Here is a 72,089-nt window from a genome sequence, read left to right on the forward strand (position 1 = left end):
GGGACAGACAGTGGCTGTGGGGCAGGTTTGCCGCACGCTCCTTCCTCTGCCTGCGCTTGTTTTCTGCATGCTCTCGGCGACGAGACTCGAGGTGCTCAGCGCCCTCCCGGATGCACTTCCTCCACTTAGGGCGGTCTTTGGCCAGGGACTCCCAGGTGTCAGTGGGGATGTTGCACTTTATCAGGGAGGCTTTGAGGGTGCCCTTGTAACGGTTCCTCTGCCCACCTTTGGCTCGTTTGCCATGGAGGAGTTCCGAGTAGAGCGCTTGCTTTGGGAGTCTCGTGTCTGGGGCATGCAGACGATGTGGCCTGCCCAGCGAAGCTGATCAAGTGTGGTCAGTGCTTCAACGCTGGGGATGTTTCCACTGATGGGGGAGACTAGAACTAGGGGGCATAATCTTAGAATAAGGGGCCGCCCATTTAAAACTGAGATGAGGAGGAATTTCTTCTCTCAGAGGGTTGTGGATCTGTGGAATTCGCTGCCTCAGAGAGCTGCGGAAGCTGGGTCATTGAATAAATTTAAGACAGAGATAGACAGTTTCTTAACCGATAAGGGAATAAGGGGTTATGGGGAGCGGGCGGGGAAGTGGAGCTGAGTCCATGATTGGATCAGCCATGATCGTATTGAATGGCGGAGCAGGCTCGAGGGGCCGTATGGCCTACTCCTGCTCCTATTTCTTGTGTGCTTATGTTGGCCTGAGCAGGAAGGTTGCAGCACTGATCAGACTGCTCTTTTGAAGAGGCGTCACAGGCGCGATGAGCCGAACATAAGAAATCGGAGCAGGAGTTGGCCATACGGCCCCTCGAGCCTGCTGCGGTGCTGTGTGCTGCGGTGATTGTGTGTGTCCTCATGCAGATTCCAGAGCCGGGACACTGCGCACACATCACTCGCAGCGCTGCTGGGCTGACCGCCCTGCAACAGCTGAGGTATGCTGAGCTCACGGTCCCAGTTGGTGGCGGCATCCGGCCTCCACGACACATGCAGCGCAGAGTCTCCGTGGGTGGCTCACTGTTCGCAGCTTCTGCTGTCTGGCCGCCAGCTTAAAAGCACCGCAGATGTTTGGCTCCCGAGCCTGCACGTCTGTTAACTGCAGCCTCCTCAGTCCCAGCCCTAGCTCACAGCCAGCCAGCACTCACTGCTGCAGGGCAATCACCGGCAACGGCAGCCACACAGTGCCAGGTCGTGCAACGGCATCTCCGGGGGCTCCCAGAGCCCGGCACTGCAGACTGTAGTCGCAATAGATATTAGACATAAACAGTTGCATTACTGGTGGATAATCTAATGTAAATGTTTATACGCTTAAAGGTCCAGGCTTGCATGTGTAATATTCTGCTCGGCCTCACCATTCCATTTCCAGTCCGAGGAATGAACCTTGTTTTGATGACATTGGTGACCCCTGCAAATATGGCTCCAGGCCTCTGGTGTCATTCCATTCGTGCACAACATCTTGTTGGAAACTGTTTCCCATTGCTCGTCCAAGGATTGAAGACTCTCTCTCTCCTTTTTCTCTCTCTCTCTTGTATCCTTATCTCTCTTGCCTCCTGTCTCTCCCTGTCGATATAACTCTGTCTCTGTTTTTCTTTCTCTCTTTGTCTTCCTATATCTCTCTGTCTCTGTCTCTCTCTTTGTCTCTTTCTCTCTCTCTCTCTCTCTGTCTCTCTCTCTCTCACTGTCTCTCTGTCCCTCTCTCTGTCTCTCTCTCAGTCTGTCTCTATGTCTCTGTGTGTCTCTCTCTGTCTCTCTGTCTCTATCTGTCTGTCTCTCTCTGTCTCTGTCTCTCTCTCTCTGTCTCTCTCTGCCTCTCTGTCTCTGTCTCTATCTGTCTGTCTCTCTCTGTCTCTGTCTCTCTCTCTCTGTCTCTCTCTCTCTGTCTCTATCTGTCTCTCTCTGCCTCTCTGTCTCTGTCTCTATCTGTCTGTCTCTCTGTCTCTATCTGTGTGTCTCTCTCTGTGTCACTCTCTCTGTTAAACTCTCTAACCCTCTCTCTCTTGCTGTATCCCTCTCTCTCTCTCTCTCTGTCCCTTTGTCTCTGTGTCCCTCTCTCTCTGTCTCTCTCTCTCTTTGTCTCTCTCTCTGTCTCTCTCCGTGGTCCCCTCTCTCTCTCTCTCTCTCTTTCTCTGTGTCCCTCTCTCTCTGTCCCTCTCTCTCTCGCTCTGTCTCTCTTTATCTCTCTCTCTCTGTCTCTCTCTGTGGTCCCCTCTCTCTCTCTCTCTCTCTCTCTTTCTCTGTGTCCCTCTCTCTCTCGCTCTGTCCCTCTCTCTCTTTGTCTTTCTCTCTCTGACTCTCTCTGTGTCCCTCTCTCTAACCCTCTCTCTCTCGCTGTGTCCCTCTCTCTAACCCTCTCTCTCTCGCTGTGTCCCTCTCTCTCTCTCTCTCTCTCTGTCCCTTTGTCTCTGTGTTCCTCGCTCTCTCTCTGTCCCTCTCTCTCTCGCTCTGTCCCTCTCTCTCTCTCTGTCTCTCTCTGTGGTCCCCCCCCCTCTCTCTCTCTCTCTTTCTCTGTGTCCCTCTCTCTCTCTGTCCCTCTCTCTCTCGCTCTGTCCCTCTCTCTCTTTGTCTCTCTCTCTCTGTCTCGCTCTGTGTCCCTCTCTCTCTCTAACCTTCTCTCTCTCGCTCTGTCCCTCTCTCTCTCTCTCTCTGTTTCTCTCTGTGGTCCCCTCTCTGTCCCTTTCTCTCTCTCTCTCTCTGTGGTCCCCTCTCTCTCTCTCTCTCTCTCTCTGTCCCTCCCTCTCTCTCTCTGTCTCCCTATCTCTGGCTGCCTCTAACTCTCTGCTGGATATTCTCGCACAAACTTAAGGAAAAACTAAACAATGGGAAATCTGCCAACCTGGAATCCAAGAGACATTTTTATGAGTACAAGGAATGAGATGGATTATAAATCCATTGGAAGCTAGAGCAATCTTTCATTTCATAAAACGAGACAGACATTGGTTACATTACTCTTTCCGTTTTAAATTTCTTTGGTGAATTTACGTGTTTCTTAAGGTGAGGGATACCAGCATCAAGTACTTCCAGGTCAGGTATTTTAGGGCAGAATAAGGCTCCCTGGCCAATATTTATCCCTCAATCAACATCACTAAAACAGATGATCTGGGTCGTTATCACATTGCTGTTTGTGGGAGCTTGCTGTGCACAAATTGGCTGCTGCGTTTCCCACATTACAACAGTGACTACACTCCAAAAGTACTTCATTGGCTGTAAAGCACTTTGGGATGTCCTGAGGTTGTGAAAGGTGCCATGGAAATGCAAGTCTTTCTATATGTCATGTATGTATGCTTGGGGTTACTAGCCACCAGGGGGGGTGCCATTGGTGGCTAGTAACCCCACTGGGCTGTACGCAAGTGTGTGCGGGCCAGATATATAAAGGAAGCCACCAAGTAATGCAGGCACTTTGGGCCCGAATAAAGTTGAGCCAGGTTTGCACCTGAGTGAGTTTACAGTATTCAGTCTATCGAGTTATTACATACATAACATTATAGATGGCAAATCATCGGTTGCGACTGCCCAATTTCACAACTTGCATTCCCAACAATATCCCGCAGTGTCAATTGGTGCCCAATTATAGACAGTTTGATTAAGAAAGTCGTTTCCAAACTCATTTCACTTATGCCCAGCAAAGAGTTTTCACCCCTTTGTTCTGGGCTGAATCCAGACCCTGGTACTGGAGGTATACAGGCGTTATTTCCAGTTCACCACACGGTCCGCTGCGTTACCACTCTATTATAGATTCCCTTCTTGTCTGGGGTGGTTTACTGTAAAACCCGGGGGCTTCCAGAGGTAATCTGCTGGTGACTATTACCACCCGTAGAGTGCAGGACCTTTCATGAGACTGAAGAGAGCCAGGTCAGTGTCGGAAATATCTTTGTATTAGTATTGTCGGTCTTTCATTGGGAAAACTCGATGAAGGGTCAAGGACAGCACCGAGACGGAAAGAACCTGAGAGGAAACATAGAAACATAGAAAATAGGTGCAGGAGTAGGCCATTCAGCCCTTCTAGCCTGCACTGTCATTCAATGAGTTCATGGCTGAACATGAAACTTCAGTACCCCCTTCCTGCTTTCTCGCCATACCCCTTGATCCCCCGAGTAGTAAGGACTTCATCTAACTCCCTTTTGAATATATTTAGTGAATTGGCCCCAACCACTTTCTGTGGCAGAGAATTCCACAGGTTCACCACTCTCTGGGTGAAGAAGTCTCTCCTCATCTCGGTCCTAAATGGCTTACCCCTTATCCTCAGACTGTGACCCTTGGTTCTGGACTTCCCCAACATTGGGAACATTCTTCCTGCATCTAACCTGTCTAAACCCGTCAGAATTATAAACGTTTCTTTGAGGTCCCCTCTCATTCTTCTGAACTCCAGTGAATACAAGCCCAGTTGATCCAGTCTTTCTTGATAGGTCAGTCCCACCATCCCGGGAATCAGTCTGGTGAATCTTCGCTGCACTCCCTCAATAGCAAGAATGTCCTTCCTCAAGTTAGGAGACCAAAATTGTACACAATACTCCAGGTGTGGCCTCACCAAGGCCCTGTACAACTGTAGCAACACCTCCCTGCCCCTGAAACGAGGTCAATCAAGGAGCAGCGTGATTAGAAACAGCTAATGCTGGAAATACTCAGTGGGTCCGGCAGCATCCATGGAGAGAGAAACAGAGTTCATCTTTAAGGTCGGTGACCCTTCGAGATGTAACGGGTTTTAAGCACGTGTAGGGGCAGGGAAAGCGGGGAGGAGGGAAGAACAAAAGGGAAGGTCTGTGATAGGGTGGAAGGCAGGAGAGATTAGAGAGACACAAAGGATGAGAAGGAGACACAGCCATCTCACTGATATCTGGAAGTAAATACCGGGTTTTCTTAAATGCATTAGTAAAACACTCTTTACACACAGCACTTTCAACAACAACTTGTATTTATATAGCCCCATTTAACATAGTGAAACATCCCAAGGTGCTCCACAGGAGTATTTTGCGATAAAAAATTTGACACCGAGCCGCGTAAGTAGAAATCAGCGCAGGTGACCAAAAGCTTGGTCAAAGAGGTAGGTTTTAAGGAGGGTCTTGAAGGAGGAAAGAGAGGCGGAGAGGTTTAGGGAGGGAGTTCCAGAGCTTGGGGCCCAGGCAGCTGAAGGCACGGCCACCGATGGTTGAGCGATTATAATCAGGGATGCTCAGGAGGGCAGAATTAGAGGAGCGCTGACATCTCGGGGGGGGTTGTGGGGCTGGAGGAGATTACAGAGATAGGGAGGGGCGAGGGCCAGAGAGGGATTTGTAAACAAGGATGAGAATTTTGAAACCGAGGTGTTGCTTAACCGGGAGCCAAAAGGTGATGGGTGAACGGGACTTGGTGCGAGTTAGGACACAGGAGTATTATATAATTTAGATGGAGGGTTCGTGATTACTAATCCATTGGAAAAGGGGTCCTTCAACCCAAATAGTTTGAGACCCACAGTGTTAGGGAACGGATGGACATCTGCTGGTTGGCATTTACTTCCTGAACCGTTTCCTGAGTTCAGCGCCAAAGCTGACATATTTGTGCTAAAACATCACTTTATTCAATAAAAAAAAACGTGTGAGTCTCTCTTTATTCGCGTTCGAAATGGACAAGTTTAACTGCGTGTAGCCAGCTAAACAAACACAGCGGGCCTCTGCAACACAGTCAAGGCCTCTGAGCGCTGTGTGATCGGCAGTGGGCACGGAGCTCCCCCTGCTGGCGGTGTCAGTGTAAAGCAGCTTTCCCAGGCCCTAAACCAGGGGTGGGCAATTATTTAGGCTGGAGGGCAACTAGCCATGTTTGGTGAGCTGTTGAGGGCCGCCCACCAATCGCGCGGTCCCGCGCAGGCCGCTCCCCAGCTCCTGCTGCTGGAAGAGCTACTGCGCATGCGCGGCTGCACAGAGGCTGGTCATGTAGCAAATTTAAAGAGACCGCGCGTGAAAACAAATTATAGGGCACATTGCATAAACAGAAACAGTTCATAAACATAAATTCAGATAGTGGTCAGCTGCCATCTTACATCCTGCTTAGAAATGAATCAAAGATTACATTTGAAAATATTGTGGTATCTTCTGGTAAATCATTACTGTGAAATAGAACTGTAACCTCTTCAGAGCCTGTGTCAGCATCAATTCCCCACCTTAGGCCCCTCTGCAAAGATTACTAATGCTGTGCCAATTGGTGCCTGATGAGAACTCCCCTGCCGTCCTACTCTGAATACCAGGAGAGGAAAGATGCAGCACCAGTCACTTTCTTCGGTAAAAGAGTTGTGGAGATGAACAGCCAAGACTCCACCCTAAAATGTATAGGGCATAAGCGAGTACGCAGTGCATTCTGGGTACGGATGTCCGCCATTGGGGCCCAATGGAACATGGAACGGATCCTTTAAGATCGGGCCAGGGAGAATCGCTTTTGTGAATGATTAATTTGAATGAAGTATTACTATGGTTTTTCCTTGGCTGCAGTTCAGGTTTGTCTCCGACCCGTGACAAGTGAAAGTGGATAGACTAATGTACAGCTCGAACTCCGGCTCGCGTTCTATCCAGCGGACGGGATAGAATGACCTGGCGGCCCGGATATGGGCGGATATGGCCACCACTGCCCTAAACCCTGCCGACAGAGACAGTGCAAAATACTGGTCAATGAGGGGGAAATAATCACATGCCACAGGACCGCCCCAACCCGCAGCATAAAAATAGCTTCAGATTAAGATCCCAGAAATAACTCTTTCCACATTTAACACGGTTGGATAACATTTCTTCATTATTTTAACGGAGGTGTTAGGCTATTTTAAACAGATTCGCCAGGAACTTGAGCACATAAATCTAGGCTGACACTCCAGTGCAGTGCTGAGGGAGTGCCGCACTGTCGGAGGTGCCGTCTTTTGGATGAGACGTTAAACCGAGGCCCCGTCTGCCCTCTCAGGTGGATGTAAAAGATCCCATGGCGCTGTTTTGGGAGTTCTCCCCGGTGTCCTGGCCAATATTTATCCCTCAATCAACATAACAAATAAACAGATGATCTGGTCATTATCACATTGCTGTTTGTGGGAGCTTGCTGTGCGCAAATTGGCTGCTGTGTTTCCTACAGTGACTCCACTCCAAAAATACTTCATTGGCTGCAAAGCGCTTTGGGATGTCCTGAGGGTCGTGAAAGGCGCTATATAAATGCAAGTCTTTCTTTCTATAGCAATCAAGAGTGCAAAACGCTGGAGGAATTCTGCCCCTGAAGCTCAGGGAGTGCTCAGACCAATTGTAGCCCCAACTGCTGCCCCAGTTATGATCAGCTCACGCGCAAACCAGGAATCGAAGCTTCAACTTGTCTGTACAACTCACTATCAATTCGTGCACTGAGCCATTGGGGGGGCCTGAGTTAGCATTTCAATTCATATTCTCCTTTTGTGTCCTATACAAGAAGTTCAGTATGGCCCAGTGTTACACTGGCACAGCACACTAAATAATTGGCCACTTAGCCTCCAACCCTACTGTTAAAAATGTCACGCTTACTGATGCAGAACCTCCCAAACCCGCCTAGAAGGACAAGGGCAGCAGGCGCATGGGAACACCATCACCTGCTAGTTCCCCTCCAAGTCACACACCATCCTGACTTGGAAATATATCACCGTTCCTTCATCGCCGCTGGGTCAGAATCCTGGAACTCCCTCCCTAACAGCACTGTGGGAGCACCTTCACCACACGGACTGCAGCGGTTCAAGAAGGCGGCTCACCACCATCTTCTCAAGGGGCAATTAGGGATGGGCAATAAATGCCGGCCTTGAAAAAGTCCATCACCATCATCATAGGCAGTCCCTCGGAATCGAGGAAGACTTGCTTCCACTCTTAGCATGAGTCCTTAGGTGGCTGAACAGTCCAATACGAGAACCACAGTCACTACAGAGCAAGTATGTCAACATGGGCGACAGAAGGTACGGAGGACGGGCTTCTCCAGCACAGGGCAGCGGGGTCTGAGGGGCTGGTGCAAGCACCACTCCAGCCTCTTCCTAATGTGCTTGTCTTCTCTCTCCCTCCTCCTCAGGTGCCCACCAGCATAACTCGGCTGTTCAAGCCTCGATGCCAGTCGATTTGCTGCACCAAGAACGCAGTTACCTCTACGACCCCAGCGTCCCACAAACAGTGCGGGGGTAAGTCACGGGGGAGGAGGGGATGCAAAGGGGGGCACTCCTCGGCGACTGATGACAGACGGAGTCACTTCAACGCGAAAGAGCTTTTCTTGTTCCCACTCCTCCTCTCCCAAAGGTGCTATCCTGTGCTGAGGGTCGGTCCACGGGCGACCATCATCTTTAGATGAATGGGAGGTGATCTTATCGAAACGTATAAGATTCTGAGGGGCCTTGACAAGGTGGATGCAGAGAGGATGTTTCTCCTCGTGGGGGAATCTAAAACTAGGGGACATAGTCTCAGAATAAGGGGTCACCCATTTAAAACTGAGACGAGGAGGAATTTCTTCTCTCAGAGGGTTGTAAATCTGTGGAATTCTCTGCCCCAGAGAGCTGCGGAGGCTGGGTCATTGAATATATTTAAGGCGGAGATAGACAGATTTTTGAGCGATAAGGGAGTGAGGGTTATGGGGAGCGGGCAGGGAAGTGGAGCTGAGTCCATGATCAGATCAACCATGATCTTATTAAATGGCGGAGCAGGCTCGAGGGGCCGTATGGCCTACTCCTGCTCCTATTTCTTATGTTCTTCTGGTACCTCACCAATCTTCACGTGTCACCCTAGACGCAGAGTATCGGCAGGAAACGTGATTTCTTTTTATATTTTTGACCGTGACTCACCAATCCCCCCTCCCCCGCCATCTCACACACACACACAAACACTGTACGTGCGCACATATACACACACAATATGCGTACACTCTCCAAGAGGGGTCACTCGACAGTTTGAGCCCTGCCTGACCCAGGGGTGTGAAGCCAACCACATCACCTCAACTGCTGGCTCTGGTTGAGACCAGCTAACTCAGAAAAGCCCAGCTTGCAAACCTCTTCTCCATCCCCCGCTGTTCTTCAACACTGGTGGCCTGGATTCAGCACTGAATGACATCGTGCTGAGTGCACCGGTCCCCCTCGCTCGTGACCTCGGGGTCTAATTCCCTCGGCGCAGAGATGCGGCGTTATTTCGGAGTCCAGTTCAGCTCACGGGGCTTTTTAAAGCGCAAATGCAGTACTGGCAGCATGCATGCAAACGTGGGTCTGTTTGGCGTTAATGTGCAAATGTGCGGAATCATCCATTTAAACCGGGGTACCCTGCCCCACAGACAAGGCCACGCAGGTTATTGTGGATCTTGCAATATCCTCTGTGAGGTCCGGATGGTGCGATGGTACTCCCACTGCATTGGATAGAAGTGTACATGAATTGTTCACCTCTGATGCTTGAGTCTTCCTCCTCCTTCACACCTCCTCCTCTCCCACCTCCGCCTTCTCTCGCTCCTCCTCCCCGTCCTCCTCCCCCTCCTCCTCCTCCTCTCCCACTTCCTCCTCCTCCCCCTCCTCCCACCTCCTCTCCCTTCTCCTCTCCCTCCTCCTCTCCTCCCCCTCCTTCCACCTCCTCCCCTTTCTCCTCTCCCTCCTCCTCTCCTCCCCCTCCCTCCCCCTCCTCCTCTTCCTCCCCCACCTCCTCCTCTTCCTCCCCCTCCTCCTCCTCCTCCCCCTCCTCCTCCTCCTCCACCTCCTCCTCCTCTCCCACCTCCTCCTCCTCCCCCTCCTCCCCCTCCTCCTCCCCTTCCTCCTCCTCTCCTCCCCCTCCTACCACCTCCTCTCCCTCCTCCTCTCCCCTCCTCCTCCTCTCCCACCTTATCCTCCTCCCCTTGTCCTCCCCCTCCTCCTCCTCCTCCCCCTCCTCCTGCCCTTTCCTCCCTATTCTCCTTCCTCCCCCTCCTCCTCTCCCACCTCCTCCTCGGTATCCAGTTCATTGTCGCTGGATCAAAATCCTGGCACTCCCTCCCTAACAGCACTGTGGGTGTACCTTCACCACACGGACTGCAACGGTTCAAGAAGGCGGCTCACTACCAACTTCTCGATTAGGGTTGGGCAATAAATGCCGGCCTTGCTAGAGACACCCACATCCCAGGAATGAATTTTTTTTAATGCACAGGAGCCGCTGGTCCTACGTGGCCGTACTGAGTCGGGTCTTGTGTCTGAGCCTTGCTGGAGCTCACTCTCACTCTGCCCGCTCTCCCTCAGCCTCTCCAGGCGGCTTCTGCCGATTTCATGCCGGCTTCAAGTGTGGGCGATTAGCGCAACGTGCGAATGCGCTGCAACAAAGCTAATGAGCTCGTTTGCCTTTAATTGGGGGCTCGCGAGCACGAAACCAGCAACCGAAAGCCTGAGACCACAGTGTGTGCGTTAAGGTGCATCACAGGCACGAGCGGCAGAGTGTGAGGGCAAAGTGCAGGCGGCCATTGATGCAAAACGCGCAAAAGCACTGTGCGATGATGCTCGATTAGCGTGCGCTATCTCCAACGCTCAGAGGAAATTAAACCCCATTATCTTCTGGAATTCTCTTTGTGAAAGATTTTGTTGCCGGTTTGACTCATTCTGTTTCCTTCTGATCAGATTTGGTCCCTCAGACAGTCCTGTCTTCTCTGATGTATCGCACATCGGCATGTCTCCTCATCGGAGCCAGGCCAGAGACAGCCAGGCAGTGTTCAGTGCTATACAGCACCCCCAGAACCAGCACATGGACCACTACCTCAAGCCAGGCCAAGGGCAATGCCCCTCCAACACAGTGCCCCATGGACTGGCACCAGCAGAGGGTCAGTATAGCTTTCACTCACTCATACTTTTCCTCTTAAACGCACTCACTTGTCTTCCCTCCTTTCGTGATATGGTTCCACAGCTATTTAACTGCAGAGGGTGAGGACCTCACTCTGAATACAACTGGCAGGAGGCCAGAGTCTGATTCAAACCCCAGAGGTTTCATTTAATGCAGCAGATGTATTTTTATGTTCTGCCTGACTCCTTGCTAGGGTACAGTTCCACAAGTACTCCGCATTCTCGAAAACCCTCGCCCCCCGCCCCCCCCCCCCCCCCCACCCCACCGCCCAACCCCAATCTCGACCATCCACAAAATTCAACGCAGCAAGTGATTGGCAGCGGGCTCAAACTGCCTGCCTGCGCCCAGGGACAAAGAGGGCAGCTACAGTCCCCATCAGCACAGACTCAGCATCGGGCCTGGGATTTCCTCGTGTGCCTGAAGCTGCTCGCTTCATAAACTCAGTGAGCCATCATGGAAGACCAATGTAAAAACAGACAATGCTGACAATCTCAGCAGGCCGAGCAGCATCTGTGGAGAGGAAGCAGAGTTAACGTCTCGGGTCGATGACCCTTCATCAAAAGTGGGAAAGTAACAGATTCTTGAGGAAATGCTGGGGCCCTGAGAGGGAAAGGGGGGAGGGGAGGGAAGAATAAAAGGGAAGGTCGGTGATAGGGTGGAAGGCAGGAGAGATTAGAGGGACAAAGGGATGATGGGCCGAATTGAGATGGTGATGGCGGGAGTTAGGAAACAAAAGGTGAGTCTAGATAGAGTGTGAATGGTGGAATAATTACTGACTGCCATGGGAAACAGAGAAAAAAGATCAAAATAAAAAGGGAGGTTTGTAAAACGAGGGAGGAAAGGGAACAAAATATGGAAGACCAATGTATGTGTTTCTAGGAGAGCAACACTTAAGCAGGACCCTGCACTCTCTCTTTATTCAGTGGAAAGCACAGCAAGTAGTTATCATATGCTTTCAACTAGCTCCCCTCTCCTCCTGAAGGCACTGACTCCGTACTGGGGTAGTTCCATCTGTGCTGACACCCCTCGCTACCTCACCAAAGTGTGAATCCAGACTGTGAATATTGGCATGCTATTCAACAGTGGAGGGCATCACCACCAAGCCTGATCCTGCACTCACCCAGTACCCACACTCGTATATCTCTGGCAGGGTTACTGCGTACCAGTTAGCAACAGGTGCCCTGGCTATTTTTTGTTTCCTTTTCATTTCTTTCCCCTTCCCCTCCCAGGGCCTCTGGCTGCTTTATACATCATTACTACTAACCCTGGACTGTGCTGCTCTTTAGCGCTAGTGACTGAGAGTGAAGGTTGGGGATGGCCGAATTATAGGCACACAGAACCAGTGGCTGCAGTCATTGCTATTAGACTGTGGTGAATGCAGGAAAATATATAGTATAATAATACACCACATCATATATTATATGCTACATTATATATTATACGCTACATTATCTAATTATGCACTGCATTATATGTTGTGTGCTATAGTATATATTATATGCTACTTTATACATGCTACAATGTATTATATACACCCTATCATTATCTGTAATAGTTAATATACTCTCCGCTACGTTATTTAGCTGTACTCTGTATCTAACCCGTGCTGTACCTGCCCTGGGAGTGTTTGATGGGACATTGTAGAGGGAGCTTTACTCTGCATCCAACCCGTGCTGTACCTGCCCTGGGAGTATTTGATGGGACAGTGTAGAGGGAGCTTTACTTTGTATTTAACCCATGCTGTACCTCCCCTGGGAGTATTTGATGGGACAGTGTAGAGGGAGCTTTACTCTGTATCTAACCCGTGCTGTACCTACCCTGGGAGTGTTTGATGGGACAGTGTAGAGGGAGCTTTAGTCTGTATCTAACCCGTGCTGTACCTGCCCTGGGAGTGTTTGCTGGGACAGTGTAGAGGGAGCTTTACTCTGTATCTAACCCGTGCTGTACCTACCCTGGGAGTGTTTGAAGGGACAGTGTAGAGGGAGCTTTACTCTGTATCTAACCCGTGCTGTACCTGTCCTGGGAGTGTTTGACAGGACAGTGTAGAGGGAGCTTTACTCTGCCTCTAACCCGTGCTGTACCTGCCCTGGGAGTGTTTGTTGGGACAGTGTAGAGGGAGCTTTACTCTGTATCTAACCCGTGCTGTACCTGCCCTGGGAGTGTTTGATGTTGACACCCGAAATTATATTCACAAAAGATGATTTAAAATATTGCTGTGTATCTAAAATATACCAATACATAAAATCACTGTATTGTGAGCATCACGGTTGTAAAACCTGATGGAATAATATGTATTGGGCATTGGACTACTTACAAAGTGTGAGTATCGGTCAGCTCACTCGAACATCATAGGAGTGTTCGGACCAGCATTGTGCAGACATATTTCACTGGATTTAGCGTTAGCTACCCTCTCCAGTGCTTGCACTGGGGCAGGTTTGGGTCGTACAGGGTGCTAGATCTGCCTACATTTACCTTTACCCAAAGTGGAATCACCGCTGTTATCTTCGATATTCTTTAGGGCCAAACACTGTTAGCTTCTACCATCAAGCTAACGTACTGGCTGGACATCACGGGGAAGTCGTGCTGCAGCCCACCGCTGAACACATGCACTCGATGGATGGTGAGTATTCCCCGGTCAGGGTCTTTTGGGATGACAATGGAATGGTGACAGCTAAAATGAGGCACGGGTCACTGGAGCACTGAGGCACTGTGCGGAGAGTAGTGGCACACTGCCAAGTTGCCCCGTGGACTGAGTTCCACCTTCGCAGGGAGGGACCGAGCGGGCGGCAAGAGAGGGAACGGTCGGAGGAAGCCTGGACTTCCCCATGCGCCTCTAAGCATCTGGTTTCTGAGCAACATTGGTGGAGGTGAGCAGGTGCTCTATCTGTGCTTCAGGTAGAGTGTCGTGTGGGAGAGGAAAGGGATTAAGAGGGAATAGAAAATGTCATGAAAGAGAGAGCTTTGCGTTAAAAAACCCATTCCTGTTGCCCTTCCAAAGCTTTACAAAGAGTATCCATCAGTCTCGGGGATAAATGGTTCAACCCAATGACAAGGATGATGTCAGTGTCACTTGAATGAGAAGGGGCAGTTTTGCTTGAAGGAAGTGTGTCTATTGCTGTCATTTACTGCCATCTGTTGGTGAGAGTAGTGAATGTCACTCTGGTGTTGCGATATTTCACAGTTGTGCAATGACTATGAGTGAAGTAGGAATAGCACTGACCAGACCTTGTCCTGTCAGCAGTCTATTGGTTAGTTCAATAAATTATGCAATAAGAGGCAGTTTAATCACACCAAGTCCCACTCACCCATCACCCCCTGTGCTCACTGCCCCGTGTCCTAACTCGCACCGAGTTCCGCTCACCCATCACCCCCTGTGCTCACTGCCCCGTGTCCTAATTCGCACCAAGTTCCGCTCACCCATCACCCCCTGTGCTCACTGCCCCGTGTCCTAATTCGCACCAAGTTCCGCTCACCCATCACCCCCTGTGCTCACTGCCCCGTGTCCTAATTCGCACCAAGTCCCGCTCACCCATCACCCCCTGTGCACACTGCCCTGTGTCCTAACTCGCACCAAGTCCCGCTCACCCATCACCCCCTGTGCCTCATGTCCTAACTCACACCAAGTCCCGCTCACCCATCACCCACTGTGCTCACTGTCCGTGTCCTAACTCGCACCAAGTCCCGCTCACCCATCACCCCTGTGCACACTGCCCTGTGTCCTAACTCGCACCGAGTCCCACTCACCCATCACCCCTGTGCTCACTGCCCCGTGTCCTAACTCACACCGAGTCCCGCTCACCCATCTTCCCCTGTGCTCACTGCCCCGTGTCCTAACTCGCACCAAGTCCCGCTCACCCATCACCCCTGTGCTCGCTGCCCATGTCCTAACTCGCACCAAGTCTCACTCACCCATCACCCCCTGTGCTCGCTGCCCATGTCCTAACTCGCACCAAGTCCCGCTCACCCATCACCCCCGTGCTCACTGACCTGTGTCCTAACTCACACCAAGTCCCATTCACCCATCACCCCTGTGCTCTCTGCCCGTGTCCTAACTCACACCGAGTCCCGCTCACCCATCACCCCTGTGCTCTCTGCCCGTGTCCTAACTCACACCAAGTCCCGCTCACCCATCACCCCCTGTGCTCGTTGACCTACATTGGCTTGAATCCACCAACGCCTCGATTTCAAAATTCATATCCTTGTGTTCAAATCCCTCCATGGTCTTGTCCCTCCCTATCTCTGTAACCTCTTCCAGCCCCTACACCCCTCCCTATCTCTGTAACCTCCTCAAGCCCTACACCCCTCCCTATTTCTGTAACCTCCTCAAGCCCTACACCCCTCCCTATGTCTGTAATCTCCTCCAGCCCCTATACCCCTCCCTATCTCTGTAACCTCCTCAAGCCCTACACCCCTCCCTATTTCTGTAACCTCCTCAAGCCCTACACCCCTCCCTATTTCTGTAACCTCCTCCACCCCCTACACCCCTCCCTATGTCTGTAATCTCCTCCAGCGCCTACACCCCTCCCTATCTCTGTAACCTCCTCCAACCCCCCGAGATCTCTGCGCTCCTCCAATTTTGGCCTCTTGCGTATCTCCGATTTCAATCTCTCCACAATGGGTGGCCGTACATTCTGTTGCCTAGACCTTAAAGCTCTGGAATTCCCTGCGTAAACCTCTCCGCCTCTCGACCTCCCTCTGCTCCTTTAAGACACTCCTTATGACCAAGCTTTTGGTCAACTGTCCTAATATCCCCTTATGTGGCTCGGTGTCAAATTTTGTTTTATAACGCTCCTCTGAAGCACCTTGGAATGTTTTACGACGTTTAGGACGCTATCTAGATGCAAGTTGTTGTTGCAGTTAGCAAGATGGGTAAATTCGCCATCTAGTCTTCTCCCCTGCTGTGAAGGTGCCGGCTCCAGCTGGGATACAGTTCCATGGACTGTGGGGAGCCACTGCTGTCTCACCCAGCCTTTCCTACCACGGAGAGTATCACAGCCGCGTGCAAGTCCAGCCTCACTCGCTGTCCACCATTTCTGTTTCTCTCTTCGCACCTGCTCAACGCGCAGCATTTTCTTTCTGGCCTGAGATGGTCTTCTTCAGCCAAGGCGCAGCATGGAAGTGGAAGTCGATACTCTCATTGCTGAGACGATCTTAATGTCACAATTTGGTTTTTTTTTGTGCCCCAGCATTCAGTTCCAGGTTCTCGACCCCTCGGAACACGATGAAGATGGGTAAGAGGCGGGCCTTGTCCATCTCGCCACTCTCTGACAGCAGTATCGACCTGCAGACCATGATCAGGACATCGCCCAACTCTCTGGTTGCCTTCATCAATAACTCGCACTGTGGCTCAGCAACGAGTGGGTCATACGGACATTTATCCGTCACGGGTATCAGGTGAGGCTGTCGTTTTAAAAATAAGGGGCAGAAATTGCGTTTGGGGCGCTAACGTTTGCGGTAGTGCGAAAGTATCGGCGGGCGCTACGCGAGGGACTCCGACGTGAACTTCCGGTTTAGCGCTCCAGGACGGAAGTGGAGCACTAAATCAAGCGTTACCCCTTCCCTTGGAGCGCTAAAGCCGGCAGGAGGGGCGGTAGTGGTGGAGCGCTGCACAATGTCAAGGGTAGCGCAGCCGGGATCAGAGGCTCCTTCCCTCCCTTAAATAGAAGGGCCATCGCTGCAGGCCCTGCATGGGACCGAGGTCCCTCATCGCCGGCAGCAACCGCGATCCGCCACGATCAGCCCCGAGCTCTCTAACAGACTGTAGGGCTGATCGATCACGGCCGAAGAAACTGGTGAAAAAATGGACCTCAGGGATTGAGAAAATGTTTTATTTGACGCAACCCCCATCCCCTTTAAACACCGCTCCCCAAGCCCCCGGCCTCCCTAACAACGCCTCCTGCGGCTGTCGGCGTTGTCGCCCGGCGATGCGGGGGGGGGGGGGGGGGGCGGAACCCAAGTTTGGATCCGGGGTGTTACCGGGGCGATGCGCAGCGCGATGACGTCACGGTCTCCGGGGCGCAGGAGATCGTGGCGCTAGGGGTTAACGTCGCCGCTAACCTCGACGGGAATCTCGCCGGCGTCAGTACACTCACCGCGCACGGTCGCAAAGCTGGTAGTGCCACGTTATCGCCTACCCCTCTCCCGGAGGCACTAACAAAGGAGGCAAAGTTCTAGCCCTTAATGTTTCCTTCGTTTTCCCCTCCTGCTCTAAATATCTATGGCTGGATCCAAGAACTTAAGAATATTTCGGAATGCCCAGCAACTCTTTTTGATAGATCTCAACCCCACCAACCCACCTTGTCACCAAAACCCTCAATCTCATCTCTCCAGAGACATATGTAGTTGCCCTTTGAACCGGCTTACTATGTTCACTTCAGTGGGCTTACCTAGCAATGCATTCCACCTCGTGTCCTGCCTTCTTACTCCTAACTACTTATTGCCCCCTAATATCTGAACCCGTCACCTCAATGAACAATTTGCCTGGATCAACTTTGTCAATTGCTGTCATGAACTAGAAAACTTCAACTGCATCATCTTCAGCTGTTCTCTTTCCCAAATAAAAGTCTGACAACTTCCTTAACCTTTCCTCATAACTTAAATCCTGATAGAATCATAGAATCACAGAAATTTACAGCACGGAAGGAGGCCATTCGGCCCATCATGTATGTGCCGGCCGACAAAGAGCTACCCAGCCTAATCCCACTTTCCAGCTCGAGGTCCGTAGCCCTGTAGGTTACGGCACTTCAAGTGCACATCCAAGTACTTTTTAAATGTGGTGAGGGTTTCTGCCTCTACCACCCTTTCAGGCAGTGAGTTCCAGACCCCCACCACCCTCTGGTGAAGACATTTCCCCTCAAATCCCCCCAATTACTTTAAATCTATGTCCCCTGGTTATTGACCCCTCTGCTAAGGGAAATAGGTCCTTCCCAGCCACTCTATTTAGGCCCCTCATAACATTATACACCTCAATTAGGTCTCCCCTCAGCCTCCTCTATTCCAAAACAAAAATGATACATAAGAACATAAGAAATAGGAACAGGAATAGGCCATACGGCACCTCGAGCCTGCTCTGCCATTTAATAAGATCATGGCTGATCTGATCATGGACTCAGCTCCACTTCCCCGCCCGTTCCCCATAACCCCTTATTCCCTTATCATTTAAGAAACTGTCTATTTCTGTCTTAAATTTATTCAATGTCCCAGCTTCCACAGCTCTCTGAGGCAGAGAATTCCACAGATTTACAACCCTCTGAGAGAAGAAATTTCTCCTCATCTCAGTTTTAAATGGGCGTACCCTTATTCTAAGATTATACCCTCTAGTTCTAGTCTCCCCTATCAGTGGAAACATCCTCTCTGCATCCACCTTGTCAAGCCCCCTCATAATCTTATACGTTTCGATAAGATCACCTCTCATTCTTCTGAATTCCAATGAGTAGAGGCCCAACCTACTCAACCTTTCCTCATAAGTCAACCCCCTCATCTCCGGAATCAACCGAGTGAACCTTCTCTGAACTGCCTCCAAAGCAAGTATTCCTTTCTTAAATATGGAAACCAAAACTGAACACAGTATTCCAGGTGTGGCCTTGCCAATACCTTATATAACTGTAGCAAGACTTCTCTTGATACTTGGAGTCCCACCAATGGCTTTGTCAGTAAAGATGATGCCAAGTGTATTACTGAGTCATACAGTCCTGGATGGTCTCAAGCTTCACCCCGCCCACCCATCTGTGCTGAGCTAGGTGATCACAGCCAAGGCTGTACCATCAGCCAAGGTGTCAGCGCAGGATTCCTGCCATTGCTGCGAAGTAGGCGAGTGTGTGTGTCTGTATATCGGGTAAAGCAGCATCAGACTCCGCTGTAATGCCCCTTACAATAGTATCGCCTGCTGACAGTCCTGTGTAGGCTCAGAGATGGTCACCTGGGCAAGGTTTGGACAGCCAATGCAACCCCAGCCAGAGTCAGCACCTTCAGCAAAGGAGGGGTAGAAGAGGGTTGTATCTGGTTAGGAACTAAACTGAATATAAGTACAGACCATTTCAGCTCTTGAGCTGCTATAACCTTTGAAATGTCATGGCAAGAAAGACTAATCATCAAGTGGTGTGAACTGGTCAAGGATGAATAATGTTGAGTGTGAATTTGGATAGACATTCTGGAGTTTGAAATAAAACAGGAATCACTGGAAATCTCAGCGGGTCGGGCAGCATCTGTGGAGAGAGAAACAGAGTTAACGTTTCGAGTCGGCGACCCTTCGTCAGAACTGGAAAAGTTTGAGGTGTAACAGATTCTTGAGAAAGTGCAGGGGCAGGGAAAGGGGGAGACGGGGTGAAGAACAAGAGGGAAGGTCGGTGATAGGGTGGCAGGTAGGAGAGATTAGAGAGACAAAAGGGATGGTGGGCCGAAATGAGATGGTAATGGCACAAGTTAGGAAACAAAAGGTGAGTCTAGATGGGGTGTGAATGGTGGACTCATCACCAGTTGCCATGGGAAAGAGAGAGAAACAAGATACAAATAAAAAGGAGGGGAGGGGATTGTCGAAAAAGAGGGAGGGAAGGGAACAACATTGGGAGTTTGTGTTGGGGGGTGTCAGGGAGAAGCTTTGAACAGCCTTTCCTGAGGAGCTGAAGCTGGTCAGATAGAGTCCATGACTGGGCAGATTGAAGATCTGAGGAAGGACTTGCCGTTATATTGTTCTAAGTTTTCCTGTACTCTTACGTTCTGAATTGAAATGTTAATTCATTTCTTTCCACTTGCATTGTCCTACAAAATGAAATAAAGGAAGAATTGTGATGTTTGAAGAGTTGAAAGGACCAGTGTGACCTGGAGTTGTGTTTTCCAGTTACCTCAGGATGCATGTTTATTTTTAACCACAACTGATTTCTAATTACAGCCCAACTTGTGGATTTCCTCACACTACAATGCCCTCCTCCAAACACCAACAGTTCCTCATTCAGCCGAAAGTGGTGGCCGCTACATATGGGCACACGCAGCCCCTCAGCCACCCCTCCCTGCCATGCAGTTCCCAGCAACACCAGCACAGCGGAGCCACGCTCCTGGCACATTCACAGCCACACAGGACCTCCAAGCCCTTCCAGGTACAGAACAGAGCAAGCTAGGCTAAACCAATCGAGGTATTCCTCGTCTTCATCCTGCACCCTAAAAGGAATGGGATTGACACTTGAATAAGCAGAATGGGTAGGGATATTGGTCTGGGCTTGGGGAAAATGATCAACGTGGGTCCTGAAAGAAGACTTGGAAGATGGAGAGAGAGATAGATGGACTCACTGTCAGCATGTAATGTATGTATTTAGTGAGAACACTGGGCTCTGTTAATTAATATTTAAAAAAGACGCATTTATTGTTGCATATGCTGACGATGGATGTACTCTATGTGTAGTCACTGTATAGTTGCATAAGATGGAGACTTGTTTACCTGATGTATTATCAATAAGGTTCACATTGTGTACATACATGCTGGCACCACTAGAGGGTGCAACTGGTGGAGACTGGGGCTTTCCTGCCCTGGTGGCAGGGCCCAGTATAAAAGGCTGCACACCATGCTTGCAGAGCACTCGGGAGTTTGGACTAAAGGACCAAGGTCACTACAGTTCAAGTATAACACATTGCCTTGTGGAGTCATTCATAAGTACACTATAGACATAACATTTATATAACGTCTTTCACGATCTCAGGATGTCCCAAAGCATTTCACAGTCAATTAAGCACTTTTTTGAATGCAGTCACTGTTGGAAATGTAGGAAACCATGGCAGCCAGTTTGCCCACAGCAAGCTCGCAAAACAGCAATGTGATAATGACCAGATAATCTGTTTTAGTGATGTTGATTGAGGGATAAATATTGACCAGGACACCGGGGATAACGCCCCCTGCTCTTCCTCGAAATAGTGCCATGTGATCTTTTACGTCCACCTGAGAGGGCAGACAGGGCCTCGGTTTAACGTCTCATCTGAAAGGCGGCACCTCCGACAGTGCAGCACTCCCTCGGTACTGCATTGGGAGTATCAGCTGAGGTATTAGTAACATGTTAATGGCTGAGAATTACATGGTACATTGACTCATGACCCCCTGCAAGCACAGGTGCCTGCTGGCAGCTTGGGGGGTCACAGAATTACCACTTGACTCTCCTTTGTCAACCAGGTTTTTTTTGTGAACTATACATTCCTTTGCTCATCAAAGTGCAGGATTTAGGGAAACTGGGTGGGTTAGACACTAGCCTTCTACCCTTGGGACCTGGGCTCAAATCCAGCCCAGAGTGCTGAGGTAAAAGTCTCCTCTGTCTACTGGGTCCTATGTGAGATGAGTTTAGCCAGTCTCAATCCAGGTCCTCATGGGCATGGGACCACAACATAAAACTGTCCTTGATTAGCACGAATTGGAAATGTCAGGCAGGCCGCTGGATGCACCGGGGTCCTCCAGTGTCTATCCTGTGGTCTCTCTGGGTGGGATTGCCAATTCTTTGCATTTGGACTCAGGCCTGTTTCTGGGGCAGAGTAGAGGCTGTGCCACACCTGACCTGGGGGTGCTTGATGCCGGCACTGGGTGCCTGAAATGTGAGGAGTTCCCTTCCCCAGCATGAACACCCCCCATCGGGACAAGCACAATTGCTAACTCACTGGATAATCACTAATTGGTGCCCTTGGGATTGTCAGCTGTGGTTCAGTGGGTAGCACACTTGCCTCTGAGTCATGAAGGTTGTGGGTTCAAGTCCCACTCTATGGAACTTGAGTGCATAAATCTAGGCTGACACTCCAGTGCAGTGCTGAGGGAGTGCTGCATTGTTGGAGATGCTGTCTTTTGGATGAGATGTTAAACCGAGGCCCCGTCTGCTCTCTCAGATGGATGTAAAAAATCCCATGGCACTATTTTGAAGAAGAGCAGGGCAGTTATCCCCAGTGTCCTGGCCAATATTTATCCCTCAATCAACATAAACAAAGAAACAGATTATCTGGTCATTATCACATTGCTGTGTGTGGGAGCTTGCTGTGCACAAATTGGCTGCCGTGTTTCCTACATTACAACAGTGACTACACTCCAAAAGTACTTCATTGGCTGTAAAGTTCTTTGGGACGTCCTGAGGTTGTGAAAGGCGCTATATAAATGCAAGACTTTCTTTTCTTTTTATAGATGTATGTTACCTTGATGTGTGACACTTTGGAAGGTATGATATGACGGTCACATGCCAGACTGAATACTATTCATTTATAGATCGAACCCTGGTTCTAACATTTCATTTCAATTGTTGAATACAGATGAAAGCACAGTCATCAATCAGCAGCACATTGGATCCACTCAGTGGCAAATGTCTGGAGGAGAGATCAGAGGGAGATGTGTCCAGCCCGGCCTCTACGGGCACACAGGTAAATGACTACCCTTTCTCTCATTTCCTCCATCCTCTTCTGAGGGTGCTCACTTATGTTGGGGTGGGGTTTGAAGGATTCTGGCCGTCACCCAATGCTTCATTCAAGAGGCCATTCTTCATATCTGAGCCAAAACAGTGCGTGTTCCCAGGCTCTGCTAGAAAGAAAGACTTGGATTTATATAGCACTTTCCATGACCACCAGACGTCCCAAAGCGCTTTACAGCCAATGAAGTACTTTTGGAGTGTAGTCACTGTTGTAATGTAGGAAACGCGGCAGCCAATTTGCGTACAGCAAGCTCCCACACACAGCAATGTGATAATGACCAGATCATCTGTTTTTGTGATGTTGATTGAGGGATAAATATTGGCCAGGATACCGGGGATAACTCCCCTGCTCTTCCTCGAAATAGTGCCGTGGGATCTTTTACATGCACTTGAGAGAGCAGACGGGGCCTCGGTTTAACGTCTCATCCAAACGGCACCTCCGACAGTGCAGCACTCCCTCAGTACTGCACTGTGATACCCTGGATGAACGTCACAGCCAAACTTGGTCATGTCCAGGCCTGACATCCACACAAGTGCACCGCCCAATAGGGGGCAACAGATCAACAACCAGGGGTGGGAACTCTGGCTGGGTTTCTTAACCCCACCCAAAGACACTCGTGAATTGGAGCGTCTCCACTTCTAGCCTTCAGGCCGGTACAGGGGGTGTGACAGCTGATGGTGCTGGGAGTCCTGTTGGGAGGGGAAGAAGGTGAAACTTCCAGTGGTAGCTAAGGATCCTGATGTGGTAGAGGAGTTTCAAAATCTGGTCGGGCTTGGGGTGCAATAACTAGTGGGAATTGAGGGGTGCAGCTGGCGTTGGGGTGTCAGGGTCCTGAGTGGTGCCTTTAGAAAGCAGTATTTACTACTTAAGTACAACAGCGCCTTAATAGGCCCACTCACCTGCCTAAAAGTTAAGGGTAGCCCACCAGCCTGCGGCCTTGAAGGTTTTCTGCCTCAGTCACCGGAAAATATGGCCTGAGGCCTTTGGTGGCTCCCTTCCCCGCCCCAGTATGGCACCCACCACCTCCAACCCTAAAGAACAGAAGAAAAGAGGGAGAGAACGAGAAGAGAAGAAGAGAATGAGAGAGTAGAAGAGAGAGAGAGAAGAATAAAAGGGGAGAGAAGCAGAAGAGGAAAGAGACAGAAAAGGAGAAGAGTGAGAGAGAAGAAGAGGAGAACGAGGGAAACAGAAGAAATGAAAAGCAAATAGAGGAACAGAAGAGGATAGAAAGCGACAAAGAGAGAGAACCAGAAACACAGAGACAAGAAAGAGATGTAAGAGAGAGCGTGTCCTTGGAATTACCATGGATACCACTATGGGAGGTGACCTAGTACATATACACTCATTCAGCAATCATTTGTAACAGGATCATTTGTTGGGAATGCTGGATGGACGAGATGACGGAGATAAAGATGATGGGAAGCTTGAGCCAGAGTGCATCTATGAGACTAACTGTCACTGGGAAGGATGCAGTAAAGAGTTTGATACTCAAGATCAACTTGTGCACGTGAGTAACTATGTAAATGTATTGTGACAAATGGAAGTTCAATCTGAAAGACGGCCCCTCCGATAGTGCAGCGCTGCCTCAGTACTGCCCCTCCGATAGTGCAGCGCTGCCTCAGTACTGCCCCTCCGACAGTGCAGCACTCCCTCAGTACCGCTCCTCCGACAGTGCGGCACTCCCTCAGTACTGCCCCTCCGACAGTGCAGCACTCCCTCAGTACTGCCCCTCCGACAGTACAGCGCTGCCTCAGTACTGCCCCTCCAACAATGCAGCGCTCCCTCAGTACTGCCCCTCCGACAGTACAGCGCTGCCTCAGTACTGCCCCTCTAAAAATGCAGCGCTCCCTCAGTACTGCCCCTCCGACAATGCAGCACTCGCTCAGTACTGCCCCTCCGACAGTGCGGTGCTCCCTCAGTACTGCCCCTCAGTGCAGCGCTGCCTCAGTACTGTCCCTCCGACAGTGCAGCACTCCCTCAGTACTGCCCCTCCGACAGTGCAGTGCTCCCTCAGTACTGCCTCTCCGACAGTGCAGCGCTCCCTCAGTACCGCCCCTCCGACAGTGCGGCACTCCCTCAGTACTGCCTCTCCGACAATGCAGCGCTCCCTCAGTACTGCCCCTCCGACAGTGCGGCGCTCCCTCAGTACTGCCCCTCAGTGCAGCGCTGCCTCAGTACTGCCCCTCCGACAATGCAGCATTCCCTCAGTACCACCCCTCCAACAGTGCAGCGCTCCCTCAGTACTTCCCCTCTGACAGTGCAGCACTCTCTCAGTACTGTCCCTCTGACAGTGCAGCGCTCCCTCAGTACTGCCCCTCTGACAGTGCGGCACTCCCTCAGTACTGCCCCTCAGTACTGCACTGGGGAGTGTCAGCCTAGATTTTGTGCACAAGTCAAGGCTGACACCTTGCCAATTCTAGTGCAAATGCTGATCCAGGTTAATTATAACTGAAATAAGTGAATAGTTGCCATCCTTTGTTATTCTTGTATTGAGAAGGGGTAGGTAAAGTTGTCTAAACCACTGCAACCTACTGCATTGCTTTGCTGCTGCTGATCTGTTACTTTTAATCAGCCTGTTCTGTAGGATGTAACATAACCCACAGTATGATTCAGTGCTTGTTCTACCACTTTACGAAGTCTAGGAGATCATGAAAGAGCTCATGACTTATACAGTAAACTAAATACCGTGCTCTTTCCAACCCCAGGGCTTACTACATTACCAGATATCGGGTGTATAAAGGTAGACTCCAGCCCATAGGTAGCATGGGCTCCCTTAAAGGTCTTTGGCATTGAGCAGCAGGGCAATATTGGAATAAAAACTCCAAAACAGAACATATGTAACAGTTTATCCAATGACAGTCCTGAAAATTCTGTAAATATTTGACCTATTTTGTAACATTATCAAAGTTAATGCAAGTCAGATGGAGTTAGTTTACAGAATAGTTTCAAATAAATATGAAACTCATCATGCAATTGCCAGAAGAGTAACACAGTTCCCATCACTTAAGAACATAAGAATTAGGAGTAGGAGTAGGCCATTCGGCCCCTCGAGCCTGCTCCACCCTTCAATAAGATCAACTCCACTTCCCCGCCTGATCCCCTTATCCCTTGATTCCCTTAGTGCCTAAAAACCTGTCGATCTCAGCCTTGAATATACTCAAAGACTGAGCCTCCACAGCCCTCTGGGGCAGAGAATTCCAAAGATTCACCATCCTCTCAGTGAAGAAATTTCTCCTCCTCTCAGTCCTAAATGGCCGACCCCTTATTCTGAGACTGTGACCCCTGGTTCTAGACTCCCCAGCCAGAGGAAACATCCTCCCTGCATCTACCCTGTCAAGCCCCTTAAGAATGTTATATGTTTTCAATGAGATCACCTCTCATTCTTCTAAGCTCTAGGGGGAATATAGACATTGTCTGCTCAATCTCTCCTCATAGGACAATCCCTTCATCCCAGGATCGGTATAGTGAACCTTCGTTGCAGTCCCTTTAGGGCACGTATATCCTTCCTTAGGTAAGGAGAGCAAAACTGCACACAACTAAGCCACGTCACTCAGTAGGGCGTCCTAGTGATAGTGATATATTTGTGGACATCCCTAATCTAGCAAGTTGCTCTCTGGATCAGCTGGACGTGGATCGATGTGGACAGTCCCACTTCTCCCCTCTCCTCTGTCCTCCATTGGGAGCCTTCCCAAGGGCTGTGCTTCGAAACACAGCAGCATCCGGTGGGAAATCGAAGCTGTGCGCCACCGCTTTGATGTGCTAATATGCAGCATCACCAACACCACACTGCAATAGAGATCTTTACCTCGGATCAGTGTCCAGACAATGTTCACTGAATGACTGCATACAGGGAACATTTTGCTCATTGTCGCTACCCTGGTGAGGCACTGAATGAGAGACTAGATTCGGGAGCAAAGAATGCCTCTTGGCAGGAAACTGGGCAATGGATGACAGAGTCCATTGGGCAGGCTGGGTAGGCTGTGGAGCAGGTTGCTGGGTGAGAAGTACGTTGCTAGGCTAGTCTATCAACAATGTAATGGAAAGGTCTGAAGTGCGGAGGAAAACTCATTAAAATATCCACCCCAAAATAGGAGGCTTGCACTGCATCTACTCTGACATCACTTCCTGGAGGCCATATTGCTCACCAGTAAGTCACTATGCAAGAAAGAAAGTTGTACTTTAACCGATCCCATTGAGGATTCTAGTTTGTCCATCGGAATTGGTCAGGTCCATTTTGCTTGGTGCTTATAACTCTTTGGGGGAGAAATTGGTCTTCTTTGTGTGCAGAGGGACCTGGGGGTCCTTGTGCATGAATCCCAAAAAGTTAGTTTGCAGGTGCAGCAGGTAATCAGGAAGGCGAATGGAATGTTGGCCTTCATTGCGAGAGGGATGGAGTACAAAAGCAGGGAGGTCCTGCTGCAACTGTATAGGGTATTGGTAAGGCCGCACCTGGAGTACTGCGTGCAGTTTTGGTCATCTTACTTAAGGAAGGATATACAAGCTTTGGAGGGGGTACAGAGACGATTCACTAGGCTGATTCCGGAGATGAGGGGGTTACCTTATGATGATAGATTGAGTAGACTGGGTCTTTACTCATTGGAGTTCAGAAGGATGAGGGGTGATCTTATAGAAACATTTAAAATAATGAAAGGGATAGACAAGATAGAGGCAGAGAGGTTGTTTCCACTGGTCGGGGAGACTTGAACTAGGGGGCACAGCCTCAAAATACGGGGGAGCCAATTTAAAACCGAGTTGAGAAGGAATTTCTTCTCCCAGAGGGTTGTGAATCTGTGGAATTCTCTGCCCAAGGAAGCAGTTGAGGCTAGCTCATTGAATGTATTCAAATCACAGATAGATAGATTTTTAACCAATAAGGGAATTAAGGGTAATGGGGAGCGGGCGGGTAAGTGGAGCTGAGTCCACGGCCAGATCAGCCATGATCTTGTTGAATGGCGGAGCAGGCTCGAGGAGTCAATTGGCCTACTTCTGCTCCTATTTCTTATGTTCTTATATTCTTATGCAGTCTACATGCATTTCAGCAAGGCCTTTGACAAGGTCCCACGTGGCAGATTGGTCACGAAAGTAAAAGCGCAAGGGATCAAGGGTAAAGTGGCAAGTAGGATCCAAATTGGCTCAGAGACAGGAAGCAAAGGGTAATGGTTGATGGGTGTTTTTGTGACTGGAAGGCTGTTTCCAGTGGGGTTCTGCAGGGCTCAATGCTAGGTACCCTGCTTTTGTGGTACACATCAATAATTTAGACTTCAATGTAGGGGGCATGATTAAGAAGTTTGCAGATTATACAAAAATTGGCTGAGTGGTTGATAATGAAGAAGAAAGCTGTAGACTGCAGGAAGATATCAATGAACTGGTCAGGTGGGCAGAACAGTGGCAAATGTAATTCAATCCGGAGAAGTGTGAGGTAATGCATTTGGGGAGGGCTAACAAGGCAATGGAATACACATTAAATGGTAGGACACTGAGAAGTGTAGAGGAACAGAGGGACCAAGTTTGCTGATGATATAAAGATGGGAGGAAAAGCAATGTGGGAGGAGGACACATATACTCTGCAAAAGGACATAGACAGGCTAAGTGTGTGGGCAAAAATTTGGCAGATGGAGTATAATGTTGGAAATTATGAGGTCATGCACTTTGGCAGAAAAAAATCAAAGAGCAAGTTATTATTTAAATGGAGAAAGATTGCAAAGTGCCGCAGTACAGCGGGACCTGGGGGTCCTGGTGCATGAAACACAAAAGGATAGTATGCAGGTACAGCAAGTGATCTTGGCCTTTATTGCAAAGGGGATGGAGTATAAAAGCAGGGAAGTCTTGCTACAGTTATACAGGGTATTGGTGAGGCCACACCTGGAATACTGCGTGCAGTTTGGGTTTCCATATTTACGAAAGGATATACTTGCTTTGGAGGCAGTTCAGAGAAGGCTCACTAGGTTGATTCCGGAGATGAAGGGGTTGAGTTATGAGGAAAGGTTGAGTAGGTTGGGCCTCTACTCATTGCAATTCAGAAGAATGAGAGATGATCTTATCGAAACGTGTAAGGTTATGAGGGGGCTTGACAAGGTGGATGCAGAGCGAATGTTTCCACTGATGGGGGAGACTAGAACTAGGGGGCATAATCTTAGAATACAGGCCTAGTCGATCCAGTCTCTCCTCATACGTCAGTCCAGCCATCCCTGGAATCAGTCTGGTGAACCTTCGCTGCACTCCCTCAATAGCAAGAACGTCCTTCCTCAGATTAGGAGACCAAAACTGAACACAATATTCCAGGTGAGGCCTCACCAAGGCCTTGTACAAATGCAATAAGACCTCCCTGCTCCTATACTCAAATCCCCTAGCTATGAAGACCAACATGCCATTTGCCTTCTTCACCGCCTGCTGTACCTGCATGCCAACTTTCAGTGACTGACGAACCATGACACCCAGGTCTCGTTGCACCTCCCCTTTTCCTTATCTGCCGCCATTCAGATAATATTCTGCCTTTGTGTTTTTGCCACTAAAGTGGATAACCTCACATTTATCCACATTATATTGCATCTGCCATGCATTTGCCCACTCACCTAACCTGTCCAAATCACCCTGCAGCCTCTTAGCATCCTCCTCACAGCTCACACTGCCACCCAGTTTAGTGTTATCTGCAAACTTGGAGATATTACACTCAATTCCTTCATCCAAATCATTAATGTATATTGTAAAGAGCTGGGGTCCCAGCACTGAGCCCTGCAGCACCCCACTAGTCACTGCCTCCCATTCCAAAAAAGACCCATTTATCCCAACTCTCTGCTTCCTGTCTGCCAACCAGTTCTCTATCCACGTCAGTACATTACCCCCAATACCATGTGCTTTAATTTTGCACACCAATCTCTTGTGTGGGACCTTGTCAAAAGCCTTTTGAAAGTCCAAATACACCACATCCACTGGTTCTCCCTTGTCCACTCTACTAGTTACATCCTCAAAAAATTCCAGAAGATTTGTCAAGCATGATTTCGCTTTCATAAATCTATGCTGACTTGGACCGATCCGGTCACTGCTTTCCAAATGCGCTGCAATTTCATCTTAATAATTGATTCCAACATTTTCCCCACTACTGATGTCTCTCTCGCTCCTTTTTTTTAAAAGTGGTGTTACATTAGCTACCCCCAGTCCATAGGAACTGATCCAGAGTCGATAGACTGTTGGAAAATGATTACCAATGCATCCACTATTTCTAGGGCCACTTCCTTAAGTACTCTGGATGCAGACAATCAGGCCCTGGGGATTTATCAGCCTTCAATCCCATCAATTTCCCCAACACAATTTCCCACCTAATAAGGATATCCTTCAGTTCCTCCTTCTCACTAGACCCTCGGTTCCCCAGTACTTCCGGAAGGTTATTTGTGTCTTCCTTCGTGAAGACAGAACCAAAGTATTTGTTCAATTGGTCTGCCATTTCTTTGTTCCCCATTATAAATTCACCTGACTCCGACTGCAAGGGACCTACGTTTGTCTTCACTAATCTTTTTCTCTTCACATATCTATAGAACCTTTTGCAGTCAGTTTTTATGTTCCCGGCAAGCTTCCCCTTGTACTCTATTTTCCCCTTCCTAATTAAATCCTTTGTCCTCCTCTGCTGAATTCTAAATTTCTCCCAGTCCTCAGGTTTGCTGCTTTTTCTGGTCAATTTATATGCCACTTTCTTGGATCTAACACTATCCTTAATTTCCCTTGTTAGCCACGGTTGAGCCACCTTCCCTGTTTTATTTTTACTCCAGACAGGGATGTACAATTGTTGAATTTCATCCATGTGATCTATAAATGTTTGCCATTGCTTATCCACCGTCAACCCCTTAAGTATCATTTGGCAGTTTATTCGAGCCAATTCACGTCTCATACCATCGAAGTTAGCTTTCCTTAAGTTCAGGACCATAGTTTCTGAATTAATTGTGTCACTCTCCATCTTAATAAAGAATTCTACCATATTATGATCACTCTTCCCCAAGGGGCCTCGCACAACAAGATTGCTAATTAGTCCCTTCTCATTACACATCACCCAGTCTAGGATGGCCAGCTCTCTAGTTGGTTCCTTGACATATTGGTCAAGAAAACCATTCCTAATACACTCTAGGAAATCCTCCTCCACCACATTGCTACCAGTTTGGCTAGCTCAATCTATGTGTAAATTAAAGTCGCCCATGATTACTGCTGTACCTTTATTGTACACATCCCTTATTTCTTGTTTGATGCTGTCCCCAACCTCACTACTACTGTTTGGTGGTCTGTACACAACTCCCACCAGTGTTTTCTGCCCTTTGGTATTCCGTAGTTCCAGCCATACCGATTCCACATCATCCAAGCCAATGTCCTTCCTTACTATTGCATTAATTTTCTCTTTAACCAGCAACGCCACCCCGCCTCCTTTGCCCTTCTGTCTATCCTTCCTAAATGTTGAATACTCCTGGATGTTGAGTTCCCAGCCTTGGTCACCCTGGAGCCATGTCTCTGTGATGCCAATTACATCATATCCATCCCCCTGCCATATTAGTTTAACCCCTCCCCAACAGCAATAGCAAACACTCCCCCTAGGACATTGGTTCCGGTCCTGCCCAGGTGCAGACCGTCCAGTTTGTACTGGTCCCACCTCCCCAAGAACTGGTTCCAATGCGCTTCCAATGCGTTCAGGAGGCATAGGGGATACTTTGCTTTATTAGTCAAGGCATATAATATAGGAGCTGGGAGGTTATACTTGAACTATATAAAACACTAGTTAGGCCACAGCTAGAGTACTGTGTACAGTTCTGGTCACCACATTACAGGAAGGATGTGATTGCATTGGAAAGGGTACAGAGAAGATTTACGTGGATGTTGCCAGCACTGGAGAATTTTAGCTATGAGGAAAGATTGGATAGGCGAGGGATGTTTTCTTTGGAACAGAGGAGGCTGAGGGGAGACCTTATTGAGGTGTATAAAATTATGAGGGGTCTAGATAGAGTGTATAGGAAGGAGCTATTTCCCTTAGAAGAGGGGTCAACAACCAGGGAGCATAGATTTAAAGTACTTGGGGGAGATTTAGAGGGGATTTGAGGGGAAATTTCTTCACCCAGAGGGTGGTGGGGGTCTGGAACTCACTGCCTGAAAGGGTGGTAGAGGCAGAACCCCTTACCACATTTAAAAAGTACTTGGATGTGCACTTAAGGGAAATTAAGGATAATGTTAAAGCCAAGGAAGAGGCATATAAATTGGCTAGAAAAAGCAACAAACTTGAGAACTGGGAGAAATTTAGAATTCAACAGAGGAGGACTAAGGGTTTAATTAAGAGGGGGAAAATAGAGTACAAGAGGAAGCTTGCAGGGAACATAAAAACTGACTGCAAAAGCTTCTATAAATATGTGAAGAGAAAAAGATTAGTGAAGGCAAACGTAGGTCCCTTGCAGTCGGATTCAGGCGAATTTATAATGGGGAACAAAGAACTGGCAGACCAATTGAACAAATACTTCGATTCTGTCTTCACGAAGGAAGACACAAATAACCTTCTGAATGTACTCGGGGACAGTGGGTCTAGTGAGAAGGAGGAACTGAAGGATATCCTTATTAGGCGGGAAATTGTGTTGGGGAAATTGATGGGATTGAAGGCTGATAAATCCCCGGGGCCTGATTGTCTGCATCCCAGAGTACTTAAGGAAGTGGCCCTAGAAATAGTGGATGCATTGGTTATCATTTTCCAACAGTCTATCGACTCTGGATCAGTTCCTATGGACTGGAGGGTAGCTAATGTAACACCACTTTTTAAAAAAGGAGGGAGAGAGAAAACGGGTAATTATAGACCGGTTAGCCTGACATCAGTAGTGGGGAAAATGTTGGAATCAATCATTATGGATGAAATTGCAGCGCATTTGGAAAGCAGTGACAGGATCGGACCAAGTCAGCATGGATTTATGAAAGGAAAATCATGCTTGACGAATCTTCTGGAATTTTTTGAGTATGTAACTAGCAGAGTGGACAAGGGAGAACCAGTGGATGTGGTGTATTTGGACTTTCAAAAGGTTTTTGACAAGGTCCCACACAAGAGATTGGTGTGCAAAATCAAAGTGCATGGTATTGGGGATAATGTACGGATGTGGATAGAGAACTGGTTGGCAGACAGGAAGCAGAGAGTCGGGATAAACGGGTCCTTTTCAGAATGGCAGGCAGTGACTAGTGGAGTGCCACAGGGCTCAGTGCTGGGACCCCAGCTCTTTACAATATACATTAATGATTTAGATGAAGGAATTGAGTGTAATATCTCCAAGTTTGCGGATGACACTAAACTGGGTGGCGGTGTGAGCTGTGAGGAGGACGCTAATAGGCTGCAGGGTGACTTGGACAGGTTAGGTGAGTGGGCAAATGCATGGCAGATGCAGTATAATGTGGATAAATGTGAGGATATACATTTTGGGGCCAAAAACACGAAGGCAGAATATTATCTGAATGGTGGCAGATTAGGAAAAGGGGAGATGCAACAAGACCGGGGTGTCATAGTTCATCAGTCACTGAAAGTGGGCATGCAGGTACAGCAGGCGGTGGAGAAGGCAAATGGTATGTTGGCCTTCATAGCTAGGGGATTTGAGTATAGGAGCATGGAGGTCTTACTGCAGTTGTACAGGGCCTTAGTGAGGCCTCAGCTGGAATATTGTGTTCCATTTTGGTCTCCTAATCTGAGGAAAGACGTTCTTACTATTGAGGGAGTGCAGCGAAGGTTCGCCAGACTGTTTCCAGGGATGGTTGGACTGACATATGAGGAGAGACTGGATCAACTGGGCCTTTATTCACTGGAGTTTAGAAGGACGAGAGGGGATCTCATAGAATCATATAAGATTCTGACGGGACTGGTCAGATTAGATGTGGGAAGAATGTTCCCGATGTTGGGGAAGTCTAGAACCAGGGTACATAGTCTTAGGATAAGGTGTAGACTATTTAGGACTGAGATGAGGAGAAACTTCTTCACTCAGAGAATTGTTATCCTATAGAATTCCTGCCGCAGAGAGTTGTTGATGCCAGTTCATTGGATATATTCAAGAGGGAGTTAGATATGGCCCTTACGGCTAAGGGGATCAAGGGGTATGGAGAGAAATCAGGAAAGGGGTACTGAGGGAATGATCAGCCATGATCATATTGAATGGCGGTGCAGGCTCGAAGGGCTGAATGGCCTACTCCTGCACCTATTTTCTATGTTTCTATGTTTCTATGTTTCAATGTTTCTATGTATAAAGTGCCGTAACCTACAGGGCAACGGACCGAGAGCTGGAAACTGGGATTAGGCTGGATAGCTCGTGGTCGGCCGGCATGGACACGATGGGTCGAATGGCCTCCTTCCGTGTTGTAAATTTCTATGATTTGAAAGTAGATAAGTCCCAGGCTCGGATAAAATGCATCCCAGGCTATTGAGCGAAGTAAAAGCGGAAATAGCAGAGGCCTTGACCATCATTTTCCAGTCCTCTTTGGATTTGGGCATGGTGCTGGAGGACTGGAGGACTGCTAATGTGGTACCCTTGTTTAAGAAGGGAGAAAGGGATAGGTCGTGTAATTACAGGCCTGTCAGCCTAACCTCAGTGGTTGGAAAATTTGTTGGAAAAAATCCTGACAGACAGGATAAATCTACATTTGGAAAGGCAAGGATTAATTAGGGACAGTCAGCACGGATTTGTTAAGGGAAGATCATGTTTGACTAACCTGATTGAATTTTTTGAGGAGGTAACCAAGAGGATGTGCGTTCGATATAGTGTATATGGACTTTAGCAAAGCTTTTGATAAAGTCCCACATGGTAGACTGGTCACAAAGGTTAAAACCCATGGGATCCAGAGCAAAGTGGCTAGTTGGATCCAAAATTGGCTTAGAGGTAGGAAGCAAAGGGTAATGGTTGATGGATGTTTTTGTGACTGGAAGGATGTTTCCAGTGGGGTTCCACAGGGCTCAGTACCGGGTCCCTCGCTTTTTGTGGTATATATCAATGATTTAGATTTGAATATAGGGAGTATGATTAAGAAGTTTACAGATGACACTAAAATTGGCTGTGTGGTTGATAATGAAGATGAAAGTCATGGACTGCAGGAGGATATCAATCTACTGGTCAGGTGGGCAGAGCAGTGACAAATGGAATTTAATTCAGAGAAGTGTGAGGTAATGCACTTTGGGAGGGCTAATAAGGAAAGGGTATACACATTAAGCGGTAGGCCACTTAATAGTGTAGATGAACAAAGGGACCTTGAAGTGCTTGTCCACAGATCCCTGGAAGTAGCAGGCCAGTTATATAAGGTGGTTAAGAAGGCATACGGAATGCTTGCCTTTATTGGCCGAGGCATAGAATACAAGAGCAGGGAGGTTATGCTTAAATTGTATAATACTCTGGTTAGGCCACAGCTGGAGTACTGTGTGCAGTTCTGGTCGCCGTATTATAGGAAGGATGTGATTGCACTAGAGAGGACGCAGTGGAGATTTACGAGGATGCTGCTGGAATGGAGAATCTTAGCTATGAGGACAGATTGGATAGGCTGGGTTTGTTCTCATTGGAACAGAGGAGATTGAGAGGAGACCTTATTGAGGTGTACAAAATTTTGAGGGGCCTGGATATAGTGGATAGCAAGGGCCTATTTCCATTGGTGGAGGGGTGTATTACGAGGGGGCATAGTTTTAAGGTGGGTGATGGAAGGTTCAGAGGGGATTTGAGGGGAGGCTTCTTCACACAAAGGGTTGTGGGGGTCTGGAACTCACTGCCTGAAACAATTAAAAGGTGCTTGGATGGACACTTAAAGTGCCGTAGCATACAGGGTTACGGACCTAGAGCTGGTAATTGGGATTAGACTGGATAACCTCTTGTTGGCTGGTGCAGATACGATGGTAGGGAATCGAATATGGCCAAGGTGATCTCCTGGACTAGTTTCAATCGACTGGATGGGTCAGAGAGGAATTTTCGCAGATTTCTTTCCCCAATTGGCCTGTGTTTTTATCTGGTTTTTGCCTCTCCCAGGCGACCACACGGCTCCGGTTGGGGTGGAGTGTAGAATGTTTCAGTATAAGGGGTGTCGCAGTTGTGTGAGGCGGTCTGGTTGTGCTGGGTGCTCTTTGCCTTTCCGTCATTGTTCATTGTTCATAGGTTTATATGTAACCGAGGGCCGTGTGGCTCTTTGTCGGCCGGCGCGGACACGCTGGGGCAAAATGGCCTCCTTCTGCGCTGTAAATTTCTATGTTTCTAAGATGTTGGAGGGTTTTCAGAACCTGGGTAACTTTAACTCAGCAAGAGTATGGGTGTGGGGAGGGTGAAAAATGGAAAAACCAATGCTATAGGGATAAATTGTTCGGCACTTTAAACTATCACACTCATGATTTAAGATCTGTTGTCATTGGTCCGATTTTAGTGGCAAAAGCAGATTTGGCTCAGTGTCTGTACATCTTTGACTTTATTTCTATAATTTGCAGCACATTAATAATGAGCACATTCACGGAGAGAAGAAGGAGTTTGTCTGCCACTGGCAAGAGTGTTCAAGAGAGCAGAGGCCGTTTAAGGCCCAGTACATGCTAGTGGTCCACATGAGGCGACACACAGGAGAGAAACCACACAAATGTACAGTAAGTCCCTGTTTACATTGATTCATCTGATTACAAGCTAACAAACACAGCTCATTTATAAAATCCACCCTTACAATATGTGTGCGTGTGCATATTTCCAGTTTGAAGGTTGCATTAAGGCCTACTCCAGGCTAGAGAACCTGAAAACCCACCTGAGGTCTCACACTGGAGAGAAACCATACGTCTGTGAGCATGAGGGCTGCAATAAGGCATTCTCTAATGCTTCGGACCGAGCCAAACACCAGAACAGGACCCATTCCAATGAGGTACGGCCTTCACACTCCAGTTACTTCTGTGACCCAGTTAATGACAACAAGACAGTGTATTGTATTTATGTTCACTGCCTTTTGCCAAATGTTAAACCGGGAAGGGCAGCCTGGGAAGGGCAGGGGCAGCCTGGGTAGTGCAGGGGCAGCCTGGGTAGGGCAGAGGGCTGCCTGGGTAGGGGGAAGGATATCCTGGGTAGGGCAGGGTCTGCCTAGGGAGGGGGAAGGGCAGCCTGGGTAGGGCAGGGGCAGCCTGGGTAGTGCAGGGGCAGCCTGGGTAGGGCAGGGTCTGCCTGGGTAGGGGGAAGGGCATCCTGGGTAGGGCAGGGTCTGCCTGGGTAGGGGGAAGGGCAGCTTGGGTAGGGCAGGGGCAGCCTGGGTAGGGGGAAGGGCAGCCTGGGTAGAGCAGGGGCAGCCTGGGTAGGGCAGGGCTTAGCATGGGGTAGGGCAGGGAGAGGGAGGTATAAGGTCGAGCAATAGCTAGCATGGAATAGCATGGGGGCAGGGTAGAAGGTTGCATCGGGAGGGCAGGAGGTCCTCTCGGGCAGGGCGGGGTGGTATCAGGTAGGGCAATGGGTAACATGGGGTAGCATAAGGGTGGAGGGTAGCATTTGGCAGGGCAGCAGGTAACATGGGCAGGGGATAGAGTGGGGCAGTACTGAGGGTGACATTGCCAGGGAAAAGGATGGCAAGGGAAAGGGCATGGGGTTGGCATGGGGCAGCATAGAGCTGGAGAGGGGGTAGCATGGGTGAGAGTGGGGCTTGCTTTGTTGCCAAGAAAACTTTATTGAAAACATTACTAACTTGCACCTGCTTATTATAAGGAACAGAACAGAGTTGAACAAAATGAACTTTCATTTTCATATCTGCACTTTAGAGCTTATACTTACAGTACCATGTAACAGGTGCATTACATACTGGTGGGGCAATCTGTTCAGAAATTCCCTCAAAACTGCATTTTCTTTTTATTTGTTCACGGGATGTGGGCATCGCTGGCAAGGCCAGCATTGATTGGCAGTCCCTATTTGCCCTCGAGAAGCTGGTGGTGAGTCGCTATTTGAGAGGGCAGTTAAGAGTCAATCACATAGCTGAGGATTTGGAGTCACAAATAGGCCAGACCGGGTAAGGACGGCAGATTTCCTTCCCTTTAGTGAACCAGATGGGTTTGTCCAACAGCCTGATAGTTTCATGTGTGACAGGGACTGTGGTTCTCGTATTGGACTGTTCAGCCACCTAAGGACTCATTTTAAGAGTGGAAGCAAGTCTTCCTCGATTCCGAGGGACTGCCTATGATGATGATGATGAGAGTTCCATGGTCACCATTACTGACACTTAGCTTTTTATTCCAGATTTATTTAATTAACTGAATTTAAATTCCCCAGCTGCCGCGGTGGGATTTGAAGTCACGTCTCCGGATCATAAGCACTATGCTGCCGTACCCCACATGATCATCACCTGAAGGTTTATGAGTGGGCTAGTGCACTTTGCCAACTATTGCCTTCGAAAGTGATGATATTAAAAGCTGTCGAAGATAGAAGTTGTGATGCTCCACAGCTGGTGTGAGCGTCGGGTGAAGAATCCGGGCGATATATTATCGCTCTATCCCTGACCCACGCTCACATCAAAAGAGACTCACATGGACCTGAATTTTCTGTGTAAAAGTAGCGAGCTGTCCATGTCAGTTGCTCTGCACATCAGCATGAAATGACAAGAGCCACTGGTTACATCCGCCCAAATATGGACAGGCGTATTCAAATTGTGTGGTAATGACAGAGTGCTGTTAGGTGTCAAATTTTCGATCCTTAATGCCATGGCAACGCTGGCTGCAAGAAATGCCAGCGTGTTGCTGGCATCTAGTGTTACCATGGTGAGCGTGTGTGGGAGGTGATTTCAGTTTTAGCATTATGGGAGACTGATTGCCCTCCCACATCCTGCGGATTTGAAAATTCGCCCAAACCCTGCTGCTCCCCCTCAGCCAGCCGGGAAGGGACCAGCCCTGCATCCATGCTGCCACCACCTGAGACTTGCAAGGAGCCAATTCTACTCTGTAAGGGGTTCTCGGGGAGTGTTGGTGTGCCTTGGGTGTCTCTCTCTGGGCTTCTGCCCTCACAGCTTATGCCTGGCCTGTGAGGTACCCTGAGTGCTGCAAGAGCACCCCTGGAGAGACTGTGTCCACAGCTTATGAAGGGGGTTTTGAGACTCGTGCGTCCCCACAGCTTATGCCTCGCCTGTGAGGCACCTGTGAGTGTCAAACACTCCTAACCCCTTCTTCCCTAGCCTGTGACACACAGTTGAGCGTTTTCGAGGCGCTCCTAGCTTCCCTTACACTGTTCTGACATAAGACTCACGATCAGGAGATGTAATACAATAGAACTGAGATAAGGTGATTCCAAGAGGAACTTTAGGCTTCTAATTTATTTGACAAGGTGTATCTCAACAAACAGCAATACACCAACAGAACAATCCCCCTAAATCCCACTAAACGGACACTACGAAAATCTTTACACCAGTTTAGCAGTACAATGCCCAACCTCCCACCTTTCCTGGCCTAACTGAGTTGGGAGTTCTGGGGACCAGAGGTTATACTCACTACTGTGCCTTCTGCAGTCTGGTGGTTTGTTTCTTCTATCTTCGGTGTCTTCGGACACTGGTTTTCCTTCAGTGTCGAGAGGCTTGCTGGTTGTTGGATCACGAGGGCAGGGAACCACACACAATGCGTCAGAAATCCCTTTTTATAGCCAGATTAACCAGTCCGCCTCTCCTGCTGAAATCGATCCTTCCCATTATCGGGCATTGTGATTTTGAGAAATGCAGCAGTTTTAGATTATTGCGGGTTTTTTCCCACTGATGTTAACCTACTCAAGGTTTGAGTGGGTGTTGATTGCATTGGCCTCCTGTAGCCATTGTATAGGCCCTTGGGTTGTTTTGGGTTCCCTGGTTTCTAAGGTCTGCATAATTTTCCTCCAATTCAGCTTTTCTAACCTACTCAAGGTTTGAGTAGGGGTTGATTGGGTTGGCCTCCTGTAGCCATTGTGTAGGCCCTTGGTTTGTTTTGGGTTCCCTAGTTTTCTGAAGGTCTGCATAATTTCCTTCCATAGTGTAAACATGGGGAAGACAATAGCCCGATAATGGCGATGAGTCAGTCCCATAGTTTTCAAGCAAGTGCTCTCCCATTGGCTTGAAAGCCCCATGCTTCGGGCTGACTCTGTCCCACCATTGGCCCTCCGGTGTCCTCCCCCGTCCAATCACTGCTCTGCCAAGGTCAAACCGTCTCGGTTTCAATTCACATTGCAGCACAGACAGATCCCACAGCCCTTTTCCTTCTGGGTAAAATGAGGGGGTTTTCGTCCTCCCCTACAACTCCCAAGACAGGCTCCCTGGGAAAGGTGGGACTCTCCCTGAGAGTGTGGTGCAAAACACAGCAGGCTGGCTTTCCACCAAAATCCTGCCCTGTAAGTACAGGCCACAGTGTTCCTAGTGATGAACATTCATTATTTCTATTACCTGGGTTTACTACCACTAGCTGGGTCCTAAGTGATGCTCTACTCGGAACTCCTTCACGGCAAGTGAGCCCCAGGTGGGCAGAGGAAACGTTACAAGGACACCCTCAAAGCCTCCCTGATAAAGTGCAACACCCCCACCGACACCTGGGGGTCCCTGGCCAAAGACTGCCCTAAGTGGAGGAAGTGCATCCGGGAGGGCGCTGAGCACCTCGAGTCTCATCGCCGAGAGCACGCAGAAATCAAGCACAGGCAGCGGAAAGAGCGTGCGGCAAACCAGTCCCACCCACCCCTTTCCTCAACGACTATCTATCCCACCTGTGACAGAGACTGTGGCTCTCGTATTGGACTGTTCAGCCACCTAAGGACTCATGCTTAGAGTGGAAGCAAGTCTTCCTCGATTCCGAGGGACTGCCTATGATGATGATGATGAGAGTTCCATTGTCACCATTACTGCCGATAAATGAATGAAATGACCCAATCATCTGGTTAAACAGTCAAACTATTTTAGTCTTTTGATGGGGGACTCCCGATAAGCAATCAGCATCAAGGTGTTGTTAGAAATGTTAACACAGAAGTGACAATACCAATAATGTATGCACCGGTGAGCATGCTCACAGGTTGGTAGAACTGTTGAATTGGGAGTGGCTTAGCCAGTCACGTGATGTTCACAAGACTCAATAAAACCCCAGCCAGTTGGATTTGGGGGATCCACGATGAGGCAGCTGGTGGATGAACTGGTAATGTGTTGTGTGATTGTTAAACCTTTGCTAATAAACCAACTGTGTTGCTATGAATTCTTAAGCAAAGAACCCATGAAGCAAATACATTACAACCGGCAAGCGACAAATCCCTCTGATGGAATATCTATAGTAGAGGATCTCGTGATCGGAAACAAAATGGAGCCTCTGGGTCCATCACAGGAAGATTAAGTGCTCATACACACATATCCCAGCCAGTCAGTTCCAAACGATGGCGAGTTCACTACGGGGTGAAGCACCAGACAATCCCAAGATCTCAGTAAACCCTGAATCTCAAAAGGTTTGATGCCGCCAAATCAAATCAAAACCTTTGATTAATTGTGTCAGTTTGTTGCAGGTCACGACTGGATGTGATGTTGTTTAGTTACATCCTTCTTCTTCTTAAGCAGTCCCCCGGAGTCGAGGATGACTTGCTTCCATACTAACATGAGTTATAAGGTGACCGATGAGACCAATGTGGGACCTACAGTCTCTGTCACAGGTGGGGCAGACGGTGGTTGGAGGGACGGGTGGGTGGGGGGCTTGGGTTGTCGTGCGCTCCTTCCGCTGTTTGTACTTGGCTTCCGCGTGCTCCCGACGAAGAGACTCGAGGTGTTCAGCGCCTTCTCGGATGCTTCTCCACTTTGAGCGGTCTTGATCCCGAGATTCCCAAGAGTCAGTGGGGATGTTACATTTTTTCAAGGAGACTTTGAGGGTGTCCTTGAAGCATTTCCTCTGCCCTCCTGGGGTTTACTTACCGTGTCGTAGCTCAGAGTAGAGCGCTTGCTTGGGGAGTCTTGTGTCGGGCATGCGGACAATGTGGCCTATCCATTGGAGCTGGTCGAGCGTGGTCAGTGCTTCGATGCTGGGACGTTGGCCTGATCGAGAACACTGACGTTGATGTGTCTGTCCTCCCAGGGGATTTGCAGGATTTTACAGAGGCAGCGCTGGTGGTACGTCTCCAGTGCTTTGAGGTGTCTACTGTACATAGTCCATGTCTCTGAAACATATATACTCTTAGTTACAACCAAATCTTTCACCTTTAGCCAGTTGACCAAATTGGTTCAAATACTGATTCTGCTGAGAGCTAAGCCATCTCCCCCAATCCCCCCATCACCCCCCATCCACTATCCCCCATCCCAATCCCCCTCACCCCCCCATCTCCCCAATTACCCCCATCCCCCCACCCCCATACCCCATCCCAATCCCCCCGCACCACCCCCATCACCCCCCATCCCCCCAGCAACTGAAAGTTAATCACATTGTTCATTCATTCAACAGAAACCGTATGTCTGTAAGATCCCGTGCTGCACCAAACGATACACAGATCCCAGCTCATTACGAAAGCACGTTAAGACGGTGCATGGCCCCGAGGCACACATAACCAAAAAACAACGCGGTGACATTAATGTGAGGGTTTCCATAACACAAGACGGACTGAGGCCTGTGTTGGGACAGGATGGAGACATTCTCCATGAAGAAGGAGGCAGCACTGCCAATCAGAAGATGGAAGATTTCATGCAGGGAATGTTAATGGTGTCCGACACTACCATGGTAAGAAAATGGGGGCACTCGTGCTCAGGCAGGCCGAAATCCTGCACCTGCCTCAGGGGGAAATCTTCCTGTTCTCCTCTTACTTTAGGCCCTGGTTGCAATTGGCAACTAAAACACGTCAGCTTAGAGGGCCCTGCATCGCAGGGCAGCGTTTGAGGTTTAGAGAAGAGTGGATCAACAGGAGGGACAAGAAGTGGAAGTAGTTCAGACTCAGATCTCTACCTGTTAAAGTTGTAAAAAGCACCTTCGGAAAGACCGCTGTTGGGAGGTACTTTCTGCAATGAAGAAAATCAACCAAACACTGGGACAGGCTCCCCCTTCCTCACCTGAAGGTGCTGACACATTCTGGGCCATGGTTCAACGGGGTGCCAAAAGCCCTCTGGTGTCTCACTCAAGTGACTGTTCTTCACAAGTGATGCCAGAGTGACCCCTAGTGCATTAAAACCTAGAAATTGGGTCATTAGCGCCCCCGACTTTTTGCCCGGGTGTGGCGCCGCTAACGACGCCCGCTAAATTCGGCGGGAGTTTGGCGGCGGTGGTAACCCGTAGCGCCCCGCTCTGCTGTGCTAGTGATGATGACGTCATCACCGTGTGCAGCGCCCCGTTAGTGCCTCGGACCCTAACCTGGGTTTCGCCCCCTGAAGCTGCGCCGGGCGATGGCAGCGACAGATTCAGTGGGCGTGAACCGGGGGCCGGCCGCTCGGGGGGTGGGGCGATACGTAAAGGGGAGGTGGCAGCTGTTGAAAAACAAAATCTGCCGCCTTTCTTCTGCGCCCCGTTGATACTTCGATCGCGGGGTCCGTGCCGCGATCGGTCAGTCCGGCCCTCTCCTTGAGGGCCGGGCTGTCGGCACGGCAACCCTGCTCCCCGGTGGTCCAGGGAGGCCCGTTTCTTCACTGCAGAGTTTGCAGCTCGGGCCCATCCCTTTAATGAAGGGGCGAGCCCCTCGTAAGCGGCCCAGTGCGTAGGGCTGCGCCTCGCTCCAGACCCGTCCGCCCCAGACAGGAAGTGGAGTGCGTGATTTTGCCCTCCACTTCGTTTTGGGGACGGTAACCCGAATTTAGCGAGCGGAGCAGGACCTCCGCACCTGGCGCAAAATGTCCCGCCTCCCGGATGGTACCGCCCCCAAACGGGGCGCAACGGAATTTCACCCCATGCTATACAGGCACCTTGTTGTTAATTATTGCCTCACAGCAACCAATGAAAATCGACATTTGATATACATTGTAGCAGAAGATTGTCCACCTGCCAGAATCACACTTGTCATTACGATTGGCGGTCCTTCTTTCCCCCCAAAGGGTGGACACGAAGAAGGCAGCTTGATGGCGCCATATATCGGCATTCCAGTGTGCTGCACCACAGAATGGTAGAACCCCGGCTGCTGCCCATCACTGCCCCATCACGACGGTCATTATGTTGGGCATGCTGTTAGCGGGAGAGGCCAGGCACTTGCCCACAGGAGCGGGAGGGAGTGTCATCATGGGCCATGGTCTCCCATCTACCTATAAGAGGCTTGTATTGGCTGAGGCCTGGATATGGAGCAACAGTGCACAGCCTGGGGCAATGGTTAAAGTAGTTCAGAAAGGTTTTGACGCATTCAGAAGGTTGCGGGGGGGTGGGGGGGAGGGGAGAAGGGGGAGAGGAATTAAGCTTTATTTCACGGGCACAGAAAAGGAGAGTGTGCGCGACTGGAAATGAATATAAACCAGACGCTTCTCTTTTTTATTAAGAAGTCCCAGCCCAGTCCTGGAGGCCATTCATCCAGCAGCAGTGAAACGTCACTCCAGGGAAGCACCAACAACAATGACAGCGGAGTGGAGATGAATGCGAATGGCGGAGGCAGCTTCGAAGACCTGGCAAACATTGAAGACCTTCCCTCCGTGGAGTCCACTGTTCACTCGGGGATGGCGGATGTTGGGCTGCGGAGGAATGCCACAGCGCTGCAGCGCCTGGCCAACCTGAAGATCGGAAAGCTGAAGCAGATACGCAAGCCGACGCCACCATCGCGAGGCGTGAAACTGCCCTCAATACAGGGCGAGGGTGAGCAAATGCAGCACGGGCTGGCGGGGGGGGGAGGGTGGCGGGGCTGGAATGAACTTTGTCGATCGTCTCGTGGAGCCATAGACATCTAGGCCGAGACGGTTCGCTTCTGCTGTGTCAGCCGTGGCTCAGTAGGCAAAAAAAATCAGAGGCTGGCAAATGCAGAGGAGTGAAATCCTGAGCCTACCATTTATCCGAGCGTGAACTGTCTCTATTTGTAACCCAAACTTTTCTTCATTTATCTCCTCAGACTAACCAACAAGAGTGGGCAAGCCTGCCTATTCCCAGGTCTCCTGAACCTCAGCTGATTTGCCATTATTGATATGTGAGCCTTGGGAGCGAGTTACTGAACCATGGAGGGAGGGGAGGGTTTGCCATCAGAGCTGAGCCTTATCCTGTCCTCAGCTGAGATTATCATCATCATCATAGGTGATCCCTCGAAACGAGGATGACTTGCTTCCACGCCCAAAAAAGGATAAGTTCACAGGTGTTTTAATGAAGGTCCCGAACTACATCCTGAAGGGTGGAAGATGCCTGTGCGTGGATTTTTTTAACGTGGGGTGGCCGTTGCACACCAGCCACCACACGGGCTTGACAGAGCTAGGTCTTGGTCCAGTGGCAAGGATTAACCAGGACGACTGGAGACCTGCTCTGCTGCCCGGACCTAGTGCGCGCACACATATCGCAGTGTGGGCTGGGCCCGTGCTGCCCCCGGGCCCCTGGCCCTGAACTCACGCCTCCGCTGGGCCCCGATCACGTCCCTCTACAGTCTCTCGCCGCTCCTTCGCCCCGACCTCGCTGCTCCTGCTGTATCTGCCCACGCTCCAATCACCGACCTGGACCTTGATGATGTCACTCTCCGCTGCCGTCACCCTCCTGCACCAGCTCGCGCTGTACCCTGAAGGGGCCTCCACGTTGTCCAGGGCCGTCGTTTCTTTTATGGCCCCGACCTGCCGCTGGTGTTCTCACGCCGGGCGGGGCCTCCACGCTGCATACACACACAGATTATGCACATACACAGACACGTGGTTTGAACCCCTAGCCTAGGGTTGTCACGGCTAATTGAGACTAGCTAGACGGCCAATTGAGACTAGCTAGACGGCCAATTGAGACTAGCTAGCTCCTTCCTCGCAGGACTGGAGGGAAAATAGGTGAGAAAAAGTTCAAATATTAATGTTAAAACATCTGGGCCGAGAAATGGGGTCGTTTGCACCACCTGATAGCGCCCGGGCGTGGCGCTGCTAACAACTCCTGCTATATTCGGCGGGAGTTTAGCGGCGACGGCAACCCGTAGCGCCCTGCTCCGCTGTGCTGGCGATGCTGACGTCATCACCGTGCCCCGTTATCACCCCGGACCCGAACTCGATTTATTAATTCATATTGATATCAAGCTAGCACCAAATTAAAATCGTTTCGGAAATCTCTGTAACCTGCAAAGGGATACTATAAACTGTCCTCCCTTCTGCGTTGCAGGTTCTCTTGGAGAAATCGCCATGTGTGGATCTTCAGTTCTACCTTGTCACCGAATCATGGAATTATCAGCCAAAGATCCCACGGCAAGGAACCAGCTTACTGAACGGCGCAGCAGTGCCACGAGCACCATCAGCTCAGCGTACACAGTCAGCCGAAGATCATCCGCCATTTCTCCTTACCTGTCTAGTCGCCGATCCAGTGACGTCTCTCTGGGAGGGGGCCGCGCTAACAATGGCGGTTCTGCCGAGTCATACGACCCCGCCTCCCCTGACCTTCTGCAGCGGCGCGCCGAGGGTGGCCCGTGTGCCGCGCTCCCGGGGCTGCCCAACCTCTCGCCCGCGCAGCAGTACCGACTCAAAGCCACGTACGCCGCAGCCACGGGCGGGCCGCCGCCGACGCCGTTGGCCAACGTGGAGCCGATGGGCGCCAACGCCCGGCCGCCCTTTCAGGGCGAGCACCACAGCCCCGCCGTGCCCGCGTTCCCACCTCACGGTCTGCCACGTCGAAGCGGCGAGATTGGGTTCCGCGGCTACGGGACAGGCGCGCCGAGGCCGCAGGACATCCCCGGCATCAGCATGCGGCGGGCGAGCGACCCCGTGCGCACGGCGACCGACCCACAATCAGTGCCGAAAGTGCAACGCTTCAACAGCCTCAGCAACATCAATCCCGCCGCCATGGCAAGGAGGAACAGCAACCTGCAACTTTTTGCCGGTTCTGAAACAAGCCTCCAGCGACACATCTACTCTCCACGGCCGCCAAGCATCACTGAAAACGTCCTCATGGAAGCCGTGGCCATGGACACGTACAATCCAGACAGTTTGGGGATGTCCGATAACATGGTGCCGTACATGAACTATCCAGAGGCCAACATGTCGTCCTTAAATGATCAAGTTTCCAACAATCAAACGCAAGGGTCTCATGGTCACATGGATATGCATCATCCGAATCTCTATGGCAACTCCAATAGAAATCTGGGAAACACACAGATCAATACTTTCCAACAGTGCATGGTGGGCAGCAACATGACGCAACAACACTACAATGTAAACCAGTGTCAGATGGGTCAATGCAGTGCTCAATTCCAGAACCAGCGACAGGCATGTTCTCATGAAAACAACATGCCCATTCAGTGGAATGAAATAAGTTCAGGAAGCATGGATATCGCCCCCATTGAAATTCCAAACCAGCACTTTGTTCAGCCAAGCCCATCACACCCCAGTCAGTGCCTTCAGCAGGTCAACCAGGGCCCGCATCCTTCCCATCAGCCCACGGCCTATATCCAACATAACGCCAACGTGACTCCCAATCCCCGGAGTCAACAGCAAGCGTTTACCGACAGCCACCGGATACTCCCTGGATATCAACAGCAAATCAAGCCTGAGCATCAGATCTACCAGTCCGTGCCAGTGTTAACCCCGTGCCAAAACATAAAGCAAACAATGGCAGCCCAGCAAGATTTCAACCAACCCAAACAAATGCTGCCCAGTTCAGGTGGAACGAGTCGTGACTACCGGGAACAATCCAATTGTGGCTTTGATGCACCTATGAGCTCCAGCATGCTGAGCTCCCCACTGCGGGAAGGGAGATGGTCTGGATCCCACACACCAATGATGCAAGTCAAAGAGATGATGGTGAGGAACTACATCCAGTCACAGCAGGCCCTCATGTGGGGCCAACCGCTAAAGAATGACAGTGCCGAAACACCAATGGCAATCAATATTGACAGTACAGAGATCAGTGCCCCCAAAGCCATGCACATCCCTTCTCCTCACAGCTTCAGAACTCAAAGTCAGCTTTATATGGGTCCAAGTTACATGAACTGCCAAAACCAACCAAATGTACTAAGTTCATCTTCTCAGGAAGGTCAAATCCAACCAAAGACTTTGATGAGCCCAGGTGATCAGTGCTTCAGTCCGAGGATCTTGCCTCACCCTCCTCCAGCCCAAAAGCTTCTCAGCAGACCGAACAGCCTTACACCTCAGCAAGAGTACTTATTAGGTCCATCCCACATGAGCCCTGGCCACAAATCAGCAGAAGCCAGTCCAGAAAGACCAATAAATCCCCCACCAATGCAGTGTCACCAAGAGTCATCAGAGGATGGAGGCTTGTTGTTTTTCTCTGGCCAGATGCAAATGCAAGAAAGAAGGCTTCATTTCAGAAAGCAGGTGGCAAACGCTATGCAGATGCATTCACCACAAATAAACTATGCCATTCAACAGCAGCACCAGATGATGCCGAGCATGGACCCCATGAAGTTCGACTCAACAAACTACCCAGAGGCCAATATAGACTCTTTGGATCTTGAGCATACTCAGATTGATTTCGGAGCAATTCTGGATGATGGAGATCATCCATCCTTGATACCAGGCAGTTTGAGTCCAAACACTTCCCAAACATCCTCTCGCCTTACAACTCCCTGCAATCCCCTCGCGTTGCAAACAGGAATGTCCAATATGGCAATAGGAGACATGAGTTCCATGCTGACAACTTTGGCAGGGGAAAGCAATTTTCTCAATACAATGTCATAATGAGACGGCCATCAGAGTGTTAATCAAACTGTGCTGTCGAGCTGATGAAAGCAGAGGGTGGGGAGCAATTATTGACCTCAATCGCAATAGAGCTGTAAATTCTCACCTACAGCTATTTAGAATGAAAATGTTCGAAGTGGACCATCTAATGTCTGGAATGGGGGTGAAGGTTGCCCCTTAAGCAAATAGGTAGCATTGAACATTTTGATTAGATGGCTAGCATTCTCCGCCCCCCCCCCCACCCCCTGCCCCACCTTGCCCAAAACACCTGTTGCTCAACCCATTTGCTGGTCCAAAGCAAGTGAGAGCTAAAACACTGAGGGATTGAGGCAAATTGGATCCCAGGATAAAATATACTTTTAGAGCCAACCGACCCTGCGTGAGACAAAAGCTGGGTTTTAACAAGTTTATTTTTGCCAGTTTATAATATATATATAGTTTTTGCCAGATTTAGGGTCTCCTGGAACACTTAGAGGTGGATGAAGACATGTTTTGACTCACTATCAGTGGCACTCTCTGAGACTACCATCAGGGCGGGTCTGTCGACAGGTCAGGACTGGTCCAGTCAGTTTTTACTGACTGTGGACTTCATCAGCACATGTTCTTCCATTTCAGGAGTTGGCACAACTCACCCACTGAGTTCAAATTCAAAGTCAGAACCTGAATCTATCGGGCGACTTTGCTTGCAGTTCCTGGGCAGCACCATCTCATCAGATTTTACCTGCACAAATTGCTTCCAGAAAATCTGAAGGAATATTTGGGCCTGGATTCTGAATGGCGGAGGCATGAGTTGTTGTCTTACACTCATTAAATCAATGAATTTCAGGGAGTCTTCAACAGCTTGTGAATGGCGTGACACCTCATCCATGCCCCCTGGATCTCATTCTGATTCCGAATGAAGAACAGTTGCTAGTTTGGAAGAGCCTCAATCCCTTCTCATGTCAATGCACAGGTTAACCTTATTATGCTATTACCTCACGGTTCATATGTTGTTACCTTTCTTTTGGACTTTGCTTGCCAGGGTTTTATACTTTTAGACAATTTGCTTCCAAAGCTCATTCAAGTAAATATAATGGTATATAAACAAGATGCCAGTGTTGTCATCAGCATTATTTAGCATTTGATACCAATTAAACCAAAGGGAAAATCTTGCATCAGCCGATACGCATTAATATTGTGCCACCGCACTGCCTCTGTGATCATCTAAATTTATCCCCTCAAATTGGTCCCATATCAGTGGCAGACCTGTACCGACCAGTACTGTACCCGAGTGTTATACAGTGACAGACCTGTACCCACCAGTACTGTACCCCAGTGTTATACAGTGACAGACCTGTACCCACCAGTACTGTACCCGAGTGTTATACAGTGACAGACCTGTACCCATCAGTACTGTACCCCGGTGTTATACAGTGACAGACCTAAACCCACCAGTACTGTACCCCAGTGTTATACAGTGACAAACCTGTACCCACCAGTACTGTACCCGAGTGTTATACAGTGACAGACCTGTACCCACCAGTACTGTACCCCAGTGTTATACAGTGACAGACCTGTACCCACCAGTACTGTACCCCAGTGTTATACAGTGACAGACCTGTACCCACCAGTACTGTACCCCAGTGTTATACAGTGACAGACCTGTACCCACCAGTACTGTACCACAGTGTTATACAGTGACAGACCTGTACCCACCAGTACTGTACCCCAGTGTTATACAGTGACAGACCTGTACCCACCAGTACTGTACCCCAGTGTTATACAGTGACAGACCTGTACCCATCAGTACTGTACCCCAGTGTTATACAGTGACAGACCTGAACCCATCAGTACTGTACCCCAGTGTTATACAGTGACAGACCTGTACCCACCAGTACTGTACCCGAGTGTTATACAGTGACAGACCTGTACCCACCAGTACTGTACCCCAGTGTTATACAGTGACAGACCTGTACCCACCAGTACTGTACCCCAGTGTTATACAGTGACAGACCTGTACCCACCAGTACTGTAACCCAGTGTTATACAGTGACAGACCTGTACCCACCAGTATTGTACCCCAGTGTTATACAGTGACAGACCTGTACCCACCAGTATTGTACCCCAGTGTTATACAGTAACAGACCTGTACCCACCAGTAGTGTACCCCAGTGTTAGACAGTGACAGACCTGTACCCACCAGTACTGTACCCCAGTGTTATACAGTAACAGACCTGTACCCACCAGACCTGTACCCCAGTGTTAGACAGTGACAGACCTGTACCCACCAGTACTGTACCCGTGTTAGACAGTGACAGACCTGTACCCACCAGTACTGTACCCGTGTTATACAGTGACAGACCTGTACCCACCAGTACTGTACCCCAGTGTTATACAGTGACAGACCTGTACCCACCGTACTGTACCCCAGTGTTATACAGTGACAGACCTGTATCCATCAGTACTGTACCCCAGTGTTATACAGTGACAGACCTGTACCCACCCGTACTGTACCCCAGTGTTATACAGTGACAGACCTGTACCCACCAGTACTGTACCCCAGTGTTATACAGTGACAGACCTGTACCCACCAGTACTGTACCACAATGTTATACAGTGACAGACCTGTACCCACCAGTACTGTACCCCAGTGTTATACAGTGACAGACCTGTACCCCAGTGTTATACAGTGACAGACCTGTACCCACCGTACTGTACCCCAGTGTTATACAGTGACAGACCTGTACCCACCCGTACTGTACCCCAGTGTTATACAGTGACAGACCTGTACCCACCAGTACTGTACCCAAATATTATTAAGCGACTCTCCCTCCCTGTTACCTTCTGCAGCCGTACAATCGCCCCCATCCCTCCCCGCAATGTCTCTGCTCCCCTGACTCTGGTCCCTTGTGCATACCTTCGCCATTCACACCACCATTGGTGCTGTCTCTTCAGCCCTCTAGGTGTCAGCCTCTGGCACTCCTTCCCTCAGCTTCTCCAGCTCCCTCTCCTCGTTTGAGACCCGCCTTAAAACCCATTTCTTTAACCAAGCTTCTGGCCACCCTTCTAATATCACCTTTTTTGTCTCGGGGCCCATTTTAGTCTCCGTCAACTTCCTCTGAAGCGCCTGTTGTTGTGTTATGCAGCTCGAATTCCGACACAACCGAAGTTCAGGACAAAATCTATACTTGTGCTAGTTGATGCTTTTTGACAGATCAAGTGGCCAATAATATGGAAATTTCATTTTATCGAAATGCTGATGGTGACACTGAGATGTCAAGTTGTAACATATTGTTTGGACTGTCTTGGGCCAACCCATTGAAGACGGAGCATTAGTTAGAAATTGCGTTTATCTTAGCTTGAGATTAGAAACATTTTTTTTAAGTACGTAAAATGTCATTAACTGAGGTATGTAGGTCATTGCTGGTTATATGAGACCAAGCCACGTGGTGCCTTTGGACTCTCCTTGTTTTTTCCATGATGTATTCGTAATGATTATGATTCCAAATACATGTGCCTTTTCCAGCTGCCTGCCGTTCAATATCCAGCTCTCATTTAACGTATAATCCAAAGCTGCTGCTGCTTTCTGTGGCCACAGGACAAGGCCATCAGTCAACGAATCAGTGCCGTAGACAGTGATCAGGGAGAAATAACCACAGAGTCAAGGGATTTGGATTAATTCTCGTGTTACAGCTTCCAGGACAGTGGGAACGGACTGAATAATTCAGACCACAAGCGGCCACGTTAGGCCCTCAGTCTGGGCCAATTTAGGCCCCCGGTCTGGGCTAAGTTAGGCCCTCAGACTGGGCCAAGTTAGGCCCTCAGTCTGAGCCATGTTAGGCCCCCAGTCTGGGCTAAGTTAGGCCCTCAGTCTGGGCCAAGTTAGGCCCTCAGTCTGAGCCATGTTAGGCCCTCAGTCTGGGCAAAGTTAGGCCCTCAGTCTGGGCAAAATTAGGCCCTCAGTCAGGGCCAAGGTAGGCCCTCATTCTGGGTCAAGTTGGCCCTCAGTCTGGGCCAAGTTAGGCCGTCAGTCTGGGCCACATTAGGCCCTCAGTCTGGGCCAAGTTAGGCCGTCGGTCTGGGCCACATTAGGCCGTCAGTCTGGGCCACATTCGGCAATCAGTCTGGGCCACATTAGGCCCTCAGTCTGAGTCATGTTAGGCCCTCAGTCTGAGCCACGTTAGGGAAGCCAGGGAAGCAGGAAGGGCATTACAATTGGCCCCTGGGCCAAGGAGTGGAAATATCTGCTGGACATCCTGCTACTTGATAACCATCCAGTGACCTGTGCTGAAAGTGCACAGACATGAGGATGTTGGGTGAGGGCAAGATCGGATGTGGCTTCAAGGCTCTCCATATTTGAATTGTCCGCCAACATTTGTGGTCTCGATTTACACATGAAGGGTGGCCACTTGAGTGGGTCACCAGAGGATGGCTGGCACCTGTGCACTTGTACCCCAGCAGTGTCCTTGGGAGAGGAGAAATGTTGCCTTTAAGCTGCACGGCTGGCTGCAGTGGTCTGCACATTGAGGAGCAGACCATATTGGAGGTAGGCGATTTAAGATGACTTTTTTTATACAATGATTTCCAGTACAGTATGCTGGTGTAACAAAGGGACAAGACTGATCAGAGCAGAAGGTATATCCCTGCTCTCAGCTATGCTGTCACGAAGCTCTGATACATACTTTCTAGCTGGGGGGGCGGGGGCCGTCACTGGACAGCGATAGGAGCAGGAACCCTGGCTGACCAGTCCCACTCCTGATCCCAGGAACTCTGACCTCATTCGTAGGGTTCCCACTCCTGCCTGTCCGGGGTCAACCAATCAGCGCCGAACCAGGATTAAACCTGGGACCTCCTGGTCTGTGTGGTTCAGTGGCACAGTTGGGGCAGGGCATTAACCCAACTGAGCCATCGGGCCTCATCACTTTTAAAGGATTTCCCATACCAACTGATGCGATTCTTGCACTGTAACACAGCATTCCTTGGCACCAAAGATCATTCTTGCTTTAAGTTCCAGCTCTACCATGAGTTTAAGGGCTAGAAATTCATCTCGGGCGGTGGCCCATAACGGACAATATCAGATCAGCCGCCCGTTATACGCAGCGCCTGATACTCAATTGCGTCGACTGCAATGACTTTGAGGGGGAGAAATTTAACCTCCGGGGAGGGGCGATTCGCGGGCTACCGGCTCGGCGACCGGGCCCGCGAACTTGCCTTGGAGGTTTGCGGCGGTGGTAAACCACAACGCCACGATCTCCTGCGCCCCGGAGATTGTGACGTCGTCCGGTGCGCAGCGCCCCGGTAGCACCCCGGATGTGAAATTCGGTTCCGCCCCTTGCAGCGTCGGCAGGCGATAACACCCACAGCTGCAGGAGGCGTTGGGGTTGATCGGCGCGCATCGCGGGTGCCATCAGTAAAAAGGGGGATTCGATTTATTGCAGGGCCTGCAGCGATGGCCCTTCCCTTTAAGGGAGGGAAGGAGCCTCTGATCCCGGCTGCGCTACCCTTGACATTGTGCAGCGCTCCACCACTACCGCCCCTCCTGCCGGCTTTAGCGCTCCAAGGGAAGTGGTAACGCTTGACTTAGTGCTCCACTTCCGTCCTGGAGCGCTAAACCGGAAGTTCATGCCAGCTTCACTTGTGTAGCGCCCGGCAATACTTTTGCGCTACTGCTAAAGTTATCGTCCCGCGATATGCAATTTCTAGTCCTGAATACCAGACGCTGCCTATAACGGGCGGCTGATCCAATACTGCCCATTTGGTGCCACCGCCCAGGACGAATTTCTTGCTCAAGATCTTGCAAGAGTGTAAGCTGGGTGGAGTGCCTCGTCCTCACGAATCTGCGCACCTGTTGCCCGCTCATGGCATTCGGCCCGTTACAATCAACGGACGTAGAATTGGTAGGCGGCGGGGGGGGGGGCGCGGTGCAGATTCTTGAGATGCGCTCACATTGGCCAAGGCTCTGCGCCCAGAGAGCTCATTCAATCGATCTGCCCTGGCGTGCTGTCCCGACAGAGCAGATGCAATATTTACCCTTGAGCTGTGGGCAATCTTCCACAGCCGGTCCACACCCTACCATGGGCGCTAGCCGCTATACTGCCACGTACATGTGCGAATTACCTCAAGTGTCCTGATATATCGACTGGCGTGGGGTTATTTTGTGAAGCGTTATGGCTGCTCTGCGGTGGAGAGGGACTGTCTATGGAGCCTGCAGAGCAATACGCCACAAGCTACTATTTACATACAGCAATATCGAGAGCACAGTCACAGAGTAAAGGAACAGGTGTAATAATAATGTAATTATTGGCATACCGTGATTATTCTTGAGGGAAAATTCCTCAAATCCTTCAGTGTTGTCACAAGGCTTTTTTTTAGTGTATTGGTACCAGAGCTTCTAAATTCATCACCTCAAATTCATTATATACTACCACCTCCAGTGACAGACTTGTACCCACCAGACCTGTACCCCAGTGTTATACAGTGACAGACCTGTACCCACCAGTACTGTACCCCAGTGTTATACAGTGACAGACCTGTACCCACCAGTACTGTACCACAATGTTATACAGTGACAGACCTGTACCCACCTGTACTGTACCCCAGTGTTATACAGTGACAGACTTGTACCCACCAGTACTGTACCCCAGTGTTATACAGTGACAGACCTGTACCCACCAGTACTGTACCTCAGTGTTATACAGTGACAGACCTGTACCCACCAGTACTGTAGCCCAGTGTTATACAGTGACAGACCTGTACCCACCAGTACTGTATCCCAGTGTTGTACAGTGACAGACCTGTACCCACCAGTACTGTACCCCAGTGTTATACAGTGACAGACCTGTACCCACCAGTACTGTACCCCAGTGTTATACAGTGACAGACCTGTACCCACCAGTACTGTACCCCACTGTTATACAGTGACAGACCTGTACCCACCAGTACTGTAGCCCAGTGTTATACATTGACAGACCTGTACCCACCAGACCTGTACCCCAGTGTTATACAGTGACAGACCTGTACCCACCAGTACTGTACCCCAGTGTTATACAGTGACAGACCTGTACCCACCAGTACTGTACCCCAGTGTTATACAGTGACAGACCTGTACCCACCAGTACTGTACCCCAGTGTTATACAGTGACAGACCTGTACCCACCAGTACTGTAGCCCAGTGTTATACATTGACAGACCTGTACCCACCAGTACTGTATCCCAGTGTTGTACAGTGACAGACCTGTACCCACCAGTACTGTACCCCAGTGTTATACAGTGACAGACCTGTACCCACCAGTACTGTAGCCCAGTGTTATACAGTGACAGACCTGTACCCACCAGTACTGTACCTCAGTGTTATACAGTGACAGACCTGTACCCACCAGTACTGTAGCCCAGTGTTATACAGTGACAGACCTGTACCCACCAGTACTGTATCCCAGTGTTGTACAGTGACAGACCTGTACCCACCTGTACTGTACCCCAGTGTTATACAGTGACAGACCTGTACCCACCAGTACTGTATCCCAGTGTTGTACAGTGACAGACCTGCACCCACCAGTACTGTATCCCAGTGTTGTACAGTGACAGACCTGTACCCATCTGTACTGTACCCCAGTGTTATACAGTGACAGACCTGTACCCACCAGTACTGTACCCCACTGTTATACAGTGACAGACCTGTACCCACCAGTACTGTACCCCAGTATTATACAGTGACAGACCTGTACCCACCAGTACTGTACCCCAGTGTTATACAGTGACAGATCTGTACCCACCAGTACTGTACTCAAGTGTTATAGTGACAGACCTGTACCCACCAGTACTGTACCCCAGTGTTATACAGTGACAGACCTGTACCCACCAGTACTGTACCCCAGTGTTATACAGTGACAGATCTGTACCCACCAGTACTGTATCCCAGTGTTGTACAGTGACAGACCTGCACCCACCAGTACTGTATCCCAGTGTTGTACAGTGACAAACCTGTACCCATCTGTACTGTACCCCAGTGTTATACAGTGACAGACCTGTACCCACCAGTACTGTACCCCACTGTTATACAGTGACAGACCTGTACCCATCAGTACTGTACCCTAGTGTTATACAGTGACAGACCTGTACCCACCAGTAATGTTCCCCAGTAATACAGTGACAGACCTGTACCCACCAGTACTGTACCCCAGTGTTATACAGTGACAGACCTGTACCCACCAGTACTGTACCCCAGTATTATACAGTGACAGACCTGTACCCACCAGTACTGTACCCCAGTGTTATACAGTGACAGATCTGTACCCACCAGTACTGTACTCAAGTGTTATAGTGACAGACCAGTACCCACCAGTACTGTACCCCAGTGTTATACAGTGACAGACCTGTACCCACCAGTACTGTACCCCAGTGTTATACAGTGACAGACCTGTACCCACCAGTACTGTACCCTAGTGTTATACAGTGACAGACCTGTACCCACCAGTACTGTAACCCAGTGTTATACAGTGACAGACCTGTACCCACCAGTACTGTACCCCAGTGTTATACAGTGACAGACCTGTACACACCAGTACTGTACCCCAGTGTTATACAGTGACAGACCTGTGGATGTGGCACAGAAATTTCACGTGGTCATCATTACACATGACTGCAATCCTAGTGACAACACTGTTCGGTAACAGAGATGATAGATTCTTCTGTTGAAGCTGAATCTCTCTATATGTGTTCAATTCATTTCTTGCCATGGCCAACACAATGAGAGCTGTGATCTGAAGCTCGGAGCCCATGCAGTCCCTTGTGCCCAGAGTTTAAGAGATTACAGGACCAAAAATGTCAAAATGGAAGAGACAGTAGGAGCTCTCGTCGCTGTCAGTATGCTGGGCAACTCGTGACAATGATTTCTCCTGCGCACTGGGAAGAGTAAAATTATGAGCCTGCCCTTTATTGTAATGTTAATTAACCCTTTGCTGGTGTAATAGAAACAATTACGTTGCATCTTTGTAAAGTTGGGAACAGGTCTTCCAGAACTCAAAGGGTTAATTTTCCAGTTAACCTTAGTTTGTGGAGAGCTGGAGACTGGGTAACATCATAACACAGGCTTAAGGAACAGAAAAAAAGCTTTTATATCTTAAAGGAGGATTCCAATAGGTATGGAATTCATAATTGATATATTTTATAACATAGAAATTAATTTTCTGCTATTTTTTTGTATGTGAAGCAAATGCCTTATAAAAATGACATCTCGAGTTCTCTTTAATTAATTCACTGTGTAAATATAAAAACAGCAAGAACTGATTTGTTCATAGTCCATCCAATGGTCAGTCTATCTCTTTGGTTCTAAACTGCTTGATAGCACATTGACAAAATGATATCAGGTATTTTTGTATATTTTCAAATAAACAAATACAGCAACTTCCAACGTGTGTGTATTGTGTGTGTCCCATGTATATATTACTCTAGAAAACCCAGGGCCATCTAAGCCTCTCGTACAGAATACAAGAGAAATCTTGTCCTCTGACAGGTCACTTTTAAGAGTGCAAGAAACATCAAGGATAAGAATTACATAGCATATACAGTTGAGCATAACTTCTCTACTTTTCAATTCTGTCCCCCTAGAAATAAACCCTAGTGCTTGGTTTGCTTGTTTTATGGCCTTGCTAACCTGTGTCGCAACTTTTAGTGATTGCTACACCCAGATCCCTTTGATTGTCTACCCCATTTATAGTCTTATTTTTCAAGTAATATGTGAGCTCTTTATTTTTCTCACCAAAATGTAATACCTCACATTTATCGGTGTTGAAATTCATTTGCCAATTATATGCCCTTTCTGCAAGTTTATTCATGTCCTCCTGTAATTTGTTGCAGTCCTCATCGATATTGACTATCCTCCCAATTTGGGGTCATCCGCAAATTTAGAAATTGTGTTCTTGTTTCCAAAGTCTAAATCATTAATATAAATTGTGAACAACAGTGGTCCCAGCACTGATCCCTGTGGAACACCACTACCCACCTCCTGCCCCTGTGAATAGCTACCCTTTACCCCTACTCTCTGCTTTCTGTCTTGAAGCCAGCTAGCTATCCATTCTGCTACTTGTCCCCTGACTCCGCATTCTCTAAAGTTGGTTCCTTCTGGTACACTAACTTGCCCATTCTCGTATTAAACTGCACATTGAATATTTTTTATGTTTTTTGTCTCCACCGCCCTTTTACCTCTCACCTCCAACGTCTCTTTCTCTCTCTCTAACTAGTGTAACCTTTCTCATCTATTTCTATTTTAGTGATACTACGATGGTCAGTGCATCTCTCATTGTTTCTCCATCCAACGCATTCTTCCTCCTCCCTGTATCCTCAGTGTATTCTACTCAAGGCTCATTGCACCATCCTCGAGTCTTATTTACGAAAGGATATTCTTGCATTGGAGACATTTCAGAGAAGGTTCACCAGGTTGATTCCAGAGATGAAGGGGTTGTCTTAGGAAGAAAGGTTGAGCAGGTTGGGCCTATCCACATTGGAGTTAGAAGAATGAGAGGTGATCTTATTGAAACATATCGGCTCCGATATTGGTGGCCTTACCGCTCACTGCCGCCGAGTTTTGCCTCCGGCTTCCCCTCTCTCCCAGTTTCCACTTGCGCTGGAGCTGGCGGGAGGGGAGTACTGCCAGGAACCAACCGCCCGCTAACGACTGCTGGCCGCCAAGTAGCGTAAGTGACCTCCGGCCTGCCGAGATACCAGATTGGTGTGGGCGGGAGTCGGCGCCAGCAGGGGGAAGTTCTGCTGTGTGGAGGCTGATCTAACCCCGACGGTAGGTATGGAGACCTGCAAGAAAAGGTTGGTGAACCTCTTTAAAAAAAAAATGTATTACAGCGACTTACCTGGATGGAGTCCCCTGAAGCTGTTCCAGTGGGTTTTCTTTGTAATGATTTTTATTTTCAGGTCTTCCGCCCTCCCTGGGCCCGACTCCATCCTTGGTGGCACTTGGGCGGCAAGATCATTTGCCGCCGAGATTGAGATCTCCCGCCCGCTGCCGCCCAGACTGATGGCGTAAGCCGTTATTTTGCCGCAGGGCGGTACCGCCACCTCTTTTATAGGAAACTTCCTGGCAAAGTATCGCCTGGTCTCTCGGCGGCCATCGGCGGTACTTTGGGCAGCACTTGGGTGGGCCTTGGGTTTCATCAATTTCAGGCCCATAAGATTGTGAGGGGGCTGGTCAAGCTCGATGCAGAGAGGATGTTTCCTCTCATGGGGGAATCTAGGACTAGGGCGCATCGTTTCAGAATAAAGGGTCACCCATTTAAAACAGAAGCGAGGATGAATTTCTTCTCTCGGAGGGTTGTAAATCTGTGGAATTCTCTGCCCCAGAGAGCTGTGGAGGCTGGGTCATTGAATATATTTAAGGTGGAGATAGACAGATTTTTGAGCAATAAGGGAATAAAGGGTTATGGGGAGCGGGCGGGGAAGTGGAGCTGAGTCCATGATCGGACCAGCCATGATCGTATTGAATGGCAGAGCAGGCTCGAGGGGCCAAATGGCCTACTCCTGCTCCTATTTCTTATGTTCTTATGTAACTCATTCTTTCCAAGGACTTCAGAACTGTGAAACTCCTCACCCTCAGTCTACTCTTCCTACAATCTACAGACTTTTAAAATTCAAGCTTGATGGCACTTAATTACTATTTCTCAATTGACCTTGTCTTCTGCTCTGCTCTTATATTGTCCTTGGTATTGTCCTGCACTTGGGGCATTGGCCTTTCGCCTGTGTTTCTCAATTTACTACAAATCTGTGTATCTCAGTGGTTCTTCCCTGTGTTTCTCTGGTGGTGAATCTTTGGAATTCTCTCCCCCAGAGGGTTGTGGATGCTGAATCGTTGACTGAGATCGATAGATTTTTGGATTCTAGGGGCATCAAGGGATATGAGGGGCGGGCAGGAAAGTGGAGTTAAGGTCATGATCTTATTGAATGAGGGGCTGAATGGCCTACTCCTGTTCGTAATTATCATGTTCTGCAAGATTTTCCCTATTTAAATGATCTTGGGCCACATCGTTCTTATTTTAATGATATTGGTGCAGTGATGCTGACAGCAATACAAGTACTCTATTCGTCAGTGCGGATCACAGTCAGTTGCCTAAAATTCCCATCGTCAGGATAATTTTGTGTGGCCCTGTCAATTTTCTAGTTGTTGCTCCAACGTGCAAAAGGATTGCTGGGCCCCTGGCTTGTTTCCTAGGGTGAGTCTCAATGCGTCGGTGCATTTTCAGATCAAATTGAGTTGCCTTATTAATTCTGGTCTTCCTCTCAAGGGTTTATTTCACTGCTTCATACCATTCGCTTTCAGAGTTACCAACTTTGATTTCTCCCTCAATTTTGTCTGGCCGCTCTGCTGAAGGGGTTGAAATTGGGTCCCGCCATTTGAGGCGGTGTCACCGGCTGAGCGCTGATTTTAACACCGGGCAGTAGGTGCCGCCTCAAATTGCCAAATTCAGTTTTAACGGCCAAAGATGAGAGAGTGGCGCTAAAAGTGGCGTTGCACACTCCTGCCTCGGGCGCCCACGGAGCGGGAGGTCAGGAGGCCGACTGAATTTCCCCACGGGAGGCTGCCGGCACGCGAGAGGAAAAAAATAAGAATAAAAGTTTCCGACACGTTCCCTCACCCGCACCTCCCCACCGGCCCCAGTAATACATAAATGGTATTAAATATAATCATCACCACTGACCTTGATCCCTGGACACCCCCCCCCCCCAAACCGGGACCCCCGATGTCCCACCACCTTTTCCAGGCTGTACGGGTCGCCTGCCGGTAAGGCCACCGCACTCACCGAATCTCGCAGCGGCACGTGGGTGGCGGCCGAGCGCGCAGCGGTACATCTTGGCGCCGCTCCCACCGCCCAACTACACTTACCGTGAGCCGAGGAGCCCGGTCGCCGCCGACGGTAAGGACTTGGCCGCCCGTTAGCCGCCCCTCAGCGACGGTAAGAGGTGGCGTTACAAAACGGAATTTTGACCCCGATTCTCACAGGAGGAACATTCCTCAGTGAACGGCACCTCTCTAATTCCACACCCAAGTGGCCTCTCGCCAGACACTGGACAGTGTACACTGGCAGGCTATTCAACCACGGGGGCTCATCGCAAGCATCAGTGCCAATCTCATTCTGCTTGGTCACAATAAATGGCGGGTAGATGGAGCTGGCACAGGTCCCTGGAATGGGGCGGGGGAGTGAGGACCTCTATGCGTGTTGAAGGCACAGAAGGGTTACTGCTGCTGTTAATGCTCCTGGAATGACAGAACATGATTGGTAAACCTGGCACCCATGTGCCAAATGCCGAATTGTGGATGGAGAAATAATCCCTGGGCTCCAGATTTGGACCCAGTACCTAGTGCATCAACTGCAACTTGTTGCTGAGACACGGTGCTCGGTTTTCATTGTCAATAACCGGAAGGAATTTATTTTAAAAATAATTCGGAGCAAAGTTTTGCAGTGGTTCTGGTCTCATGCGATGCATACATGCACTGACCTACGTTGATAGAATCAGAGAACAGTTACAGCACAGGAGGTCATTCGGCCCGTTGAGCCCGTGCCGGCTCTCTGTAAGAGCACCTCAGCCAGTTCCACTCCCCCGCCCTTTCCCCGTAGCCCTGAATTTTTTTCCCTTCAGGTACTTATCCAACTCCCTTTTGAAAGCCACGATTGAGTCTGCCTCCACCAACCTCTCAGGCCGTGCATTCCAGATCCTAACCACTCGCTGCGTCAAAACGATTTTCCTCATGTCGCCTTTGGTTCTTCGGCCAATCACCTTAAATCTGTGTCCTCTGGTTCTCGACCCTTCCACCAATGGGAACAGTTTCTCTCTATCTACTCTACCCAGACCCCTCATGATTTTGAACACCTTCATCAAATCTCCTCTCAACCTTCCCTGCTCTAAGGAGAACATAGATGAGCCTATTCCACATGTTCAAACATCTTTTGCAAGTGTTACAAATTCAGGTCTGCCCTAGATACCTTCTCAGGTTCAATAAAGTTCGTTACTCTATCTGTATTACAGTATAACTCAGAGATGTACCAATAGTGTCCCCTTGTTGTCTCAATCAGAGCCTTGTGTCTTTTTACACACCATCACCCCCATCCACCCCCAACCAGCCACACAATCTCCTGGGACAGGCAAAAAAAGGGGGAAAAAAACATTAAGCCAATTTAGGAAACAATTTTGGGAAATTCCTCTTCAACCCCAGGAGGAGATCAAACAAGTTCGAGAAGATCATGGTGACTGGGAGAAGCATCTCGTAATACCCACCACCTTCTTTAGATAGATGGCAAAAGATATACATGGGCCCGAAATTGATGAAGGCCTCCGCCCGCCCAAGTGTCGCCCAAAGGACCGCCGATGGCCGCTGAGGTACCTGACGGTACTTTCGGCAGGGTTTTCATCACCAAGGTCCCTCGAAGGTCGGCAGGCGGCAAATGAGGGACTTACGCCGCCAATCTGGGCGGCAGCCGGCGGGAGCTCTCATTCTCGGCGGCAGAGGCACTTGCCGCCCAAGTGCCGCCGAGGATGGAGTCTTGCCCAGGGAGGGTCGAAAACCTGAAAATAAAAATCATTAGCAAAAAATAAAAAAACTATCGGAAGACCTTCAGGGGACCCCATTCAGGTAAGTTGCTGTGGAAAAAAACAAATAAAAAATATTCACTAACCTTCTTTCCACGGTCTTTGTACTTACTGTCGGGGACAGACCAGCCTCCAGCCAGCGGTCCACCCTCGTTCTGCCGCTGAGTCCTGCCCGCATCAATATCGCATCTCGGCGGGCGGGACACCACTTACACGACTCGGCCGTCCGCTGACGCTTCCCGACGGCTCTCCCCTCCCGCCCACTCCAGGCCACATTGAGAATGGCACTGGGCGGTTCGAGCAGAGGAATGTCGGCAGCAATGGCCGCTAAGTTCACCAATTTTGGGCTCATAGAGACATAGGCAGACACAAATTATATATGTAGATAGACGGACGGACGGATGGATAGATAGATGGATAGATAGACAGGCAGAGAAATCAATTACTGGAGGAGTTGCAAGGCACATCCCTTTAAATATTTATTGGGCAATGAATGTATAAATGCCTTTTGTGTAATATCTTTCTGTATAACTAGACTTGAATATCAAGAACAACTTGAATTGGTGAGAAGCAGTTCATTGTAATTGGGTCCAGCAGGGCCTTCACTGGCCCAGTGTGACCCCGTACAAACACTCGGGACATATTTGTTTGGAATTCCTTTACCCAGACTCAAACTGAAATGTGGCAGGTGCGATAAGGGCAGTGTCCTAGGCCCAACCATCTTCAGCTGCTTCATCAACGACCTTCCTTCCATCATAAGGTCAGAAGTGGGGATGTTCGCTGATGACTGCACAGTGTTCAGTTCCATTCACAACCCCTCAGATAATGAAGTAGTCCATGCCCACATGCAGCAAGACCTGGACAACATTCAGACTTGGGCTGATAAATGGCAAGTAATATTGGTGCCACACAAGTGCCAGGCAATGACCATCTCCAACAAGCGAGAGTCTAACCACCATCGCTTGACATTCAACTGCACTACCATCGCCGAATCCCCCACCATCAACATCCTGGGGGTCACCCTGGAAGAGTTACACCCGTTTTTTGGGGGGCCCAAGTACGGCAAAAAAAAATGTTCTAAGTTTCCCCGTTGGATTTCTTCATTTTGGCACAGCCTAACCTGCCCTTCAGTTTTGGGGGTGAAGCCTTGATCTGCGCCAAAAAGGTCGGGTTGCCATGGTAACCAGGGACACAATGAGGGCTGAGGCTGGAAAGTGAAGCATACAGCCAGCTCGCAACACATTAAACACATTTCATCAACTTAAAAACACATTCAAACACATTACAGCAACTTAAAAACACATTAAAATATATTGCATCAACTTAAAAACACATTAAAACTCATTGCATCAACTTACCTCCAATTATTAAAGTCCGCCCCCCCCCCCCCCCCCCCCCGATGCTGGTGCCGATCCTCGCCCCTATCCCAGGCCGAAGGGCCTCCCGGTCCGCTGCCCCACCCGCCCCGAGTTCCGAGTGCCTTGCCGGTCCGCTCCCTCGCACCTAGCCCTGGCCAAGTGGCCTCCCCCCTCCCGGTCCCCGCACCTAACTATACCCGAAAGGCTACCCCCACCCCCTCTCTTCTCCCCCCCCCCCCACCTCTCTCTACCCCCCCTCTCTCGCTCCCTCTCTTACCTCCCCTGCTGCTGCTGTTCGGGCATCTGCTGCACTTACCTGCACCGATTTCCTTACCTGCGCCGATTTCCTTACCTGCGCCGATTTCCTTACCTGCGCCGATTTCCTTACCTGCGCCGATTTCCTTACCTGCACCGATTTCCTTACCTGCGCCGATTTCCTTACCTGCGCCGATTTCCTTACCTGCGCCGATTTCCTTACCTGCACCGATTTCCTTACCTGCGCCGATTTCCTTACCTGCGCCGATTTCCTTACCTGCGCCGATTTCCTTACCTGCGCCGATTTCCTTACCTGCACCGATTTATTTAACTCTAGGGAAGGTTTTTCTGGAGAGGCCACATACACTGGCCTAAGCAGAACTGGAGTAACTCTCAGCTGGCCAAACTTGCCTAAATGGCCAGAATTGACGCGGGTGGCTGGTTACGCCCCCTTTGGCTGAAAAAAAAACTGACCTAAAAAAATTGTAACTAACTGAGTTACGCTGGTGCAAATTGATCGGGGAAACTGTGGTTTTTCAACTTAGGCCAAAAAGAGCAGCTTGTTCCAAAAAAACAGCACAAATCAGTGGGGGAAATTGAGCCCAATACTGTGGCTACAAGAGCAGGTCAGAGGCTGGGTATTCTGCGGCGAGTGTCTCACCTCCTGACTCCCCAAAGCCTTTCCACCATCTACTAGGCACAAGTCAGGAGTGTGATGGAATACTCTCCACTTGCCTGGATGAGTGCAGCTCCAACAACACTCAAGAGGCTCGACACCGTCCAGGACAAAGCAGCCCGCTTGATTGACACCCCATCCACCACCTTCAACACTCACTCCCTCCACCACCGGCGCACCGTGGCTGCAGTGTGTACCATCTACAAGATGCACTGCAGCAACTCGCCAAGGCTTCTTCGGCAGCGCCTCCCAAACCCATGAGCTCTACCACCTAGAAGGACAAGGGCAGCAGGCGCATGGGAGCACCACCACCTCCACGTTCCCCTCCAAGTCACACACCATCCTGACTTGGAAATATATCGGCCGTTCCTTCATCGTCGCTGGGTCACAATCCTGGAACTCCCTCCCTAACAGCACTGTGGGAGCACCTTCACCACACGGACTGCAGCGGTTCAAGAAGGCGGCTCACCACCACCTTCTCGAGGGCAATTAGGGGATGGGCAATAAATGCCGGCCTTGCCAGTGACGCCCACATCCCAGGAACAAATTTTAAAAAACAAGATAGGCCTCATGATTTTCTATGTGCATAATGCAATGGGCACTGCAAATCTCACAATTTAGGTGGTCTGTCCATATCTATGCACCAACTGTGAATCCCATGAGTAGTGAGAATCCTCATATAGATTGGAGCAGTGGGACTGTAGCACCTGGTTATATTATTGGCAGGATCCATCTTTATGCCCAGACGGCTTTCAAAACGCAACACTGTTTACCTTTTAATATCCACAAGAGGGCAGCACAAGCTCAAACTGCACGTCCATGTCAAGCTCACCTTAACTCTCAGACAACTACATGACAGTGCTCCTGTCAGCCACAGTGTTACCTGAGCTTTCCATTCCAAAAACAAACGTACAATATTAACTTAAAATCGTATTACTAAATGAGGACTCTGTTTGGCATCACCTTAGATTTGATCATTCCAGACATGACGACCCGATCTAGCTCAGTTTCATGCAGCAGATGCAGAAACAAAGCAAGACATCACCATCGACCAGATAATCGTCAAGCACAATCTGTGTTACACCAAATCAGATCCATAGTTCCATCAGGTCAGCTCCGATTGTAGGTGTCATTACTGCGGGGATTATCCAGCAAGCCCACTGCCAGTGTTGGGAGCAAAGAGGCCGGAGCCATTTTGAAGACTGGGCCTCATTTAACTCGAACCGGTGAGCTGCCTGGCCCAAATAGGACGTCCCGATGCAACTTGTCCGATTTGTGCCCGGCCAACGGCAAAAGTAAGTCGTGGGGGGGTGGAGGGAGGCCACTCATTGGGTGTTAATCACTTTGGGATGTTGTGAGGTTGTCAAAGATGCTGTATAAAAAACATTCTTTGAACGGTTCCACTCCTACCTAGTCAATGCATCTCTAGTGATGGCTTTGTAATGTGTGCACCTGTGATTATGCCCACGGGTTCCACCGGTACGCTCGCGGCCTTCCGCGAGAGGTGGGCGCCGGAGGGACTGGAGCACATCATCACCCCCGGCAACAAAATTTTAATTTGACCGTTTCAAGTTTAAAGTTTAATTTGTTTAAATTGTCAGTTTTAGTGCCCCTTTAATAAGGGGGCATTTGATTTACATTTGTTTTACAGATACAACATAAATAGTTGTAGAGCTGTTGCATTGTGAGTGGTTTAGCCAGTAACGTGATGTTCACAAGACTCAATAAAACCCCAGCCAGTTGGATCTAGGTCATCCACAATGAGGTATGCAGTTGTGAGCCTAGTGTGATTGTTAAACCTTTGCTAATAAACCAACTAGTTCTTAATAGCAATGTGTTGCTATGGATTCTTAAGCAAAGAACCCATGAAGCAAATACATTACAGCCTCCTCTTCTCTTCCTCAGATTGTCACCTCAGGAATTCACCCCAAAGATCTATTCTTCGTCTCCTTCCTTTCTTTGTTGATATACTGCCCTTGGTGATATCAACTCGAAGTAATGGGATAGCATCCATTTGTACACTGATGATATCCAGCTCTACCTCTTCACCACTTCTCAACCCCGAGACCATTTTGGTGTTGCCTGTTTGACATCTAGTCATGGATGAGTTATAAATTTCTTCATCTGAAGACTGGAAAGATTGAGGCCATAACACTCATGACACATGTAACGCCCAGTTGTTATGTCTTTAATATGAATGACTCCACGAGGTCTAGTGTTGTACTTGAGCTGTTGTGACCTGAGTCCCATTTATTGTAACTCCAGAGTGAGGCATAAGCATGGTGGGCAGCCTTTTATACTGGGCCCTGCACACCTATGCAGGGGACCCTCGGGTCTCCCACCGCAGTGCCCTCCGGTGGCACAACTTATGTGACTATACCGTTAGTATACATGGTCTACCTACAAGACACTCGGAAACTAGATATTGCCTCAATATTGTTTATTTTGGTTCGGCTATATTCTGCTAGTCCAGTGTCACAGAAGTGGTTGGGATTCTTCAGGAACATTCTAGATTTACCTTTTACCTGCATTTTTCTTTGTGTTCCCACTTAACTTTCCAGCAGCATAAGCAAACTAGGAAGTCATGGGTCATGGGCATCTTAAGAGGACTTCAGTGTTAACCACGATTTGCCATTTGGTTCTTCACTGATTTATTTTTCCTCTCAGTTTTCCCTTCTCCTGTCCTGAAGTCGCTGACTCTTGCTGGGGTACGGTTTTCATAGAATCATAGAAATTTACAGCACGGAAGGAGGCCATTTCAGCCCATCGTGTCCGTGCCGGCCGACAAAGAGCTATCCAGCCTAATCCCACTTTCCAGCACTAGGTCCGTAACCCTGTAGGTTACAGCACTTCAGGTGCACATCCAAGTACTTTTTAAATATGGTGAGGGTTTCTGCCTCTACCACCCTTTCAGGCAGTGAGTTCCAGACCCCCATCACCCTCTGGGTGAAGACATTTCCCCTCAAATCCCCTCTAAAACACCCCCACAATTACTTTAAATCTATGCCGGCTGGTCGTTGACCCCTCTGCCAAGGGAAATAGGTCCGTCCCATCAGTTTTTATCCTTTCAACCGGTTTTACAATTGCTGGCATCCCACTGATAGCTCACCTAAATGGCCGTCCGTCATGTGCAAACCAAGACATTGCCAATGAAGACGTCTCAACCCAACCCGTTTCTGACCTCACCCAATGTTTATACACAGGGACATTCCAGAAATGGTGTGGGGACACTGGATATAAATCTGAAGTGGAACCCCTGACTGATTTTTCTCTTCCCCGTCCTATGGCTGACAATAACAGTGATTGCAATAACAGATTTGGCTACTCTAGACTGTCAGAAACTCAGTTCATTCACAGCAACAATGGCATGGAGCCTGCCACTATCGTTGCAATAATATTGCTGTGAGAGAAAAAATTGCACAAACAGAGAGAGAGAGAGATACTTCTCGTCATATGCTGTCCCATCAAACACGCCCAGGGCAGGTACAGCATGGGTTAGATACAGAGTAAAGCTCCCTCTACACTGTCCCATCACACACTCCCAGGACAGGTACAGCACAGGTTAGATACAGAGTAAAGCTCCCTCTACACTGTCCCATCAAACACTCCCAGGGCAGGTACAGCACGGGGTTAGATACAGAGTAAAGCTCCCTCTACACTGTCCCATCAAACACTCCCAGGGCAGGTACAGCACGTGGTTAGATACAGAGTAAAGCTCCCTCGACACTGTCCCATCAAACACTCCCAGGGCAGGTGCACGATGGGGTTAGATACAGAGTAAAGCTCCCTCTACACTGTCACATCAAACGCTCCCAGGGCAGGTACAGCATGGGTTAAATACAGAGTAAAACTCCCTCTACACTATCCCATCAAACACTCATAGGGCAGGTAGAGCATGGGGTTAGATACAGAGTAAAGCTCCCTCTACATTATCCCATCAAACACTCCCAGGGCAAATAGAGCATGGGGTTAGATACAGAGTGAAACTCCCTCTACACTGTTCTATCAAACAGTCCCAGGGCAGGTACAGCACAGGTTAGATGCAGAGTAAAGCTCTCTCTACACTGTATATCACACAGTCCCAGGGCAGTTACAGCACGGGTCAGATACAGAGTAAAGCTCCCTCTACACTATCCCATCAAGCATTCCCATGGCAGGTACAGCACGGGGTTAGATACAGAGTAAAGCTCCCTCTACACTGTCCCATCAAACACTCCCAGGGCAGTTACAGCATGGGTTAAATACAGAGTAAAGCTTCCTCTACACTGTCCCATCAAACACTCCCAGGGCAGGTACAGCATGAGGTTAGATACAGAGTAATGCTCCCTCTACACTGTCTCATCACACATTCCCAGGGCAGGTACATGATGGGGTTAGATACAGAGGAAAGCTCCCTCTACACTGTCCCCATCAAACTGTCATGTATCTCACATTACTATATATAACTGTATCTTACCATGCTATACATGACTGTAACTGGATATGACCTGTAACAATAAGCATACCTTACTGCCAGGTCTCAGGCAAGTGCGGCACTGGAGAGCTGGAATTAAAGGTGCAGGTCCTGAGTGGCCTTGGCTTCAGCATGTGTCTTGTGTAAGTCAGTACATTAGAGTCAGGACTTAACAGTGGCGACGAGTTACGGGATCACAGAATCCACAGAATGGCTACCAACAGCTCAGATGAGAAATACAATGCTGGACACAATTGGGATGACTTTATAGAAAGGCTCCAGCAAAGCTTTGTGACCAAAGACTGGCTGGGCAACGATAAGGCAGACAAGAGAAGAGCCCATCTCTTGACCAGCTGTGGCTCGAAAACATACGCTTTAATGAAAGACCTGCTGGCACCCGAGAAACCAGCAAGCAAGTCGTTTGAGGAGTTGAGCACACTGGTGAGAGACCACAGCGAGCAGTCTACACATGGCCAGACACAGGTTCTACAACTACAGATGCTGTGTGGGCCAGAGCATACCCGACTTCATGGCGGAACTTCGGAGGCTGGCTAGTTCATGTGAGTTCCCCGATGAAGGAGAGAAGTACTGAGAGACTTTTTTATTGAAGGAATAGGCCAAGCAGGCATATTCCGAAAGCTTATAGAGACTAAGAACTTGACTCTAGAGGCAGCAGCACTGGTCGCACAGACGTTCTTGGCAGGCGAAGAAGAAACGAGGCTGATCTATACGACAACCAACGCGGCATCGGAACAAGGGGTTCACATTGTGAAACAAACCGCTACCCCCACACACAGACAAAGACAGGAGAGCAGGCCTTCAACAGCAGACAGTGGCGCCAGAAGCCATCAAAATCAAGGGCCACATGAACAAGGATCACACCTCATCAACCCACAATGCGAGCAATCAACAACAGATTGAGAGAAGCTCAAGGGAGATCAGCCAGATGCAGCTCATCTTTCGGAAACAATGGAAACGGTCTGTGTTAGAGATGTAGGAGAAGGCACTCAACCAGGGTGTGTCGATTTCAGCATGCCGTTTGCAGAAACTGCAACTACACAGGGCATCTGGCTCGCATGTGCAGAAAAACAGCAGCTCGGCTGGTTTACGAATCGGAAAGGTCGGAAAGCGGACCAGAAGATGGTTGGAACAGTGCACGGGACGCCGAGGTACAGTGGGTTAACATGATCAATGGCCACTGTTCTTACACCAAGACGCCTCCAATTATGATGAGGGTTCTACTTAACGGGATACCTGTCAACATGGAACTGGACACGGGAGCTAATCAATCTCTCATGAGCGTCCAACAATTTGAACAGCTGTGGCCGCACAAAAGCAACAGACCAAAACTCACAAAGATCGACACCAAACTAAGGACCGATACGAAAGAAATCATCCCAGTCCTTGGCAGCGCCATGCTCTCAGTCACACACAAAGGGATGGTGTACCGACTTTCCCTGTGGATTGTCCCCGGGGATCTCCCAGCACTGCTGGGGAGAAGCTGGCCAGCAGAACTTAATTGGAAATGGGATGATGTTCACGCCATGTCGTCAGAGGAACGGACCTCCTGCTCAACAGTTTTAAGCCGTTTTGAACATCTCTTTCAGCCAGGTGTGGGCACCTTCAAAGGGGCTAAAGTTAGAATCTACATCACACAGAATGCCAGACCGGTCCATCACAAGGCTAGAGCTGTGCCTTATGTGATGAGGGAAAAGATTGAAAACGAACTGGACTGGCTTCTGTGGGAAGGCATAATTTCTCCCATGGAATTCAGCGACTGGGCAAACCCCATCGTCCCCGTCATGAAGCCTGATGGATCCGTGCAAATCTGTGGGGATTACAAGTCTACCATAAACAGAGTCTCCCTACAGGACCAATACCCGCTGCCCAGAGCGGAGGACCTATTTGCCACGTTGGCTGGAGGAAAACTTTTCTCGAAACTTGACCTCACATCTGCGTATATGACGCAAGAACTGACCGAAGAGTCTAAGCTACTCACCACCATCAACACACAGAGGCCTTTTTGTGTACAATCGATGCCCATTCGGCATCAGGTCGGCAGCTGCTATATTCCAGCGCAACATGGAAAGTCTGCTCAAGTCCATCCCGGGGACAGTTGTGTTTCAAGATGACATACTCATCATGGGCAGGGACACCGACTCTCATCTCCGCAATCTTGAGGAAGTACTAAGTCGATTGGATCGGGTAGGCCTAAGAGTTAAGAAATCCAAGTGTCTGTTTCTCGCGCCTGAGGTTGAATTTTTGGGCAGAAGGATTGCCGCTGATGGAATCCGCCCAACAGAGTCCAAAACCGAAGCGATTCGCCTGGCACCCAGGCCCCGGAATGTCTCGGAACTGCGCGCCTTTCTCGAGCTACTCGATTACTTTGGGAACTTTATGCAGAACTTGAGCACGCTGCTGGAGCCTCTCCACGTGCTACTCAGAAAGGGCTGCGATTGGTTTTGGGGGGACGCCCAAGAACGCGCCTTCAATAAGGCACACAACCTTCTATGTTCCAAGAGTGTTTTAGCCTTTTTTGACCCAGGTAAAAAGTTAGTCCTTACATGTGATGCGTCAGCGTACAGGGTTGGGTGCGTTTTACAGCATGTCAATGATGCGGGTAAATTGCAGCCCGTTGCTTATGCCTCCAGGTCACTTTCGCGGGCGGAGCGCAGGTACGGTATGGTTGAGAAGGAGGCGCTCGCGTTCATGTACGATGTCAAAAAGATGCACCAATACCTTTTCGGGGCCAAGTTTGCAAGAGAAACCGACCACAAACCCCTCACGTCCCTGCTATCCGAGTGCAAGGCAATCAAGGCCAACGCCTCGGCGCGCATTCAGTGGTGGGCACTCATGCTGGCGGCTTACGACTACACAATAAAGCACAGACCAGG

At 49.4% G+C, this 72,089-nt stretch overlaps 1 protein-coding gene across 1 annotated transcript; it reads left to right on the top strand.

Annotated features, from left to right (window-relative positions):
* The first annotated feature begins 8,051 nt into the window (after positions 1-8,051).
* On the top strand, positions 8,052-47,885 carry gli1 (GLI family zinc finger 1). Its single transcript, XM_070869288.1, has 11 exons — positions 8,052-8,122; positions 10,553-10,752; positions 15,959-16,166; positions 19,660-19,864; positions 22,038-22,145; positions 23,560-23,700; positions 35,635-35,784; positions 35,886-36,050; positions 41,572-41,844; positions 43,575-43,884; positions 45,358-47,885. Exons 1-11 carry the CDS (start codon positions 8,052-8,054, stop codon positions 47,883-47,885), a joined length of 4,359 nt encoding a protein of 1,452 aa, XP_070725389.1.
* Positions 47,886-72,089: the final 24,204 nt, after the last annotated feature.

Source organism: Pristiophorus japonicus, chromosome X, assembly GCF_044704955.1.
Source record: "Pristiophorus japonicus isolate sPriJap1 chromosome X, sPriJap1.hap1, whole genome shotgun sequence".
Classification (NCBI taxonomy): domain Eukaryota; kingdom Metazoa; phylum Chordata; class Chondrichthyes; family Pristiophoridae; genus Pristiophorus; species Pristiophorus japonicus.

What these genes read in the sequence shown, in the direction of transcription:
- gli1 (XM_070869288.1), top strand. Translation starts at nt 8,052, where the DNA reads ATGCCAGTCGATTTGCTGCACCAAGAACGCAGTTACCTCTACGACCCC. An exon ending in GTCCCACAAACAGTGCGGGG is followed by an intron (nt 8,123 to 10,552) that starts GTAAGTCACGGG and finishes CCTTCTGATCAG; the next exon opens with ATTTGGTCCCTCAGACAGTC. An exon ending in AGAAACCACACAAATGTACA is followed by an intron (nt 35,785 to 35,885) that starts GTAAGTCCCTGT and finishes GCATATTTCCAG; the next exon opens with TTTGAAGGTTGCATTAAGGC.